Source organism: Uranotaenia lowii, chromosome 3, assembly GCF_029784155.1.
Source record: "Uranotaenia lowii strain MFRU-FL chromosome 3, ASM2978415v1, whole genome shotgun sequence".
Classification (NCBI taxonomy): domain Eukaryota; kingdom Metazoa; phylum Arthropoda; class Insecta; order Diptera; family Culicidae; genus Uranotaenia; species Uranotaenia lowii.
This window is the reverse complement of record NC_073693.1, coordinates 131,700,376-131,772,464: the sequence shown is the minus strand read 5'-3', so window position 1 is coordinate 131,772,464 and position 72,089 is coordinate 131,700,376. Positions and strand designations below refer to the sequence as shown.

At 36.4% G+C, this 72,089-nt stretch overlaps 3 protein-coding genes across 3 annotated transcripts; 2 read left to right on the top strand and 1 right to left on the bottom strand.

Moving 5' to 3' along the window:
* The first annotated feature begins 247 nt into the window (after positions 1 to 247).
* Positions 248 to 1,935, top strand: LOC129754466 (uncharacterized). Its single transcript, XM_055750562.1, has 4 exons — positions 248 to 407; positions 718 to 917; positions 1,126 to 1,360; positions 1,422 to 1,935. Exons 1-4 carry the CDS (start codon positions 398 to 400, stop codon positions 1,847 to 1,849), a joined length of 873 nt encoding a protein of 290 aa, XP_055606537.1. The 5' UTR covers positions 248 to 397; the 3' UTR covers positions 1,850 to 1,935.
* On the bottom strand, positions 1,898 to 10,537 carry LOC129752619 (gustatory receptor for sugar taste 64a-like). Its single transcript, XM_055748393.1, has 4 exons — positions 10,222 to 10,537; positions 9,516 to 10,152; positions 9,206 to 9,458; positions 1,898 to 2,009 (listed from the first exon to the last, which is right to left on the bottom strand). The coding sequence occupies exons 1-4, from the start codon at positions 10,535 to 10,537 to the stop codon at positions 1,923 to 1,925; spliced, it is 1,293 nt and encodes a 430-aa protein (XP_055604368.1). The 3' UTR covers positions 1,898 to 1,922.
* A 19,404-nt stretch (positions 10,538 to 29,941) lies between these two features.
* Positions 29,942 to 58,799, top strand: LOC129752618 (membrane-bound alkaline phosphatase-like). Its single transcript, XM_055748392.1, has 6 exons — positions 29,942 to 30,175; positions 44,265 to 44,399; positions 45,088 to 45,280; positions 55,768 to 55,940; positions 56,059 to 56,205; positions 58,758 to 58,799. The coding sequence occupies exons 1-6, from the start codon at positions 29,990 to 29,992 to the stop codon at positions 58,797 to 58,799; spliced, it is 876 nt and encodes a 291-aa protein (XP_055604367.1). The 5' UTR covers positions 29,942 to 29,989.
* The last annotated feature ends 13,290 nt before the right edge of the window (positions 58,800 to 72,089 follow it).

Below are 72,089 nucleotides of genomic sequence, written 5' to 3'. Positions count from 1 at the left end.
TACTATAAATATTTATATATAAAACGACGATACCTAGTTGTTTGGACTGTTTTAACTGGTATCTTGTCAGCGTCTTCAAAGTGTGAAGTGGAATGATGAAGTTTCAGAAATCGCCAGAAAAGTTGTTTCTTTCGGAACAGTTTTTTTTTAATTTATTCCGACCAGTGTGGCGTTATCAAAGTCCTGAATGTGTGTGGTGTGCTAATAGTAGAATCAAAATGTGCGCGCTTGCCCCGGGTTGCGTCCAGTCATTCCCGGTCCAGTATAAAGTGAACATCGGTCGCCTGTCACTGCTTATCTATCTAGTCAAATATTTGTGATTACATTAAGTGAGTTGTTAGAAAGTGTTTTTATTGTTTTCGGTGTTTCACTAGACGACTATTAGTCACAAGTTACGATGAACGCTGGTAAGGACTTGTAGGTTTTGGAATTCCTTTGCTTGATTCATCCAAATGCTAGTTTAGTGTTGAGTAATTTACTGTTCAGTTTGCTTACATGGCAAACATTACGCCCACTTTAACCATTCATGATATGAAAACTGTGACATAAATAATTGGTTATTACCTCGATTACCAAAATCATATTACTTTAAAACCTAGGGATTTATATCCTCGATAGAAATGTTTTAAATTCAAATTCTAAACTAACGTTTACGCGTCAAACATGAGTCACTGAGGAAAGACTGATACATCTTTTCTGCTTATCGCAACGCTTCAGGGTACAACTGGATGCCATGGTCCTCCCATCAGGGAATTCCTCCAGCGGCGGTCTATGCCGGAAATGACCAGGATGGATCCCCGATCTACATCGGACGCGCCTTCCACGATGGAGATCAACTGCCGGCCAAAGTCATTCCCAGCAAACAGGCGGCTTACGTGTCCCACAACGGCATGGAGATCTTCAAATCGCACTTCGAGGTATGTGCAGCTACTTAGCTACGATAAATCGCAATGAGCCGGCACTGCTCCCTCATCAAGTGGTGAGGTGATAAGGGCCAAAAGTCCCCGACCGTTATCGTTATCGAACTTATTGATACCGAGAAATTGTTTGTTTTGCGATGACAGTTTTGATATAAAAATATGAATGTGCAGAAACTTATGAAAGCGATTTCGTTATCAACTGCAGGTACTAAGCGGGACCGGATTCACCTGGATTCATAGCAGCAATGGTCATGTGCCAAGTGGCGCCGTGTTGTGCGGAAATACGGTAACTGGGGAGCCTCTGTACATTGGCCGGACTCATCACGAAGGCAGTTTGACGCCGGGAAAGATCCATCGAAGCCATGGATGCCTTTACATTCCCTTCGGAGGAGCTGAGCAAAGTTTCCTCCAATACGAAGTCCTCGTTGGACAGCAGAGATGTAAGTTTAAACCCTAGTTAACCCATAAGACAATTCTATTAACAAAATATTCTCCTTCTAGCAACTTGGTCCCACTGCTCGGCTGGAGCCCCACTTCCTCCGGGTGCCATTCTGGCCGGAAACGACAGTGACCATTCACCGATCTACGTAGGTCGGGCCTATCACGAGGGCGATCAACTGCCGGCCAAGGTAATTCCGAGCAAGCAGATCGCTTACGTCTCCTTCAATGGGCAGGAAATTCCCAAACATTCTTTCGAGGTACTTTGCAACGGAAACGTAACCTGGGTTCCGTCCGGTTTCGGTACCGTTCCGCCGAATGCCGTCTTCGGTGGCCGAACTTCCAGTGGCGAGACCCTCTACATCGGTCGTACCCATTACATGGGAAGCTTAACTCCCGGAAAAGTCCATCCCAGCCACCAGACTTTGTACATTCCGTATGGAGGTAGTGAGGTTTCAGTCAAAAACTACGAAGTATTAATCGAAAACTAACATGTATTCACACATCAAAGACAGAGTTATTTAAAACACAATTTTCCTTTTTCAAATTCAATAAACCAGACCATTAGAAGTTACAATCCAGCGTTGTGTCTTGATCCTTTTCGACTTGATCCAGAAGCACCAGCTCATAGGTGACGATTGTACCGGCCATCTGGAAATAGGAAAGAAATTGTTGAGGACCAAGTCATCCGCCTTAACGAAACGAAGATTAAAAAGTTTTATAAACATGTGGAAACTAAACAAAGTAGGTACCGTCAACTGGGGCAACATGCAACATTTTTCAACTTCAATGGCTTCTAAAATCTTTATGCCGACAGATAATCATTCCTCTTGTACATCAAAAGTTTTAATGTTGATGGGACATCAAATTGCGGTAGTCAGAAAAATTATTGGTTTTACCAGTTATTTTAAAATTTTATAAAACATGCTATTTTCACCCTACTAAGAAAAAGGGGTAAGTTTCAACAAACTCTGTTATTGATGAAAAATCAATTGAAAACGTTTGAAAATTTATAGGTTTTGATACATTTGTGATGTCATAACGCATAAAGCACCAACTGCAGTATTTTTTTTTGTTTTGTTCGAATTATATTTTACATTTTTCTATCAAAAATGTTTTTAAGAAAAAGTGTAAATTTGCTGCATACATTTGGGGGTAAAAAATACTACAAATATTCTATTAGCCTAAATCATGAAAATAAATCTTAGGATGGATGAAATTTGAATGTAAGCAAACACATAATGCAAAATAATCATATCCCAGCATATAGAAACGAGAATTATGAGGTTGATTTCTTATTTTCATTTTGTTGCCTTTTGCCCCAGACTGGAAAGTGAATTATAAAAATATTTATTTAAAAAAAAATGGACGATTGTCCGAAACATATTTTTATTCCAACAGTGTTGGTACTGGATGATGAAAGCAATATGAAGTTTGTAGGTGATATCATTAAGCCAATCCGCCATTCCTACTGGGTAAAGTTTTTTACGGCATTGAAAAATGCCAAAATTTGTACATTTGTTGCTCGATTTTTTAAATTTTTTATGAAAATCAGAAACATATAAAAACTCTTTCAAAATGTTAAAAACTATGTCATCATCAATTTGTTATCATTCAATGATAACTTTATTACAGTATATTGAAATAAAAATTGAATGAGTGTTGAGGTATACAAATGTTGCATCTAACCCTGCTTTTGCATGTTGCCCCGTTAGACGGTAGTTGGTGACTAGAGTTGAAGTCTTATCATTATCAAATCAACCTCTCGCTTGTGAGCTTGTATACTTATGACAAATTGTATTGAATTCACTAGAACCGATTGCACTAACTATAATGCTGTGAATCATATTTTTTGCTTAGAAACATCAACTCGTAGGATAATCTATTTGTCTTCATAACAAGTCTTAATGATCGGTTTATATCAACTTCTTTTGATTATTTACTATGTTCAGTACATGGTGCCGCCATGATGCCACGCTCCGGATTCCAAACTCAAAAAATTGCTCAATTGCTTTTTTTTACATATATCGCTTCAGATTGGTCACTCAAGTACCAAATTACTTATAAAGAAAAAAACTTGCCCGGCTTGGGGATCAAACACCGACCTGCGTGGTGAGAATCGAACTCGCTACCACGAGATGTTGTTCTAGCTGAAAGTAAAACTCGTAGTGAAGATGTGATTTTGAAAGCACCTCAATGCATTGTTTGTGACTTAGTAAATCCCGGTTTGAGCACTTTTGTGCCTTTTATGTTACTTGTGTCCCTGACAAGTTGTTGTAAGTTACAAGTTGTTGTAAGTTACAAGTCCCTTGTAAGTTACAACGCACTGTGGTCCAAAAGGGCTAAAAGTGGACTTTTTTCGTAGCGCCTCTGTCTTTTAAGTGTCTTTTTGCTTCTTCAAACATGTTTCATAGCTTGATAGCATAAAAAGTTAGTCAAAGTCCACTATAAAAAATTGAAAATTCTAACTTTTCTATTTCAATAGATAGAGCTTTACTTTATGCTACAAAGTTGAAGAATACGTAAAAATATGAAACCTTGTTGAATACATCAAAACTCTAACTCTTTTCAGAGCAGAGTTATAAAGGTTTTATTTTGAATGCTATTTAAAAGTTAGTTTTTTAAACTTAACTACAGTAAGATGAGAATTTACATAAATAAAATGTTCTAAACATTTGTTGGAGCATTCAAATCACACGTTTTTCTGTAGATTTAAACATTCTACGACGTTTCCTAGCCAACTCATTGCAATTTTAAGTTTTATTTTTACACAACTTCATGAGTGTTTATTGCAAAAACGTTTAAAACTAATGAACCACATTGAAGCTTGAACGTTTTTCGTGTTTCCATACAAAAATTATTTTCAACTGCCTTCTGCCTTCCAACGTGTGCAACGTCCTCTCTTTTGCAACATTCAAGTTTATTAATGAGTAGATATAGATCACTTATGGGAATTGGGGAAAATAAGTCACATACAACGTACATATTAAACACTTTCGCTACTCTCAAGCTCATTTATGGGTACATAAAGTTCACTCATGGGAATTGGGCAGTTGATTCTCTTTGTCAGCCAATTTGTTACTTTTAAAGCCTTCATTCAAGTAAATTTGTGAATTTTGGTTGATTGGGCAGTCCTTCTATTGCTGTGCATTTTTTATAGATTGTTTTTCTTCAGCACCGAATTACGAAAAACTAAGTAATGTTGGTTGTTGTAGAGAATATAGATAATAAAATAGTTGAAATAATAATATTAATCGTAATACCTATGAAAAAGAACAGTAATGAGAAAAAAAATTAAATTATGGCATATTGATTTTATACTGTCATTTTGAACCTACCTGATAATTCGGTTCTAATCCAAAATGTAACTGGCAATTATTACGTATAAAAAGGAAATGAGTGTCAATAGAAAAATGAGAACCTTAGTAAAAAGAACGCTACAGTTGAGTTGAGTGTGTGTGTGATAGGGAATTCTCGGAGAGTAAATGCTTCGGGATCGATTGAGGACGACCGAAGAAGTCAAAGTCAGTTAGTTAAGAATTGATGAGAAGTGCGGATCATTTTTATTAGAGAAGAAAAGAAAAGTCGATATGGTAGGTTTGAAAAGTGCGGTCTTGATACAAAATATGCATCAGTCACGATAGTAGCATGTTCAACAATTACCAAGTTACAAACATCATTAGTAGTTTCTGTAGATCTCTAGAGAGATCACCACTATATAAATTTTGTCCAGATGCGTTGCGAGAATCACAGTCTTTGCAAGTTTTAAAGTGTTTCTCTAGAATTTCAAAACCAAGTTTTCTTTACCTCTTTAAGGGTGTCTCCATAAAACAGTTCATGAATTTATAATATTTTTTAAAATTCAATTTTTAGGTTTCTTAAAACTATCAAACCATCGACAAACTAATTTTTGAATTTAATGAGCTCTCTTTGAAAAGTCCGAAACTTTTTTAAAGGATTTTTTTTATTTTACAACCTGCAAATAATTGGAACAAGTTATTTCTACTTAATTAACATGACTTATGGCGTAATGTAAATTCCCGGAAAGAAAAATAAAATGCGATTGGGAATTTACATGACCATAACAATGAAACCGTGCCGGCCGTTTATTTTTCCTTTTCAGTTTTTGAAGCATTATTTTATCAACTTCTAGCCCTTAGCCTCATAACAAAGCATGAAAATGATTAAAAAGATATTCATAATGTTTATGTCTACTCGAAATTCACGAGCTCCAGATTTGAAACAGCATTTTCTTGGTGCATGGTGCCGTTCGGTATTTGTATGTGAAACGATTCTGCTACAGGGTGTATCCGAATTTTCTGTTTAGTTTTGTTAATACTTTTTGGATACATAATTTTGAAATAAAATACATTTCATTTCAAAGAAGAGATTTTGTTTCATAAGATCAATAAATAAATTTTAGAACACGACTTGAATTTAAGGCGTATAGAAACTTTTTCCTTTTGTTAGTGCAATTTGGTTTTAACGATGTTTTGCGCAGCACTGGATTGCCGTGATGCAAAATGACGCGAAAAAAACAGTTCGTCGGGTTGGTTTTTGCGCGTTTTGCATTTTGAAAGGAAATTCATTGCCAGGTGCTGAAATGTTTATTAATATCAGTGTTCGGCACAAAACCGCTAATCCGCTATTCGCTAGTTAGTCCGCTAACTTTTTGTTAGCGGTTTAATTTTGCCGCTAAGTTTGAATTGATTTAGCGAATTGAAAAGTTCCGCTATTTTTTGGTTCCGCTAATTGAAGATCGCTAACTACCATGTATTTGTATCAATCTCTCGAATTCTTAGTGATAGAATAACCTTTTTTTTCATTAACCAAGTCAAAGTGACATTGTGCAACATTCTGATTGCTTAATTGGATTCATTGGAGGAATGCCTACTAGAGCTAGAGAAAAGATGTATCTAGTGTCATTTTTCTCTCTTTAAGCATTTTTTTAGCAACTTTTACAGAAGAAGATAACAATAAAAGGTGTTAAACAATATAAAACTATTTTCAACAACTCCTCATCAGCATTTGTTTTCAAGTGGTTGAGCTATTTAGTTTTCACAATACAGCTTTTTAGAGATTTTACAGATCAGTTCATACAAAAATAAGACGAAAACACTATTGTAGCCTTCGTTTTAAGCTCAAATAGAAATTGTATGTATGTTTACGTTTGATAATGCTCCTGCAAATTTGAAAAAGTGGAAAACATGTTAAAGATTTTAAATGAGGATTATGTAAAATAATGCCAAAACAAAAAAAAAATAATTGCACAGAAGAATATTTGCAACAAAATTGCTTACTATCTACTTTGCACAAATTCGATAAATCGAGTTAATTTTTAACCAAAATTTAAATAAAAAAAAAAGAGAAATATAGCTCCAATTTTCCACATTCTGTTTATTTGCTCTTTCTTTAATTGTTCGAAAATCGTTTGTTTTAATTTATTAAACACAGAGACTCGTTAAAACTCCTATCTTTGACAGTTTTGATTTTGCTTATATAATTTTATGAAAATACGATCAATTTATCTAATTTAATTAAATACTTAAAACTTCATTAATTCCCCTATGGGGAATAAGAAAAATTTAAAGGGGGGAGTTCGTGACTCAATGTTGGTAAACAGATAGCGATTAGCGCTTTAAGCTTAGAGCAATAACTTTTTTGGCACATTTAGCGTATTTAGTTAGCGATCGCTAACTTTGTATGAGTTAGCGATTAAATTAGCGGCGCTAATTTTTCAGTTAGGGATGCCGAACACTGATTAATATAAACGGGAATCGTTTGTAAGAGTGGTTCTGATTATCGCAGCGAAATAAATTTCTTCATCTTGTTACTGGGTAAGTGCAATAATCGTTAGTTTTATATCCAAACATTTTTTCAGTCTAATAATTTTTCTCCGAACAGTGGCAGCCAACATAAAAGCTTCGGATGAGCTAGTTCTGCGGTTTCTGCACTCTTTGAAAGGTTATCGGAGTCACATGTATAGTAATCAAAAATTTCCAGTTGAATAGGAACCTGATTTAAAGTCCCTCGCAGCACAGATTCCAAACTTCAGCACAGATGTGATTAGGAGATTGCTAAACTCCAATAAGAAACTTGGACGAGGCCCTCTCATCAATTCTGTAGAGCGCATATCACCCGCAGACAAGGCTTCAGGATTTCAAACGTAAGTTTAATTTCCTTTATCCTCTTTTTTAAGATTCTTGAGAAATTACCGCTGGAAGAATTTCCTTAAATAACCTACCAATAATTGAGTCATGCACCATAGAGGAATCATAATATGTTAGAAATTATCAGAAATAAGCGAAGGTTAGTGCAAAATAAGTCATGTTATCAATTTGCGAAACGACGATTGCGCCAAAAACGTAATGCAAAAGTTCGTAAGTACTTGTTTACCCGAACATCTAAACTTCTGCCTGTATCTCTAACACTGGTATATTTCTCATCTATTATGGTATAGCATACCAATATTTCAGACAATTCTGAGTCACATTTGAAGTACAAGATTTGAAAATGTGTTTCTAAACTTCAGCAACTTTGTCGCTTATCAATGCGAAAAGACATACCTCTGTTAAACAGCTAATAACTTTTTAGCCTTAAAAGATATGAAGATACGATCTTCGACAAAGTTGTTCAGCGAAAAATTTCCATTAGGAATTTTATAAATTGGCACAAAAACTGTCAGCTGGCTCGGTTCTACAGAAGAAACAAAAACGATGTTCATATTTCAGTACAAAATATTCAATTTTCCCATACAAACCTAAAAGTTCAAATTTACTCATGTAAACGTTACTTAAAAATTCTACTAAAAATCATGGATGAGTTTTGGACCAAGACGAAACTTTTTAGACCCCAGGGTTTGAGAAATTCAAAAATGACCCCAAATCTACTCAGTCTACTATGACAATAAACTTTTGTTCGCTAACCGACTCATTTGGTTCCTTAGGAAGATATCGGACTGGCAAGCCGAGATGTGATGTTGTAGCGAGTTCGATTCTCACTAATTTTTTTTGGGATGAATTATCCAATAATCCTCCTCCTAAAATTCCCTAAAATGTTTTCTGGTAGTGCTTTTCCAATCATATCATCTTTGGTACAGTACACTTTTCAGCGTATTTTCGGCACAGAGATATGCTAAATAGGCATTGGATTTTTGCTACCTCTTCTATGCACGCAAAATAATTTGAAAACAATTTTACGGTATTTTTCACGTAAACTAAGATTTTAATGCATCACATCGATTCTACGTGTGTCGTTAAGTGACTTTTTAACTTCTACGTAACAAGCGCATGAAATTCACGTAAAGTTTGAGTGAATTATTTTTTTTGAATTTTTCTTGTGTGTGGGGTTTTAAATTTTTGTTAGAAAAATGACTTTTTTTGTTTTGTTTCGATTATAGTCGTTTTACCATCTTTGTGGCATTCGCGACTTTATCAACGTTGCAGTTGGCGGATAGTTATTGAAAACTACCCGGTACAACTGTGTTCGATGTTTACTCTTGGGCTCGAACTCGCGGACATCGGCTCAGGAAACAACAGACTTGCCAACTGAGCTATATCACAAGCCCAGAAAAATGACTGACTTTTTTCATTTATGTGAAAATTGGCGCTGCTCTTTTATAACTTTTTATTTCGCTCGGGTGTTTATGCTGTGTTTTGCGCACCAATTTGTATTTGCGCTTAATGAGTAATGGTGTACCAACACACAATCAATCTGAAATGATCTTTAGAATAGATGTTCGTTAAAAAAACTATTATCGTGACGCTAGATCTGTTGGCGGATTTCAATCTGCACACCCTCGGATAAGAAAGCAAAAAATAGGTGATTCAAATATTTTTCACACTTACAGCCAAAATCAGCGGACGTGTGACGAAGAAAAACCTTTTTCCGGAGAAGGCAATACTTTTCAGCGCAACATGATCGATCAGCCGCTGCAGGTCCAAATTCCAACCGGCAGTAGGAAAATCACGCAACAGTATCAACGGTTTAAGCGACGCCTCGTAGATGGCCGAAGTGATGTACAGGGCACAGAAGCAGCGACAGATCAGGAACATCAACGAATACCAGAAGTAGATGGTGGTAAACGCCGTCGGTTTGACGCTGAAATAATGGAAACATTATTACAGTACTTTAACGGATTTTAGAAGGTAAACCTACTCAAAAATATTGTAAAGCTGCATCGAGATGAAAAACATATTGTTGGCACAGGCCATCAATATCAGCCGTGAGAACTTCCCGTCCAAAAACGCTATCAATTCGCTCAGCCTGAGAAAATCATACCGTAGCTCCTTCCAGGTGGACTGTGGCAGTTCCTTGCCATTCATGTTTTCGATGCGGTTGTTGTACTGCTGAAAGCGCCGCTGTAGCGTCAAACACACGCAAATGATAAACACATCAATGAAGTGCCACGTGAATTTGGCCACCCGCATCATCAGCTCGATGGCAATCCCCAGGACCTTGTGATACGGAATTACTCGCACGATATATCGATGCTCGCGGCGAAAAAAATTGCGCCAAAAATCGCTCGCGTGCGGACACGATTTCATGTGAGTCTCGTTGAGTTTGAAGGCCGAGATAAAGTTCATGACGTCCTCGATGAAGGCGAAAACGATGACTACGGCCGCCACCCGGCGTACCAATGATTCCAACGGTAATCCGCGACCCGTTTCGTACGGATAGTATAGAAACGGGCGCTCTTCTCGGGTCCAGTGAGTCATAATCGAGCGCCAGTTGTAGGCCAGGACGAAAAACTCCAGCATGGCCAGCAAAATTACAGTGTAGTAAATGATGGTAGCTGGAAGTTGTAAACAATAATCAAACCACCAACTGAATCAAATCACCATAATCGAAAATGTACACTAACCGACATCGCTCAGACTGAGAGATCCGCGATCCGCCAGGTTCAATAAACACAGAACTATAATCGACACAAATATAAACAGCGTCATGCAGCTGTACAAAAATCTCGGGCTTATGAACCGAAACTTTATTTCCTCAGGATTTTCCTCAAAGTATCCACCCACAGGCATAAGCGAGAAAATCTGCCCGAACAAAATTATTGGCGCCAATGCCTTATGGCTGGTACATCCGTTTGGAACATCACTGGGAAATCCCTCCGATTCTTGGACCAGGATTTCCTTGGTTTTTTTCAGCGGCAGAAAACTACTGTCGACAGTCATTTCGGAAAAAAATGCAACCTTCTCGTGTCACGTTTACGGGTCAAATGATGCTTGACACGAATCGGGCTAGGTGTTGAAGTGCTTATAATGGAATAATTTATGAGGGAAATGTAAACTAATTATAATGTAGCGAATCTCATGCAAGAAAAAAGATTGAAACTTGCACTTTGAATTTTTTTTATTCGATTTTATATGTTAGTTTTAAGGCTATTTTAATAACATCTATATCATAACATCCATATACAGTAGACGGAGTCGATTTGGGGTAATTTTTTAACTTATCAAACCCTGGGGTCTAAAAAGCTTCGCTTTGGTTCAAAACCCATCCATGATTTTTTGCAGAATTTTTAAGTAACGTTTGCATGAGTAAATTTGAACTTATAGGTTTGTATGGGAAAATTGAATATTTTGTAGAGGCATGGGCAACTTTTTTTCTTTGCTTCATAACTTTTTTACTATAAAAATAAAAAATTATATTCAATAATATATATTAATAAAATTTAAAAAAAAGGAATGAAAAGGATTTTTACATTTGTAAGGTTTCATTAGGCATTTTTTTTAAATACATATATTTAGTTTTTTTTTAATTTTGAAAAACTGTGGGGAAACGTGGGCAACTAAATCCAAATTGACTAGATAACTCGCAAAGTTTATGAGTTGACCCAAAACTGAAATTTCGTAATTCATTTAGTTATTTTAAAGCAATTTCAGATGAGGAAATAAAAAAAAGTTGTGTATAATCGAATTGTTTCTAATTCCTGTATCGCGAACGTTTCGACGAAATTTCTTATACAGGATAAATGTTCGCCTCTATCGCATTGGGGGGGGTTAAACCTTCCCCCCATGAAGATCAAAAAATTCCTATTGATTTTTTTGCAAAACATAAAATTTGAAATTTCTAATCAAATTTTAATGGACGACTACAATTATTCAAGAGTAACAACAGTGTAACTATCTCGACTCCAAAACTCTGAAATTTCATTCCAGGACCTCAATTTTACAACAGCTTTTAAAAAAATTCTCACATGTTGACACTTGTTGAGTCCTAAATATTGAATCTCAATTATGTTAGACTTAGCTCACCAGATTATCAGGGTTTTGACCAGATTTTCTTACACTATTTGCAAAATCAAACGAAAATAAATGAGTCCTTAGAAATATGTATCTTGCGTCCAAAACATGTTTTTTTTAACTAATTTTATCAAAATAAACAAAAACGATTTTTTGGAAGGAAATATGATTCTGAATAAGTTAGCAGTTAGATTTTAAAGTAATTAACAATGATGTTGAATCAAATGTAAAATGAAATGTATATTAAAATTAAACGTACATTTTAGAAAAAAAATAAGCTGATGTGTTTGGAAAAATTTAAAACAGTTTTGCATGTGTTTTTCTTTTTGATTTTTGATTTTAATGGAATAGTTCCAAAATTTGACTGCATACTGGCCGGATTTATGGGAAAATTTAAAAACAATCTGCCCTAGTTTCACAATGTTTAAGGATAAAATTACCTGTATTTGCCCAGCACGAATACTTGCGAAAAAATATGTGATAAGTCTCCATATTTTAAACTCTTGATTTCGGAATATAAAAAAAACCATTTTTAAGTTTTGGATTTGAAATTTTTTTACTCTGTTTATTTGCAAAGTTGAAGCATAAGAAAGTTTCATGAGTCCAGAATTGAAAAACGTGAAACAATCACATCATTCACAATTTTATTTAAATTCACAAGTTAAATTACAAAAAAAAAAAAGAAAAATAATCATATAGAATCTAATAAAAGATTTCTGGTTAAAGGGTGCTGATAATTATTTCGCTTTATGGTTTCAAATTCATAGGATCTCTTAAGTGGAATTTTGATTCAGGTTTTGAATTTAAGTTCAAAATGCAAAATTCAGACTTTGATTTTCAATCCCAGGTTTTTAATCAAATTTTGTTTAAATTTTATTAAGGAATCTATTGAAGGAGAACGTTGTTTCATAACTTCGATTCTTGATTCAAAATTAACATTTTAAATTCAATCAAAGTCAGCTTAGAAACACAAATCTGGTGAAAATCACAAATTAAAAAATAAGATCTGAATTTATTTCCAAGATTTTGGTCTCGAAAAAAACTTAATTTTAATTTTGAGAACTTTAATCACACGATTTAAACTATCAACTATAAAATATTGAACGATAACTTTTGAACTTGGTTTTTATCCCCCGGTTAATAATTCAGCTGGAAATTTTATTTAACATTATTTACATATATTGCAGATTTTAACAAATCAAAATAAAGTCTGAAATTTCATTCGGGTTTACAAGAGTATAAAATAAACGTTAATTGAACCGTTAACCTAATTCTTTACATTAATTTTTAAATATTTGATACATTTTCACCCATGCTTAAGGGGAGAGTTGGGTCTAACGGGAATAAAAAAACACCATTTTCACGATTTTTTTTTAGAGCTATCGTTCAAACAAATGTATTCAATTTTTTTGCATTATACAAAGCATTGTTAAACGAACATTTAGTAATTTTTTCGTAGAAAAATATTGAAAAATGAGCCGGTGACGGAGCACTTTCGACTCGAGGATGACTTTTAGAAAACAGGATTTGCGGTGGACACTGTATCTCAGCACAGAATCATCTGAAGTCAAAAAATCAGAGCAAAATATTTTTAATAGATGTTTTTCTGGACCCCAACGATTTTATTTAACATTTTAATTTTGGCTTTTTCGGTCTTGGATGTAGATCAAACAACGATGGTTTTTGAAATACCCGACGTTTCGACCAGTTTTGTTGGTCTTTTTCAAGGGAATTTGCTGTCTGTTGTTTTTGTCGATTTCGTTTTAGTCCTAAAACGAAATCGACAAAAACAACAGACAGCAAATTCCCTTGAAAAAGACCAACAAAACTTGTCGAAACGTCGGGTATTTCAAAAACCATCGTTGTTTGATCTACATCCAAGACCGAAAAAGCCAAAATTAAAATACTATATATCATTCCCGGTCGAAAACATAAACCTAATTTTATTTAACTTTAAAACAAAATTATGAAATTTTTGTGGCTGTTTGAAGTAAAAACTACGATTTTTCACGAAAAAATCAGCCATTTTTTATCTGTAAAATCTCCTCAAAGTAAAAAAAAAGAAAATCGTTGGGGTTTGGTATTTTATATGTAGAAAATATGTTCCAAAATTAAAAAGAATCAGTGAAGTAGTTTTCAAATGACGATGTCCACTGACTTTAAAAATGTGCTTTCGAGAAAAAAAGCGTTTGAAGTTTCTGCGTGCAGTATTCTTGCAGTATTAGATAAGAGGAGATAAAGGCCTATAATTTCTACAGTTTTGCTTCGATTGACTTGAAAATTTGACAACATTCTTGAAATGTTTTACAATAAGAAAATAAAAAAATAAAAAAATCGATTTTTTGAAAGTGTTAGACCCTACTCCCCCTTAAAATGGTAATGCTTGCCGTTCAAAAAAATTAGCTTGCTCATGTTAGTGAGTAAAAAATGTTTCGTTTTTCTAAACGAAACGTTCAAAACTCTTTTTTTTTTGTTTCGATTATACTCGTTTCTAAAGGGTGTCCACACAAAATTGATTCGCAAAATTCGAGTTTTCAACCGATTGCCATCAAACTTTCAGGGATTGAAAAATAACTATTGAAATTCTCAAACTCGAACTTCAAACTGCTCGAACTCATGGACATCAGCTCAGGACGCTGATTTACCAACTGAGCTACAGAGAGCGAAATAAGAATAGCACCACTATGTGTTTTGCTTGTTAAAATATGAATGATTGAAAATTACGAAAATTTTCTTCCACAGTGTGTTCTGCATTGCTCAACGGATAAATCAAGTATAAGTTTACTTTTTTTGGACGTAGCAATTGGCGTTGAGGACCAAAAATGTGAAAATGGGGTGCGAAATTAGAATAGCACCACTTGAGTTTTTCAACAAAACAAAGATTATTTTTAAAAAATTATTGTGCCAAAGTGAATAAAAATACTTATATGAATTGATTGAATAGATAACTGCATTTTAAGGAGTTTTCCAGAATTCCAAAGGTTTTCAAAGGTTTTAAAACTGGGTTTTAAGAGATGCTCCTCTAGCGTTAAGGAATTTGATATTTGAGCTGTAATTCTTTACCAAGCTACTTACTTCCTTCATTTAAATTAGGTGTAATGATGAAACAAACTTTCGGGATTAATTTTGAATCAGAAAAAAATAGGTTGGAAATCAAAAACTTTGATTGTGTTCAATAAACCAGACTTTTTCCGGTTTCAAGTCGTAGATGGCAGCACTATCTTGCAGTTAAAACCAAATTTAGTCAACATTACAAGTCCCCATATTTTCTAAAGGTCCTGAAAAAAAATTTACTCCTATCACTTATTTCAAGAATAAATAGCTTTAAATGCAAAATAACTTCACCCCGAATGATTTTTATTTAGTCCATATACATTTTTTCACTTCAAGAGGCGAATGAATTCAAAATTTGAAGTCTCTATAAAAATAAACAAAACAAACAAAAACAAACATTTTTTCACTTGTGTAAGCATTGTTCAAGGAAAAATGTTGTAGGGAAAAAATTGTCATCAAACCCCCCCCATGAGCTGATTATTCCTACGGCCCTGGGCCCAAGATACCCCACAAAATGTGGTGTGGTTGGTGGTGGCAAATGATTTGTGTGACTTATTTATGTTTCATCGAAAATTCCTTTTTCACGTGACACACGACAAAACTAAGATCATAAGCGTATGAGCATATTTTTGTTATGTACTTTAGGTCTCCCTCGGATGCAATTTGTGGGTACTTGTTTAGTTATGTAAGTATGTACATTTTTCTGGGCTTGTTAAACGAAGGAGGCATATAATGCGTACATAAGTCAACACTTATTTATATAATTTAATTTATAGCTTGTGGGAATAGTAGGGTTGCCATCCGTTAGTTTTTAATTCTCCATTTCAATTTTCAATTTAATAAACCTTTTGTATTAAAACTCAAATCTGTGTGTCATGAACCCTAACTCATTAAAAAATTGTTTTAAATCATTTAAATCATTACAAGTTTTATGCGGATATGAAGTATTCTTCAAAAAACTAATTTAAAGCTCAATTTTATTTTGTGTTTCTTGAGTTTCTAAATCTTCAATTCCAAATTCAAATGGATTTTAACAAATTACTTAAGGTCACAAAATTTACATTTTTCTGGGGTGAGATGAATTCAAATGTTAGTTTTGACTTATTTTTGAGCTTTGAAATTTTTGAAAATAGGTTGAAAATTATTGAAGAATATTCTGATTTTTTCTGACAAAACTTTAAAACATTTAAAAAATATTTTTAAAATCAAAGTTCTTATCATTTTTCCACAAGACCACAAGTAATTTCGACTGCAAAAAAAATTTTAAAAGTTTAAAATTTGCTTTTGATTTTTGACGAATTTCCAAAGTAGTTTTAACTACATACATTGAATTTCAGATATTTAAAAAAGCAAAAATCATATCGTTTAGCAAATTACAACAAATTTGTTGAATGAAATAAAACTTTTGTATTTAAAAACTTTCTTCAGTCGTGAAATACTTGTCATTCCAAATTTTTAAAAACTGTAGAATTCTATTTTGTTTTAAAATCAATCTTCATCATCATCACCATCAAAATATTTTTTGTTGATTGAGTAAAGTTTAGTAAACAAATTTAGAATCAGTTGTTTAGACTCACGATGTCAACATGACCAGGGCTCGATCTCATGACTGTTGTCTTCTTGGAAAAGTATTCAATTTAATTTATTTTGCTTTACATAGAAATAATTGAAATAAGACTTCTCTCGATTGTTATTCCAAACAAAGATCGTGTATTTTGGTTAATCGCCACTGATGAAATGTACGAGCACAAACTTATCGAAACGTGATATTTTTATCCGATAACAGAGCGCCTCCAAGTGGAATTGAATAGAAGCATTTCGTGCTTGGAAGCTTTCAACCGTATTGTCGGTAGATTCTGCTAGAGGCGATGCAAGCAGATGAAGGAACGGGATATGAAATTACACTAGGTGGCGCCTAAGGTATCGTTTTCAGATCTTATTCCGATGATTGATAAGTTTTTTTTTACCAAAAGTTTATTTGTGTTGTTATTTAGTTGAAATAAAATGATTTATTGTATGGATTTTACGTTTTGATAATTACTTCTAAACAAACATCTACGAAATCTAAGAAAAATCTAGGAAATCATGATGCTCCCCCATTCATCCTTGAAAAGTGAAGGCTGTCTAAATTTAGATGGAACATGCGCAGTTTGCGAATCGAGTTAACTCCCGTTTGAACTCTAACAAATCGTACTGACAGCAACCTAGTATCATTGTCTGAATATTTGATTCGGAAAACACACTGGGGTGGGTGTTTTTATGGTGATTATTCCCACATTCACCGATTTTATTGGGTTGAAATTCAGGAAAAGGATTAACACACCTTTCTGAAATTATAGAGTTCTTTTTTTGCTTCCTGTTGACTAAAGTGCGTGTGTGAGGATTCCGATTCGTTGCGTTTATCGATCCGTTCGTAAAATAAATGAATAAATTATAAAGCTAATTGACTATTTCGTTCACTCGTACTTTGCTCTATTTTTTCTTTTATATTTCGTTTCGAATAGAGAAATTGCTAAACTTTGGTCTTTGGTTCGGACACTTTCTTTTGCCGATAACTCATTTCCTAGTTATTGGGCATACATATCTTTGACAGTATTTTATTGCCTGTAAAAAGTACTATCTGATCTAATTTTGTTAAAGCTTTAACGCGTTAATTTCGAGGTATCTACGATGCGAAAAAAAATTTTTTTTGCACAGTTCCCTTCAAAATCTATCATTTTTAAATCGATAGCTGGCAAAACCATTGATATAATTGAAACGTTGATATTATTCCAAAAATGTCGGTGCATGAGTAGTGAAAAAATATGCAAAACCTGTCAAAAATGTCCACAAAGTTCGAATCATGCGTTGTAGTAAAGCACATGATCGGCAACTGCGGTTAAGGGCCATCAGGGCAGTCAAGGCTCATACCAAATTTTTTTTTATTTTGAATAAGCGAAAAACTAAGTGTAGATCGCTGAAATGTCCTGCCATTTTTTTCTCCGATAAGCTAAAAGTGTTGCTAAGCTATGACTATTAAAACCAAACCTCAAACAACCTTTTTTTCCAGAGTTCGTAAACTGTAGGGGAGAGTGGGGATACTTGATTCCCTTTTCTTATTTTCACCATATCTTTTTGGAAAAATTTAGCAATTCGCCGTCTTTGACATTTTCTGACAGCTTGTAACTTCAAGTTTCTATGCTTCAAAAATTAGAACGATACTTGAACCCGTTGATGAACAAGAAGCATTTTCGTGGGAGTAAAAAAATTGCGATTTTTCTGAAGTTAGGGGAGACTTGATCCCCTATTGAAGGAGACTTGATATTTTATTCAGGAAGCCCTAATCCTTGTATAAAAATCAAACAAAACCCCAAGATAGGATGTTAATTGACTATTTTGGTCATGTTTGTTCCCATTTCACAATTTATAGCAGACATAAGAAGAAAATTCTATAACTTTGACTCAGCGCTAATAACATTGCAAACTTAAAGGCGCTATTTTTTATAAGTTAGAGAAAATTAATTATTTTTGCATTTTTCTTCAGACAATTGTTTGATAAATATTAGTTTTTGGATGAATATTAGTAATTTCGTAATCAGCAATCATAACGATCAATTCAGAAGAAGAATATGCCGTTTGGAAGGGGGATCAATTGTACCCAACTCTAGGGGATCAATTGTACCCATAATCAACATTTTAGAAAACTTTTTCTGAAAAAAAGTTAAGAGTTTTCCATTGCTTTGAAAATATGGCATTATGAAGTTCATTTTACGCTCGAACGATTGATACATTGGAACAAATATTTTTTTCATAATTTTCCCATGTAAGAAACATTTTAAAGTGATGAAAAAAGATCTTCAAGTTACATTTTGTGAAATTTTTCAAACAAAGTTCAATTACTCAAACAATTATTTTGTTAAAATTGTTTAACTACAAGCATTGTTATTTTGCTCATTTTGGCACATTTTTCTAGAACATTCAATCTTTGTAAAACATTCCAGTTTCGAGATATAGCAAAGGAATCAAGTATCCCCAGGGATCAAGTATCCTCATTCTCCCCTATAGCCGATACCGAGGAAATGAGACAGATTATTTATGATGGACGGCAAAACTTGTGGAAATTGTGAAATTTCAGCGATTGAATCCTATAACATTTCTGATTTTGATCTGTGATTCTGTGATTTATATTTTGAAAATTTAAAGATGCCAAAATGTATCAAATTACGCCAACTTTACAATCCACTTTTCAAAATTTTTCAACGATTCATCGATTCAAAAATATGGTTTATCCTTGTGCGCGACGTGTAGTTCAGCTTTCTTGGACACTTTGTGAAATTTGTTTGGAGCATTTCGTAGCTGATCTACCGGTTTTTTTCGAAGCATGTTTTTTATGGTTTTATAAGACTTTGAATAACGGAAAACTGAATTGTTGTTGCTGAGTATTGTCTGAAGAACTTATTTGAGTTACATTACGAGGTTTCTAGAAGTATAAAATTTATACAAATCGGTTGGAAAAATTAGAGATGTAGCGGTTTGAGTTAGGAGTATCAAATTGACGCTTCAAGGACTGTAACGGGAAAGCATTCCCGGGACGGATGAGGGTTAAAACTTATGGAAAACTGCTTATAACTGTTAACTGGATCTCTAAATTTTTTGTACAAAAAAAATGCATGAGTGTAAACTTCAAACACTTGATATGAACAATACGAAAACAACATTCCATTTTTATAATCTCAAGCAACCACGATTTTTATTTATTCGTGAACTTTTATCCATCCATGTATGGCAGCGTCCGATAAATAAATAGCTTTCAAGAATTCGTCGAACAATAAAATTATTTGAACAAAATGTCCAAATCTATCACGGAGAAAAAGATGACAGCTGTTCCTCTTATTTCAGCTAGTTATACCAATCATTAAAGTGTAGTTGATTTTTTTTGCTTCCAACTAAAAATATAATAGTCTTACCTACAAACTGTAGATTGACCTTTTTCAATCAAATATAAATGTAACGGAATCAAATGTAATGGTAAAATTAATTCAACTTTAAACATAGATAGATTCAACTACAATAGTATGGGAGAGTGGGGAATCATGGCCACTTTTTTTCGTTGTTCCATAACTTCTTTATTATAAAAGATAAAATGAAAATGAAAAATGCTATGGTTTTCTACATTTTCAAGGTATCATAAGGTATTTTTTTGAATTTTTTAATAAGTTATTTTACCCAAATTCTGACTGTTTAAAAAAAGCAATATTTTTTGGATTTTGAAAAATGGTGGGGAATCGTGGGCCACCAAATCCAATTGACCAAATAACAGGCAAAGTTTATGAGTTGACCCAAAACTGTGATTTCCTAATTCATTTCGTTATTTAAATGCAATTTCAGATGATGAAATAAAAAAGAGAGCTGTGTATAATCGCATAGATTCCAAAACCTGGCTCGCGAACGTTTTGGCAAAATTTCTTATATAGGATGGACAAAATATTATTCATAACTCTTCATTTGGCATAAGAAAACTTCGCAGATAGGTAAAACGTGTTTTGAGTTTTGAATTTGATAAAAACATAAAAATATAGGTGATTCAAGATGTGTGGCCCACGATTCCCCACAAGCTATGATTTGCAAATTGGTTGCGTTTGTGTGACTTATTGATGTTTCATCAAAAAATCCTTTTCCACGTGAAAGATCATGACAAAACTAAGATCATAAGCGTATGAGCATATTTTTGTTATGCACTTTAGGTTCCACATCGATGAAATTAGCGGGTGTTTTTTAAATTATGTAAGTAAATTTGTCTACCTTTTTTTAGCTTGATAAATAAAAGAAGCATATGATGCGTATTTCAGTCAATAACATATAGGAATACATGCTCACGCAAAGCGACGACGATGACAGTTGGTTTGAGATTTTTATCTCAACACACATCTGAGATATTAAAAGTGGCCCACGTTTCCCCATGGCCCATGATACCCCACTCTCCCCTATGATTGATTTTAGGCATTCAACTATAAAATATAATAAACTCAACTATAACCTGCTGGTTGACCTAACGCAATCAACTCAGATTCAACCGTAATGGAATAATTGATTTTTTGAACTTCAAATGACAATAAATCTTAATATTATTGTTTTTAACGCAAATTACTCTTCATACCTGGCCGTGGTAAAAGATCTCCACTATTGACGATCCGGGGCCGGCGTTTTCACTTGGTCCCAGTCAAGACTCTTGTCGACAGTTCGTATTTCGGCAGCTAGGCTTCGCCGCCACGAGTTTCTGGGTTTGCTTGTTTTTCGATGGACTTCTAGAATCCATCTAAGCGCCTCTCTGCAAATCTCGTCCTCATCTTTTCGCAGCGTGTGCTCAATCCATCTCCATCAATATTTACACTGCCGGCCAAAAGTTTGGGATCACCCGCTAAAAAACATGCAAATTTTGATCGTTCATATCTCAGCCGTCTTAGGACATATTGCAAATCTTCTGATCTCATTTGAAAGATAATGAGTAATAGCTATTTCGGAGGTATTTTGCCCAGAAATAATGTTTTAGTTTTGCACCTAAAACTTAACCTAAAGTTAGAACATTTTCAAAACATCGCACTGAATGTTCAAAGCCGCTCATCTCGGGATAGGGTGGAACTTATTTAAAAATTTGAGTTGCATTAGAATCCTTATTCTATACTTCTCAAAACACAATCACAATTTTTCTCATCTAACATCGTATTGCAGATCTGAAGGGTTCATTTGAAAGCTTAAGAATTGTTGTTTTTTGATAAATTCATTAAAAAATCAGAATCATAAGTGTGAATTTTCAAAAAACAATAAATTTCAGGAAATTTTTTATGGTTATCACTTTAAAATATAATTTTTGTATGAATTTATGAAAAAACAACAATTCCTAAGCTTTCAAATGAACTCTTCAGATCTGCAATACGATGTTAGATGAGAAAGATATGAATGAGATAAATTTGCATGATTTTAAAAAAATGATCCCAAACTTTTGGCCGATACACCATACTGAAGGGTGATCCCAAACTTTTGGACGATAACTTAAGTGTCTATTTTAATGATTAAAAGTGCATTCTTAAATTTTAGCACACAGTTTTTTGATTGTGTTTTTAGAAGTAAAGAATAAGGATTCTAATGCAACTCAAATTTAGAAATTTCGTCCACCCTATCCCGAGATGATCGGCTTTGAATATTGAGTGCGTTTTTTTGAAAATGCTCTAACTTTAGGTTAAGTTTTAGGTGCAAAACTAAAACATTATTTCTGGGCAAAATACCTCCGAAATAGCTACTGCACATTATCTTTCAAATTAGATCAGAAGATTTGAAATATGTCCTAAAACGGCTGAGATATGAAAGATCAAAATTTGCATGTTTTTTAGCGGGTGATCCCAAAATTTTTGGCCGGCAGTGTACGTTCCCGAATCTCGGTTTCTACCCAGCTAACATGAAATCGTAATAAAAATGATAATCCAAATCGAATATTAAGACATTTTCAATAACTATCGTAAACACGTAGGTATTCAGTGATTTTCTATCATTCATTTACGACAAGCTTTGCCCAAAAAAAATTGAATCGTATAGCAGTTTAGTCAATTCGTAAATATGTCTCCAAAAAGTTGAGAATATGCACTTTCGACATTTACGATTTGAGTGAACTGAATTACGATAAATGGGCGGTCCTTCAATAGACACTCTCTCCGGTCTCTTCCTTTGACCGGTTCGTAAAAAGAAAATCTCACTTATAGAGCTTTAGCGTTGACCATATCAACTGATGAGTTGGCATCGGGGTAAGATACCGGTCTGCTAACTCGGAGGACTGGAGTTCGAATCTCGGTCGGGGAAATTATTTTTCGTTTATTTTGCTTTTTGTTGGAAAATAGAATCATTGGAATTTTGTCATTGTAGATATATCGCCTCCACTTTTGTAGGTATATACTATTTTGGTAAGTTAAATACAATCTTTTTATCTGGTATATTTGTTTGAATAATTCTGTTGTTCCTGCGTTATACCTTCATAAATGTTTGCTGGGTAGCGCCCTTTGATGACACCGGCGATGTAGTTCCTCGTTTGAGGTCCAGTTGCCAGGCCACCAAGCGCGGATGATTCGGCAGGCAGCGGTTTACAAATACTTGCAGTTTTCGCTTAGTTACCGCATATGTGCACCAAGTTTCGCACCCGTCCAGCAATAAGGATTTGACGTTTGAGTTAAAGATTCGAATTTTCGCTCGCAGATGTTCCGGAGACTCGCAAACGCAAATCGGGCTTTTCTGATACGGGTTTCGATGTCTTTCTTGGTACCACCATCAGGCGTTATCTGGCTATCAAGATACTGGAAGTAATCCACTTTTTCAACCTGTTGCCTAGCCACCATGAAACTGCTGGAGTTTCCTGTGTTGATCTGCTGCCTTGGAGCTTTCGTCGTGAGGTCGTCGAGTATCCGGGTGTGTTTGGAAGAGCAACATAATATCGTCTGCCAGGTCAAGGTCGTTCAGTTGCTCCATTATTGAAGGATTCCACGGCAATCCTCGGTTCAGTGCACAGTCAATCGATCCAGTTAGAATCTCATCCATTACGATTAGAAAAAGTAGCGGTGATAAGATACATCCCTGTCTCATTCCAACACTTACTGGGTTTGGATCGGACAAGACATCATCGTGCAGGACCATACACGAAAATGTCTCGTACAGCGCTTCGACGAGATGGACGTTTTTCTGGGACTCCTCGTCGCCTTAGAGCCGCCCAGATGTTTTCATGATTTAGTCGGTCGAATGATTTTGCAAAGTTCGTTGGAATTCGTTGATTTATTCCAGTATTATTCGTAGCGTTGCGATGTGGTCCCCACATGATCGTCCGGAACGGAATCCAGCTTGATGCCGTCGGAGTGTAGCGTCGATTTTCTCCTGGATCATGTTCAGTATCACTTTACAGAGTACTTTGAGGGTTGTACAGATCAAAGTTATGCCTCACCAGTTACCGCACTCTGTCAGGTCTCCTTTCTTCCGGACCTTTACGAGGATACCCCAAGGATAGGCCGGTCGGCTTTCAGCATTTCAGCAGGGCATGCAATCGATCCCAGGTGACGACGGCTCTTTCTCACTCTTCGGCTAGGGAGTTTGTCCAGGCTCTATTGTCTCGTCTACAAGCTTGTTTAACTGCCTTTTCCAGCTCCGCATATCGTAAGCGGGCGGTGGCTTTGGGTGACCCGGTACATGCCTGCTCAATTCCGACTTTCGCCTTTCTCCGCTCATCGACCATCCTCATCCAACATCCATTCACTTCTTCTTCTAAAAATTTTAACGAGAGTACCATGGCTCGTTGTGATAAAGGCATTCTTGATTCCACACAACTGTTCTTCGACTGTTCCTTCTGTCTGCAATTCCGAGGATCGGGACTCTAGCTGTTCAACGTATGAACTTTTCACCTCTGGATTCTCCAACCGGCAGACGTCGTATCGATACCCGACTTTCTCCTCGCGCCATTGGACACGCGCAGCTCTTTTTGCATCCGACCACCTCGTCCTTGGCGAGATACGACTTATCTCGCCAAGGACGAGGTGGTCGGATGCAATGTCTTCGCTTTGTTTGTTGCGGACGTCAAGACGGCTCCTTCTCCATTTTCGGCTGATGCGGTGGTCAATTTGATTTTCTGTTCGGCAATCTCGGGATACCCAAGTGACCTTATGTGCTGGTCGATGGGGGAAGAGCGATTCACCGATCACCATGTTGTTGTTGCCCCAAAATTCTACTAACAGCTTTCCGTTTTCGCTCATCTGCCTTAGGCCATGGTGCCACATGATGCGCTCATGGTCCTGATTGTCGGGGCCAATCTTTGCGTTGAAGTCGCCCAAATGGATTTGTCATCCTTCGTAATTTTCTCAATCATCGAACATAATTGTACCGGATAAGTTTTTCAATAACGATCCGGCAACTGCAACGTTGATAAAGTCGCGAATGCCATACAGATGGTAAAACGAATATAATCGAAACAAAAAAAAAATTCTAAAGGATGAAAATCCCAAAAATAAAAACAAATCCTAGCAAAAAGAGATTGTGTTGATGAAATGATGCGTGAAATGGAGAATTAAGGCGTCATTGAAACATCCAAAAGCCATTGGTATTCTCCTATAGTTCTGGTCAAGAAAAAAATGGATCCTTCGGGTTTTTTTTTATACATTACATGAAACTTTATGACATTATTAAAAAGGTTTCTTATCCCCTCCCCAGGATTTATCTCACTCTAGACGCTCTCGGTGGTTACAAACTATTCTCTACGATAGATCTACAAAGCGGGTTCTGGTAGGTCGAGATGGATCCCGTCGAGCGTGAGAAGACAGCATTCTCAACCGGAAAATCCCTTTGGGAATTTTCAGTCATGTCATACGGACTGTGCAACAGTCCTGCTGTTTTCCAAAGGCTCATGGAGCTCGTCTTAAATGGTGTTTCCTGGAGATTTTATCTCATATACATGGATGGCATTATAGTGCATTTTCGAAACTTCGATGAACACCTAAAACACCATGAGGAAGTCTTCAACCGTCTGCGTGCCCAACAAACATTTTAGGCAGTGTTCCGAAAATCAATCAAAACAAACACTCAGGATGCGTTTCCTGTTGGAAACATTCTGATTGTATAATGGGATAGCGCCTCTCGTAACTGCTTCGCCTGGATGGTATGCAATCTCGATCAGCGCTACATTCAGCTATGCAAACCGAGTCGCATTCAGAATCATCGGTTTGCAAACATCGCATATCGGAGATGAGTGAGATACAAACTGATCCATTCTGAATGTCGCTCACTCAGTATCTGCCTGATTTATATGAAATTCAAAATTATTTTTTGCAGGACGAGAAAAATCAAACAGTTGTGCGGGACACCATAAATTCTCAGTAACTTTAACGTGACGGACGACAGTATAAAAAGAGAACTTGTAAAAATTGAAAAACATGGCGAAAGTGAACATCTTTCCCTCACAAACACAACTACAATTTGATTTTGATCATACTGATGTTAAAAAACGTTATAAAAACAAATAAACTTATTAATTTGCTATGTTTCAAATCAAACAAAATACGCTAATCATCGGTTTCATGTATCACTCACTCACTACCTGATCCATTCACTTCTGATCGAAGACCAACATGATTCGCCATATGCATTGCGCATTGGTGAGATTCCAATTTGATGGTGGTGCTGCACTGTTTCGACAGCAAGCATCGTGCGAAGTTATCTGTATTTTAGCGATGAGTTGAACGATCGATGATCGGGTAGGTCCAGTAGCAATCAATAACGAAACCCGACCGCTGTACGTTCAGCTGCGAAGTGCAATCAGAAACATTCATTGAAAATGAGTGATTTTCGGAACATTGATTTTAGGAGGTATATTGCAGAAACAACAGAATTATTATTCAAACAATTATACCAGATAATAAGATTGTATTAAACTTACCAAAATAGCATATAGCTACAAAAGTAGAGGCGATATATCTACAATGACAAGATTCCAACGATTCGTTTTCCCCACAAAATGCAAAATAAACTATTTCAAGTAATTTGAGTATTTTACGATTTGACAAAACTGCTATCCGACTCAACTATTTTTGAGCAGAGCTTGTCGTAAATGAATGATAGAAAATCACTCAATACCAAATTGTTTACAATGGTTGTTGAAAATGTCTTAATATTCGATTTGGATTATCAAATCTATTACGATTTCATGTTAGCTGGGTGGTGTCGATGGTTTTCAAATTCGATCCCCATTCTGAAGGATTAAAAATCAGGCTGACGGAAGCACCGATACTTGCCTTTCCCCAGGAGGCCGGAAAATATGGTTTGTGACATTGGTGCCTATTTATCACAAAAACAGGACGGAAATGAACACTCGAGAGGAGTTGGCGGCTGTGGTAAAAGCAGTTCAGCATTTTCATCACTATCTGTATGGCAGACGTTTTCTACATAAACCCACAATGTTGCTCTTACCTGGCTAAAAAGTTTCAAAGATCCGGAAAGACAAGTAGCTCGATGAATTGAGCGCTTCTCGCTTTATGATAACGTTAGCGAGCATCGTTCTGGATTACGCCATACCAATGCTGATGGACTTTCTCGAAGGCCATGCTACGCTTCTGGTTGTAAGCACTGCACCAAACTTGATCAGATGGTGCAAAACTTCGCTACCACAGACCAGCATGTGCAGATGTGTCTTCTTTTATCTAGGTACTGATGACCATCGATTTCAAGAGGCACAACAGGAGGATGATGTACTTCGGAACGCTATATCGTGGATGAACCAGGGTGGAAGTCCCTCTTTGGAATCAATCACTGGTCTGAGCCCGTTATGCAAAAGCTACTGGTCAATATTCGATACACTTCTGGTACATGACGAGCTGCTTTGCCGGACAGTCATTGAGTATCCTTATTCTCGTCGTCAAATGATAGTCCCCCGTGCAATGGTAAACGAAATCCTGAAGCACATACATAGTGGGCATACTGGAGGTCATTACGGAATCACCAAGACTCTGCTCAAAGTGAAGCAAAGGTTTTACTGGATCGGTATCTCTAGAGATGTCAAATTGTGGTGTTTATCCTGCCAGCAATGTGGGGCACGTAAGGGGCCGTCCAAAAGGAGTCGTGGCGAGCTTCAACCATCGATCGTCGGGGAACCATTTCCAAAATTGGGAATCGATGTTCTCGGGCCGTTCCCAGTCACCGATATAGGCAACAAATGGGTGTTAGTTATGACAGACTAAATGGCCAGAAGCTGTGGCCATCCCATCGCAGACTGCCAAAATAGTTGCTAAGGCGTTATTGAAAACAGTGGTTTGCCGCTTCGGAGTTCCGAGACAAATAAACTCCGACCAAGGTAGAAATTTTGAAAGTGAAGTTTTCGGATGCCTTCTCAATGTCTTAGGAGCGAAAAAGACAAGAACTACCCCCTTACATCCACAATCTGACGGACTTGCCGAACGATTCAATAGAACACTCCTAGATTTTCTTGCAAAATTCATCGAAAAAGATCAGAAGAATTGGGATAAGCTTTTACCTCTAGCCTTGCTCAGTTACAGAGCTTCTACTCAGGAAAGTACAAAATTCACCCCTGCCATGCTCAATCTAGGACGTGAAATGATTCTTCCTATCGACTTGTGGAGAGGAACTCCACCATCAATACCATGCGACGTTCCGCAATGCGTGAAGCAAAAGATAGCAGCTATGAATGCAGTTCATGAAATCGCCAGAGATCGTTTTGCCATGACAGCGGAAGCAATGAAGCAGCGCCACGACAGAAGAGCTTATCAGCCATGTTTCGACGAAGGACAACTTGTTTGGTTGTATAACCTCGAACGACGAGTAGGCAGGTGCACAAAGCTACAATGTGATTGGGTGGGCCCTTGTAAAGTTCTGCGGAAAATCAGTGATCTTGTGTACGAAATTAAACGAGAGCAATCTGGACAGACTGGCAGCGTTTACCGGAAATTTTGTCGGGACGACTAAGATTTTAGGGGGGGGCAGTGTTACGTAGTTCTGGGTAGTGCCACAATTAAAGGATGAGGTAAAATGGGAGAAAAGTGGTGAGTTGCACTAAATTATTCAGTTATGAAATAAAGCTTGATCTGTAATCCACGACTTGAGCGACCTAAATAATATTTCGGGAATATCATGGTTCCGTAGTTGTCCGCGTTCCGTCGCTTGACAAATTCCAACGGTCAGAATCCTGTTGATTGCCTTCCAGCATTCGCGTTATCTATCGAAAGTTAATCCCTCTAAAATTCCTCTCGTAGCAATATTTATAGTTAAACGCATAAAATCAATCATACCCCTCAAGTTGAATCAATTGTTTGTATTGTTGAACGCAAAATATCGATAAGTTAATCCATCATATATGTACATGGTTGAAAACTTCAGATTCATAGTTGGTCGAGAATTGATCAGATAAAAAGTTGAATATAGGCAGAATATGGTTGGAAAAACTTTATTCTCCGTGATGATACCAACTGAATTTGGCCTAAGGCCCCAAAAATGTCCGATTTTTTAGCATATCCGATTAAAAATCGTCCGATTAACGAGCGCGTACTGTATTCAGAGTTCACAGTTCTTACCAATCACATATATCAAGATATAATAATTTTAATTGGAAAGATCAAAGATATCGTAGTATGTTCCACGTGATCCACATTCAAATTAATCCATTTTCCCATGATGGATTGCAATCGACAGAAGTAGATTTCCTTAATCTGATCAAATCAAATGAATTACTTTTCCCATTAACAGATCAATCTGCCACTTTAAGCCATTCAACGTGCTCGCTTATCTTTATGGTTCAATCCGTTTGTTTTTTTTTTTTCATTGATTAGGTACTACTTGGTGATAGCGCAAACACAAGCCGGGCAAATTTCTATTGTTGCTCAGCGGCCAAGATATGTCTGTAATCAGCTCAAGCGTTGCAGACCAAATAAACTCTCGTCGACCGAAGCTGACCGGGGAATGACAAATATGGTTCCACCTGATAAGTGGGTGCCGGGTGCAAAAAAGGTAGAAATTTTTGCACACGTCCCCAATCGGTCAGAGACGGTGATGCGATGTATGCGTGTTAAGTACCTGACTTGACTTGCCATTGAAGAATTAAGAGGTTTTCTTCAACAAAGGTTCATTGCGTGGGGGGTTTGCGTCTCGGTTGAACATTTTAATTAGTGAACCCTCTCTCTGTAGACTTTTTTCGGAAACCTTTTAATCCTTTCCGAGAATGAATCAATTTATCAAGATAAGTATCTTAATTTAGCGGGAGATGCTGTTACGGATTATTTCTTCTGAAAAAAAAACTATGGTCTCAAATTGTGTCAGGACTCTCCTCGGTCGTCAAGAGGAAGAATCCGAAAAAACAACATCGCTCGGACACCAGCCAGTGGTTGATACCGGTTATTGAGGCCGTCATTATTGCTCTCCGCTTTCCAGTTTTTGTTCGCTTATCTTGGAATTGATCTTTGGATGCTGTCTCATGTGGTCATACTTTTTCCACTCTTCGAGATGGGCAAAAGCAATCATAAAACTGTCCCTCCAGGGTATTCACTTGAAGATGTGGGAGTTGCTTTCGTTATGCTTTTTTTCGAACACTCCTGGATAATTTAAGATGAGTAGATCAGAAATGAACCAACTTTCTTACCTTTCATCTACTTTTAAAAGAAGTTCACCGGATGAATTCAAGAGCTCTTTCTTCGATTATTTCTCCCTTAAAAAATCAAGACATCGATAAGCGTTATCAATCGTCTATAAATTCGATGAACTACCTGTACCATCGCAGTCAGTCAACTTTTAATCCGCTTTTCGATAAGTGCTCAACAGCGTGCCGCGATGCTTCGGAATAAGTCGTTTGGCGGCGGGTCGCGTTTCGCGATATTAGCGACGCTTCTGGGGCTGGGAATTTTCCTACAAGGTTTCGGTGACGTTGTTGGCCACGAAGAGCATGATCCCCACTATTGGCAGCATCAGGCTCACGAGTTGCTGTTCGAGAAGAAGGATTACACAATGCAGAAAATTGTAAATAATTTGAATTACTCACAGCTTTACAGTGAAAGTGATAGTGACAGTGAAATGAGTGATATTGAGTGTAATATAAGTTCATTTTTTTATGGAACCTACTTGAAAAGTGCTTCGAGTGACTAGGAATATATGATGATGTCAACGAAAGAAGTTGTTCATTAGAGTATCTCCTCTTCAAATACACCGAAATATGTTCAAAAAACATTTTATTTTCGAAATCATGAACATATTATATTTTTTAAGCTCAAAGGAATAAGCTTTCAGAAAAGATGTATCATCTTGATCTATTGTAAACACACTGCAACATGATGTACACATTAGGTCTCAAGTTTCACTTTCATTCAAGTTTTGTCAAAGTTAATGTCGAAACACGTTTTTACTTAAACTTGTTGACTTGGGGCCAAAAAGAGCACAATAAGCAACCCCTTGATAACTTGAAAGTTCAGTCGAGTTTTGTTTGTCTATTTTAAAAACGCAGATGGCGCTTTTTTACATGCTTTTTAAATCATGTATATTAAAAGGGCCCATCATCAAATTTAGTGCGAGTCAGGTTTTTTAAATACTATCGCATAAAAATTTTTTTTTTCCAACCAAAATTGTTATTCTCAATCAATATTGTACCAATTTACTTTTTTGTATAGGAAATGTGTTCTTTGCAAAAAACGGAAAAAGTTTTGCTATGATGATATTGTTTTACCCTTCTGAAATTTCGTATGCATAGCATTTTATGAAAATCAATTGTTTTTTTGTTTCGATTATATTCGTTTTTACATCTTAATGCGATTCACGACTTATAAAAATCAATTGAAGATAATTGTGGTTATTGTATACGATATTTCCCAGAAAAACTGCTAGTCTCAAAAAAAAAAAAACCAGACGGATATCTTGTAACTATTTTGATCATCCCAAAAGTTTTAGGCCCAATGAAGGACACACAAATCACCGGATCGGAAAATCGAACCAAAATCGGTTGGATTTCGGTTCGTTCAACCCGTGAATCGATCGGAAATCCAACTAAAAATCCAACCTAATTCGGACGAATTCAGAGTTCTGGTGACACAAGTTTCCTGACGACGCGACGCGTTGCCAAAATCAAACTGTCTAAAAAATTGGTCCCGATTCCCAGACCGAATTCTGTCCGGATTTTCAGACCAAACTCGGCCAGATCCCAGAGGTTCGTTTTCTAAATCAAAATTTAATATGGCTGCCATCGTAAATTTATAAACTAGATATTTGATTTTTTCAAATAGTTCAAATGATTCGTAAAAAATGTATTTTATTCAACATCTATATAACACATTACATTTATAATCATTTATAATCACGAAAACAAAACATTCTTCGACAGGCTAACACCCTCGCGTTACCTCGAAAATCTGGATTGGTTTACCGATGCTTTCGACCAGACCAATTCTAAGCACCCAGTTATGTTGCTTGGACCATTAATCCACCAAATTAAATGCGTGTTCCAGACGAAACACCCGATTAGAAGTTATTATTCGGGAGAACTCTCGGATGACGGGCACCGTAAATGAAGTGGATTTAGATAATCCATATTCTGCTGGCCTTGCGAAGTGTCCCCGCTAGGGTTGATTGCCTGGAAAATGGTTTTTGTTCTTAACTTTGCTTTAAACAAATGATTTCAAAAAACTTACCTGAGAAAGTTTTTGGAAGAAATTTGATTCGCTTTCCGTCGAGAATGGTACCAGTAAAAAAATATGACATATAAAAAACATGATTGCTATGATTGACACCGCGTCCACCGCGGTGACGATTCGAAACTAGACGACGCGTCGCGTCAATTCGGTCATGAAAAACTGACCGAACCCAAAACAAATCTGGACCGATTTGAACTGTCAGGTCTTGTCTTCGACGCTGCTTCTAGCAGCAGGAAATTGGCCGGAAAATCGGACGAAAATCGGACGTTTTTTAACTGACAAGCTTTCTTATGACAGTGATCGGTCCGATTGTCAGACGCGCTCTGATCCGGGTCATCGTGCTTGCTAAGAACTTTTGCAAAAAAAAATGGACTCTGAATAAAACTAACCTATAAATTTTGAATTCGAAACGATTCTTGAATCAATCATTCGAAAACATTTTCCGATTTCAGTCCTGTCGACTTGTTAAGCAGGTGAATTTTCGATTTGTCTGATCCGGTGAACCAGAAAAACCTGGCACACGCGAAACCTCATGTTGCCAGGGTATTGACCATCAACCTGTATACATATTTCAGGTGGCGATGGAAATCCCGTGCTAAGTGTTTGTAAAAATATTTTTTTGTAATCATTGTAATCATGACAATTCGTGACGTCAGTTGCATTTAAAACAAACAACCATCATCGCTGTATCAGCGTAAACTAGAGAAAAAATCGTTGCCAACTGCTGTTTACGATTCTTGCCTAGGATACATAAACATCCTATCAAGTGACGTAGGCTTTGTTTACTTTTTTTACTTTTTGAATAACGAGTTCTGGAATAGTGTACGTGTATGTTCGTCACCTTTCTTTGTACCTCATTGATTGACCATTAGTTTGGGAAGATAGCATAAAGTACCCCCTTATTCGATTTGGCAGGCTTGTAATTTAGTTTGTTTATTGCATTATTGCTGATTTCAGTAATGGTGCATACAAATAGGAGGAATACCTGAAACTTCACAGAGAAAAAAGAACAGTTTGTTCCAACAAAATTCCGCCTTTATAATTAAGATAATTTTTTAGACTTTCTCGGAAAACGCTAACCTAGCCCTGAAACGAAATTTAAAAAGATCGCCAAAATCAAAATGGTTTTTTTTTCAACCGAGAGAACATTTTAAGTATTCGAAATATATTATATTACTTACGTAATAGAATTGATTTGGAGACATTTTTGGGATTTCGTTATTTCTCTTTGCTAGCAACCAAACGGAAACAAAACTATGGGCGCTGCATTTTTGATAACCTTTTTTCATTATTTTGTTGCTCAAACCATGCATGAATTGAAAAATAATCAAAGAAATATTTTTTTATTATTTTTTACACAAACACCATAAAACAAGTTTCATGTAATATGATACGCATAGAAAACTTTGAAAATACATCCGAAAATCTGTGAAACTGTAAACTAGATTTGTATAAAGTAGAGATGTACCGAATATTCGGTCGGCCGAATATTCAGCGCCGAATACCGCCAAAAAACCGTTAAGCCGAATATTCAGTTCACCGAATAGTTGAGCTAGGTATTCGGCCGAATAGGCCGAATATTTATTTTTTTAAATTTATACAAGAACAGACTTGTCAAATTTTTCAACTGATGTTGAATAATTTATAGAATATCCAAAAGTAATGTTGAAAAAGCTTCAAAATCATCAAAAACTTATGGTTTAATAAAACATTTGAGATGTTTCCATGTATTTTTCAGTGTAGATAGCTTTATACTTTGATTATCGTTTATTCCAAATTTTCTTTATATATCCAGGCTTGCCCATAAACCAATTAAAGAATTCTAGAAAAGTTAAGTCTGACCGGGATGGTCACATTTTTTTTTAAACATTCTGGATTTTTCCCGGGTTTAATAATATTTTGTGCTAAAAAAAATCAAAGGAATTTTTGCAAATTTTAAAAGTTTTGTGTAACAAAACGATTTTTTAAAGTATATTTATTCGTTAGATACGATTTGAACTATTCCAATAGTTCGATAAAAAATTATTATTTAAAGAAATTTAATTTCTTTTTCTTCTTGCATGTTTGAGGGTGATGTCTAGTTTCTGTTAAAATTTTCTCTTTTTACAAGTTTTTAAAAAATCGTTCATACCCGGCCGTGTACTTAGAAAGTATTGTACACCCATAGAAGAGGTTGCAAAAATCCAATGCCTATTTAGCAAATCTCTGTGCCGATAATGCGCTGAAATGTGCACTGTGCCGAAGATGATATGTTTGAAAAACCGTAACTGGCATAAGGACTCGGCTCCCAACCAAGATGATGACCACTACATTCAAGCGAAACAAGAAAAACATTTTATGGGATTTCCTTCCTATTGGATAATTCATCCCAGAAACAAGAAAATATAAATTAAAATCACAGCGCCGTAGTGAGAATCGAACTCAAATCACAAATTATACCGTCTCGCCAGTCCTACATCTTAACCAGTGTACTATTTGAGCTTCATGTAGGATGAGGGATATTTGTCATAGGCTTTCTGTTACCGATCAATCACAAAAAAAAACGCACAACGGCGGCTTCCCGGCGTTTGGCCTCCTTTCAATGCATTCCTTTGTCTTGCGATGGAAACTGGAAAGGGAACGGGAGTGAAGGAACGGGAAACCCATTGAATGAGAACTGTGCTTCGCTTACTGCCTGCTATTACATACACACGCTACATATACACAGCTGCTAAAGCCGGGCAGCTTGGCCGGGGTTGTTTGCCGGTGAATTGAAGGAATGTGTTTGTTGTTGCTTTTGCTACATACACACGCACAGCTTAGCCGTGGTTGTTTGCCGACAGATTGAATTGAAGCAATGTTGTTTTTGTTGCTTTTACTGCATACACACTCACAGCTTGGCCGTGGTTGTTTGCCGGTAGAGCCGGTAGATTGAAGGGATTGAATTAGAAGAATGTTTTCGTTGTTGCTTTTGCTACATTCACACGCACAGTGCTCGGTTGGCTGGCTGCCTGGTGTTGGCCGGTATTTATTTCCATCCTTCTTCGTCTTGTGATGCGATAGGGAGGGACGTGAATTCGTTTTTATTTTGTTTCTTTCAGACATACGCAATTCGGTTAACTTGGGAGATTAATGCCGGTGAGAGCAAATCGAATCAGCAGCGGTCGCGTTATCTTCTTGTACCAATGATGCTATGTAATTGACTACACGCCATTGGCACAGAGGCCGAACTTTGGGTGTATGCTTAAAGTTAAAGATCATCGTTCTTTTTGACAACTATTTTGATGACATCTAGCAAAAATTAGACATTCATCTAATTTGATATAAATAAAAAGCAATTTAAATAGCTTGGCACCTGTTTTGACATGTTTTGTCCCAGATTTCACTGGAACCCAATAACTTTTGTGATAAACGTCTTAGAAGCTACAAGTCCAGCAAATGGGGTCATTTTGAAAATCAAAGACTAGGGTTATCGGACTTATTTTGGACCAGAGGACAAATTTTGGACCACCTTGCCTAGCTCTCTTATAAAACAAGTAATCATGAATTTTTTTAGCAATTATTGTTGAAGCCCGGGCACTTAATGTGAGAGCTAGACAAGGTGGTCCAAAATAGGTCCCCTGGTCCAAAATAAGTCCGTTACTCTACTCTACTTAAAAAAGATCTGATACATCTGGTTGGGAATAATCGACTTAAAAATATGAGGGGCATTAAGATGGCAAAAATAGATGATTTCTATTAGAAATGGAAGTAGAAATAGAAGTATTTCTACAGAATACAACTCAATAGAATATTCGACCGAATATTCGGCCGAATAGTTGAAAAGGTCAATATGCGGTATTCGGCCGTTCGCCGAATACCACTATTCGGTACATCTCTAGTATAAAGGATCCTCAAGTAACAAATAAGAAAACTTACTTTCATCAATGGTTAAAATTTTTGAATTTGCTCCAAAATCTGGCCAATTTAGCTAATATGATTTGAACAAAGTTAAAGTTTTTATAAGAAAGCCTTGGATTAGTTGAAAAAAATTATTCTACGCTCAAATCAAATACGCTAAATCTACCAAACTCTCGAACAAATTCAAAGATTTTAACCATTAATGAAAATAAATCAAATTTTTAAAAGTAAAATCAAGGCTCAAATCTGGTACTTGCAATCACGATCCAAATTCAAGTTTAAGTTTGAAAATTGGCTCATGATAAAACTGCAATAATAATACTATTAAACTTTCAACGGGATATTACATGCTTCTTTATCCGCAAATACTTTTCTTAAAAATGAATTCCTTTAATAAAATCCTGTGGATGTTTCTTTTTTCTTAAAATTACCAAAGATAGTTAACAAATTTAAAATTTTGAAACTGAAATAACATTCAGAATTATAAGTCTGCTATCTCTTGCAATTGGAACTAATTTATTAGCTAAATCTTAAATTCAAATATTAATACTGTATTTGAATTCTGAACCTTAAAATGAATTCATGTTCAGAATTCAGATACAGTATTAATATTCAAAATTGAGATAAGCTCTTAGATGAGTTAAAATAATGATATAGATAACAAATTATGAAATTTGAATTTTGAATATTTTTCCGAGTTTCAAAACGATTTCTACTCAGAGAGTAGGATAAAATATAAGATAAGCCAGGAGAATTTCATGTATGGTGATGTGAGTAGGACAAAATTACTAATTGCTTTTTTAAATGAAACCAAACTCATTGAAAAATTGTAATCGTAGTATAAAATAACAATTAGTTTTAAGAAGGGTGAAAACTTATGTTACATACCCTCGTTAAATAAATGTACAAAAAAAAAAAAACGATTTCTGAAATTTGAAAAAAAAAAACGATTTCTGAGTTTAAATTGCAGATTAATATTTCGCTATGAGCCAAGAATTGAAAATTGTTTCAAAGCCAGTATTTCAATCCAGTATTTTATATTCGATGTCATGGGTTTCAATATTTTAGTTAAAATTTTGAATTAAAATATGACGTTCGAATAATGAATCTTATTTTGAGTTTTCAATTCTGGATCGCCATTTAAAGTTTTGAATGCTGCAAAAGAATTAAGTTTAAGAACTTAGAATTTGAATATAAAACAAAAAGATTTGAGTCCGGGCACTTCAATTCGGTGATAGCTACATTTTTGACATCACTAATGGGTGCCTCACGAGCTATTGCATGGCTATTTTCCAAGCAATACCTCGTGAGACATCAGCAGTGATGTCTATTGAAGTTATTGTTTTTCATTGCCATAAGATAAATCTCTGTTAAACAGCCAATAACTTTTTGCCTTATAAGATACAAAGTTACGGTCTTCGTCAAAGTTGTCTGCAAAAAATTTCTTTAAGAGATTTTTTAAATTAGTACGAAAACCATTAGCAGGCTCGGCTCCGCGGAAGAAACAAAACCGATGTTGGTTTTTCCAGTACAAAATTCAACTTTTCCATACAAACTTAAAATTTCAAATTTACTCATAAAAACGTGACTTGAAAATTCTGCAAAAAACTTTAATGAGTTTTGAACCAAAACGAAGCTTTTTACACCCCAGAATTTAAGAAATTATAAAATGACCCCAAATCGATTCAGTCTAATACCTTGCCTATTTTTTTTTCTTCAGATATCTGAGTTTATGAGAAATTTACAATGAAAAAGGACATGGTAAACATATTTTTCCATAATTACCTCGGAAATATTTCATTCTCGACTTGTTAACTTATGAACTGTTCATTTTTCTGAAATTTGTGTGGCCCAAATAGATAAGAAGTATTAGAAGAAACACTAGAATGCTCAAGTTCAAACGAATAGTTTTTAAAATAGACGCGCCCGGATTCTAAATGATCAAAGCCTTCATATTGTGTTTTTTTTTCATATTTGGAAAATAATTTTTTTATGCTTATTTTCGAGTTTCAAAAATTATGAATATTTTTTTTTTAATTTACAATTACAATTTCAAATAAAATGTAAAACCAAATTTGCATAGCAATTTCAAGACACATGTTCAAGTATTTCCCAATGATGATACGGACTAAAAATCAAGAATCCTACACCCAAAATTCAGCCTCTGTGCCAATGGCGTGTAGTCAATTTCATAGCATCATTGGTACAAGAAGATAACGCGATCGGCACTGATTCGATTTGCGCCCACCGGCATTAACCTCCCAGCGCAACCGAATTGCGTATGTCTGAATGAAACAAAATAAAAACGTTTTCGCGTCCCTCCCCATCGCATCACAAGCCGAAGAAGGATGGAAATAAATACCGGCCAACACCAGGCAGCCAGCGAACCGAGCACTGTGCGTGTGAATGTAGCAAAAGCAACAACAAAAACATCCTTCTAATTCAATCAACCGGCAAACACGGCTAAGCTGTGCGTGTGTATGTAGCAAAAGCAACAACAAAAACATTCCTTCAATTCACAGGCAAACAACACCGGCCAAGCTGCCCGGCTTTAGCAGCTGTGTATATGTAGCGTGTGTATGTAATAGCAGGCAGTAAGCAAAGCACAGTTCTCATTCAATGGGTTTCCCGTTCCTTCACTCCCGTTCCCTTTCCCGTTTCCATCTTAAGGCAAAGGAATGCATTGAAAGGAGGCCAAACGCCGGGAAGCCGCTATTGTACGTTTTTTGTGATTGATCGGTAAGAGAAAGCCTATGACAAATATACCTCGTCCTGCATGAAGCTCGAATAGTACGCTGGTTAGAATGTCGGACTGGCAAGACGATACAATTGGTGATGTGAGTTCGATTCTCACTACAGCGTTGTGGTTTTAATTTTTATTTTCTTGTTTCTGGGATGAATTATCCAATAGGAAGGAAATCCCATAAAATGTTTTTCTTGTTTCGCTTGAATGTAGTGGTCATCATTTTGGTTGGGAGCCGAGTCCTTATGCCAGTTACGGTTTTTCAAACATACCGTCTTTGGCACAGTGCACATTTCAGAGCATTATGGGCACAGAGATTTGCTAAAAAGGCATTGGATTTTTGCAACCTCTTCTATGGGTGTAAACTGGATAAAGCTTAGTTCTTTTAGAAATGGGACACTTTGTTTTGCTAATAGCTCGTTTACTAGTAATCGGAAATTCAAAATTTTTACAGCATTTCGTTGCCTGTAAAAAGTACTATCCGACCTATTTTTTTCAAAATTTTAAATTTACGCGTTTTAGGGATATTTACGATGCAGGAGAAAAAGGAAAAAATAATTTTGCACAATTTCATTCAAAATCCATCATTATCAAGTTGATAGCCGACAAAACCGTTGATTATTCAAAGAACTACTGTGTGTGAGTGGTGGAAAAGTATGCAAATACTGTCAAAAATGTCCACAAAGTTCAAATCAACCATTGGAGTGAAGCATATGATCGGCAACTTCGGCTGAGGGTCATCAGGGAAGTCAAGTCTCATACCAGCATTTTTAATTTTCAATAAGCGAAAAACTAAGGGTAGATCGCTGAAATTTGCAAAAAAAAAATTTTCCGATAAGCTGAAAGTGTTGCCTCTAAATGAGTCATTCAAACCTAACCTAAAACACAAATTTTTTGCCAGATCCACAACTCGTAAGCTGTATATCTGGTTCCGAGGCTATGGGACAGATGATTTCTGATGAACGACAAAACTTATGAAATACCCTATTTTAAACAAATTCCAGCGTTTGAACCCTATACCACTTCTGCTCGTGGCAAGGTCCCGAGTGTATTAAAGTATGTATTTGCTTATTTTTTTGTATAAAATATAATGATTTGCCAAAATTCTGCTCCTGTGGAAAAAAAAAACAACATTTTCAAAACGAAAACTATGGTTTTCACTCTTTTCAAAAGCCTAAAAAGAGTAATCTTTTATGTACCCTTCGCAACCTACGATCTACACTAACCGATTATACTTTAAGTTCAATCTCCTCATGGATTCATTTCGTTATTGCCAGATTTTGCCAGCAGAAATTCCTTTAAAAACGCTCAAAAAGTGGCTCAAAAATAATCAAATTTGTTAATTTTGAAAAAGATGTATCCACTAAAATGGCCTCAGTTTCTTTTAAAAGAGAAGTATTGGTTCGACAAGTATCAGAAATTGAAGGAGGGGGTTGTAGCCACCTAAAATACAGATTAGACGAAGTATTAGTTTGAAAAACTGATCATTTTCATGACTGAAAAAAGTGTGCGCTGGCCGAAGGGAGGTACCAAGAATGAAGTAGTATTTATTCTTACAAAAAAACGCTAAATATTTTTTTTTTAATTTTTTCATGAATTATCATAAAATTACCATCGTTTCCTTCATAGAAAGTATTTAGATCAAACGAAAGGTTTTTGAGATACACGCCTTCGTAACTGTCCCATTTCTAAAAGAACTAAGCTTTACATGATGCAAAGTATGAAAACAGAAAAAGAATTTAGATTTTTATAAGAAAAAATCCTGAAATGAGTTTAATATATTAAAATTCAGTATTCAGAAATGTCTGAGCAGGGCCGGTTTAAGCCATCGGGGGGCCCGGGACAATTTTTCTCGGGGGGCCCATATGATTGGTTTTTTTTTCAAATGCTATCCCAGAAAATACAATACATTTTAAACGTGTAATAGATCTGAATATGAGCTCCGTTTACTGTCTCCAATAGCCATGTTGTCTGCGTTGAAGATAGTTTCTGGTATTTTCAAATAAAAATTAGCTTCGTTCAATCGCTAGTAAAAATCGGTTTCAACTGGTTTCTGTCAACTGATAGATGTTCAACGAGCCAATGTTTTGGTCGAAACAAGTCGGGTCGTTGTTCAATGGAGCGAGTTGAAACTAGTCGAAACCAATCCAGCTCGGCAGCAGGATTAGTTTCGACTTGGTAGAAATCGGTCGAAGTCAATTGGAAAGAGACAGGTGATCAACTGTCAATCCATTTCTACTTGTTTCGACCCGTTTCGACTAGAGTTGATTGAACAGACATATTATTAATTAATCACGTGCAAACATTGCGGGAGAGTTAGAATATTTTTAAAATTGAAGTTCTGATTTGAGCTGCAAAATGTGAAATTTAACTCTCATTTTTTTTAAATAACCTTATCACCAACTAAAATTTTCTAGTAAAGAAAAATGACCGGATAGATAGTTTAAATGATTTTCATTTCATCATTGCTCGTCTGGTTTGTGATTCATTGAGAAATATTCAACAAATGATAGTTGGGAAGAATCATGAAACATTGAATACAAAATTCAAAAAAATAACCAAAATAATTAAATTCAAATTCCATATAGATAGGAATTCAAGACTGAATATCAGGTTACATTCAGAACCACAATTCAGTGTCTTAAATCTAAATCATAACTTCAAAACAAGTTCTGAAAAAGAATATATGAATTTAATTTAAAAATCAGAGATTCAAGCCTTCAATTTCAAGATTACAAATGTGCATTTCAATTTTAAATCTTCGAAACACAAAAAAAAGTTTTCATGAAATATTTATGTATATGATTCTCATCAGATAAAAAAAAATTGTTATTCTAAATGTGACAAAAGTTTCATTCGGTGCTCTCAAAGCCAAAAGGTTATAAGTGCAAAAATGATCGATTAAAAAAAAAATCAGAATAGAGATTAAATGTATAAAACACAGATTCAGTTATCATTGAAAAAAGTCAGATAAGGAATCCAAATGAGGGATAAGGAATCAAAATTCGGAAAAACCATGAAACTGAACTTCAGTAACTGAGGAAACAACACAATACTTGAAAATCTCAATGAAATGAATCTGGAAAAAGAAAAAATCAAAAACATAGAAATATTCATGTTAAGAGAATCTCTCAATGATATTTGCAACTTAACTATGAGATCGTTTTTATGATAATTTGAGAATGATCATTTGGAAAACGATATGCTGACTTCAGAATATTAACTTCAGTGGATGATAAAATTTTGGTTAAATCCGTTGAAAAAGTGTCATACGAATTTCAAGTCTAAGACAGAAATTGAGATGTAAATTCAATAAAGAAACTGTGTTCTGTCGTTCGGTCCAATTTAGGTAACTACGGCTTACGGCTTATGTTACTTCGTTCTTTGATACCTCATGTTTCTCTAATTCTTCCCATCACCTACGAAAAAAAAATAGGGAACTACAGTTTTTCTTTCAAAACTGTATTTAAAAAACAAAAAAAAAAAGATTTTATTTTCTAAAATAGGGAAGGAAAAGGGTTTAGAATTTATGAACCAACAAAAATAATGATCCGAAAGTGGAAAGTTATAATAAACCGGGTATAACCCGGATACTGCCCAGATGAAATTTTGAAATGTTTATCATGAAGAATCTCTGTTCTCTCTTAGCACTGTGAACCAGTTTTGGTAAAATTAGCTGCTATTTTAGGGCAGTAAACATTATTTTGAAAGTAAACGAAATAATAAAAATTATTATTGTGCAAGACGTTTGTATGAAGTGAAAATGAGGAGATGTTTTTCTTTATTTTTCATGTTCTGTACAGTCAGGATATGCTGATATGTTTCTATAAAAAAGGGTGTTTGGCCTCATATTTTTTTAAATTTTAGTTTCGAATTCGATGCACATTATTTTCGTCTAAATTTTGGGTTGAAAATATTGAAATTCAATGCCAAGATTTTGAAATTCTTAGCCCGCAAAATGCGGGAGAACTTCATCACTGCTTACTCTAGGGGGGCCCTTTAACTTATGTAAGAGAAAAAACTATTCTAGATATTATTCCACGGGGGCCCCCTTTAGTTGTTTTATTTGAATTTTTCATACCAATTTTCTAGTTTGGATTTCTTTTCATAGATTTGTAGAAATTAGAGTTTTATGATTAAGGTAATGTTAAAAGTTTTTTCCCTCGGGGGGCTCCCCTGAGCCGGGGGGCCCGGGGCAATTGCTCCTTTTGCCCCCCCCTTAATCCGGCTTTGTGTCTGAGTAAAGATTGTTGATCTTCAATAACCTTTCTCAATCACCAAAACTTGATTAAGAATTTAAAAATTTGAGTGTGCTTGTCGCTTGCTTTTCACGGAATGTATAGTTAATTCAATTATATTTATAGTTGAATACCTAAAGTCAATCATACAGTTTTAGTTGAATCGGTCATATTTACAGTTACATCAAATATATTCACAGCTGATTGGGTAAGGTCAATACGCAGTTTGTAGTTGAGTCTATCATATTTATAGTTGAATGCGAAAAGTTCAACTACACTTTGATGATTGGCCAAAGCTGCTGAAATAATAGAAAAAACAGTCGTCTTTTCTTCTCCGTGTTGAGACCAAGGTTTCCGAAAAAAAAAATCTGTGTTTTTTGATGAAAAATCTGTCTAGCTGTGATTTATCTAAAATTTCTGTGATGGTTTTCTGTGATGCTATTTCCTTTAATTTCATTGAAAATTCATGATAAGTTGGGTCTTTTTTACATTTAAGTTGGTCAACGAACAACAATCTTCTCATACTTTTCTAATTCAAAGTAAGAAATCTTAATTTTATATTGATCAAAAAAATAATAATTTTTAAAATCCATTCAAAATTTAAAAATTTTATGAAATCTGTGAATTTCTCGAAATTATATGTTCTGTGACACAGATTCTGTTATGAAAAAATGCTCAAAATTCTGAGAAATTACAGATTTTTCTATGATTTCTGCAACCTTGGTTGAGACTTAAGAAATTATACTTGAGGCCCGAGACATGAAAAATGGGACCTTAGACCTGAGTTATGATATTTGAGTCATGAGACTTTGATACTTTGATAAGTTATGAGACATTGAGACGTGAAACCTGAGACATGAGAAGTGTTACATGAGCCATGAGTCGTGAAAAGTGTGATGTGAGATGACGTAGGCGACCTGAGTGAGTGAGTAAGGGATCCAGAAGACTTTTTAAGTGAGTGATGCAGGGTTTTCTTCAGTTTTCTTTCTTTCAAATGACATTCACCAATAAATACTTAAAAATAATTTTACGGTGATTAACTCTTCATTTCAAAAATAAATACTAAACGGAAAACTTGTTTCCGAATCAGAAAACGCAATTTCAAACATTGATACTAAGATTTGAGTCATAAATGTCACAGCCGTAGTAAAGTGTTAATAAATTACAAAAAGTTGTAAAATTCATGTCTGCTAATCGGTTCCAGAAATTTCAAATTACCAATAAGGATTCATCTTTCCATTTCTCAAAATTAATTGGCTAAATCTATAACTCAACGCGCATCACTGGTTAATTTAATAATATAAAATAATTCCCGATTTTTTTTTATTATTTAGATAAGATAGTCAAGAATTGTATTTCCAAAACTTTTCCGTATTGCTGAGCCGTATATGATTTGGGTCATACATAAATTGATAAACTGTATGACCGAATTAGTGTATGGCATAGTTTTACCGGATAATCATCGTCCAAATTAAAAAAGTGTTATTTTTTCCTCAGAGTTATTCTTCAATAACCTACATTTATTCAAGGTTCATAGAATTGACGGGTATTTTCCCTTTCATTCACAGAACATCGCTAAAAACATAATGGTGTTCGTCGGATCGGGAATGTCCCAGGCAACAATCACTGCGGCCCGAACCATCAATGGCGGCGACAATGAAACATTTGCCTTTGAGAATCTAAAGTGGAGCGGAAATGCCAGGGTAAGTTTTGTGCAACTATCAACTAGAAGTAGTTTTTTGTTTTGGGCATAAAAGAAATTTCTAATTTCAATCGTTATCTGCACGTCTAGCGCTTGGTTAAGTCAGATTCTTAAAAGTACAGATTCGGTTATCATTCCACAGTATAGGCTGATTTTAAGTGCATTGCTAAGCTTATTCATACTTGAAGATTGGGAAAAAAAATTCGAATGAATTAAATAGAAAATGTATTAACAAAGTCGCAATTTCCGTTTGAGACCATGTCATACTTTTACTTAAATTAAAACGTACTTTAATTTGTCTGAAGAGAATGAGTATGAGGGCTAATCGATGAAAACTCAAGAAGACAATCAAACAGTTGACAAAAAAAGTCAATCAATTGTAACCTTCGATTCGACAGAAAAGGCACGTAAAGCTGGCCTCAAAAAAGGTTGTGGGTGGATTGCAGTAAAAGAGATAAAGAAAATGGTATATGAGATGTCCGTTTTTATAGATTGTGAACACATTCTCGGTGAAAGGTTGGAATGAATTATGTTTTTTTTCTTCTCCGGGCCGTACCATATGCGGAAAATGGAGACTGGACTTAAACCGAAGAGAACGAGGGCGATTGGAATTTGATCTTTTGGGTGGAGATACTCAGTCTGTCAGGAAACCTATTCATATGGGTTGTTTCTTTTTTCTCTTTTTGCAGACATATTGCGTTGATAGCAGAGTTCCAGATTCGGCTTGTGCCAGCACAGCATTTTTGACTGGAGTTAAGAGTAATGTAGGAACAGTGGCGATGCATCCTCAAGTGAAGCGGAAGGAGTGTGTTCCTTACAGTGACAAAACCAAGCAACTGGAGTCTATTGCCAAATGGGCGTTGGATGCTGGAAAAGCTGTTGGTAAGTTGTTGAAGCATTTTTTTTTATAGTTTCCTGCCTTTTTTTTGATTTCACTTTGTTTTCATTTCCTTTTCATAACTATTATTTTTTTAGTTTATCAATAACACGATCGATTTTAAAGACAGAACATCAATTGAATTTTCTATTTGTTTTCTTTGTCGTCTTTATTTTGCCCAAAGTAAAACAAATAGAAACAAATCGATATTATTTAGTTAAAATTGGAAAGACATCGGTAACCAGCATATGCAATGCAGATGAATAATGGTTTTGAAAAGAATTTGAATTCAAAATGATTTAAAGAAATTTCACTATAGTTCAAACTGAAACATAGGTTATAGTTAGTTTTTTATTACAAGTAAAACAAGTGGTCGGGGTTCGACCTGACCGAACTGAACGCCATCGGTATTTTTTTTTTGAGACACTTGAACTTTATTTTTAGATATTTTCATTTAGAGGTGAATAGTTGAAACTAATGAACCAAAATTGATAGTTTATAATTCAAAGAACTTATGATCAATGCAATCAATGATGTTTGCATATGTGCTTTGGTATACGAATTACAAGAGATTCAATTTCTGCTGATTCTATATTTTCTCATGGCACTCAGTTCGGTCTGGTCGAAGCCCGACCAAATATAAATTCTACTGATATTCTGACTATGAAATTGACCGTGAGATAGCAAAGATCAGAGCATTTCTATATTATCTATATTATGAGCCTTATAGCAATAATTTAAGCATATATTTTCTCGGGAAATATCTTCCTTCCAAGCCAAATAACTTTTTGTCTCAAGCCCGGTTTACAGTTTACAGAGTCAAAATGATCGTGAAAAAATCTTATTTTATCAATAACTCAAATACGCTACATAACTAGCATGTGTAACATCGTGGAATCGATGGGGAATGGTTGAAAGCTGAAGTTTCAGCCGGACTTGTTCGTCAAAACCTTCTAGAACGCTTTTTTTACATTTCGATTTACCCAGTTTTCACTGCGAAAATTTCATCAAGACGGGGTAATCGGAATATTAACAGTTCTATCAGGTTTTAAGGAAAGAGTTCGACTGGAATTTCATCTTTTGACCATTCCCCATCGATTCCAATATGTCACAAAACCTAGTTTCGTCGTGTTGTTAAGTTATTAACGAATCAAGATCTTTCTCATTCATTTTCAGTGTAAATGGACCGTTAGGGTTTTTTTTCTGTGATAATCCCTTAGGGCAGGCTAATTTGGGTCCTTCCTCCACCCCATACGATTCTTTAGATGTGGGAGGGACTGTTTATCCTATGGATAATTTCGTTTGCATTAATTTATTCAATTTCAGTACTTATTCGTCTAACTCCCGCGTATGTCCATCGCCGTACAATGTATCCTCAGATCTTCATCACTTTTATATGATCCTTTTTAGGATAAGTTATTATTTCAAACTATCTGTTTAACGTGTTGTATCGTCAGTTTCTTGAAGGTATTTATTTTTGTACTATCTTTGATGTTCTGTGGTAGGCTGTTAAATATTTTCAGTCCGTTGTAGAAAATTGATCGTTTGGTCATATCCTTTCTCGCACTTGGAAGTCTGAAATCTGGTGCTCTTCTTCTAATGTAGTTCTGTACACCATTGCCATACTACAAACCGTCTAGTAGATAGGATGATAACACTTCGCTCTTCATTTTATAAATAAAAATCAAACTGTTATATGTATGCAATCCTCAGTTTGACTGACAACCATTGGAGAATATCGAGCATTACCCGATAGGAAATACACCCTACTATTCACCATACTTAGTCGGCTCGCGAAGGGTGCGTCGGCCGATTTTCGTTCATACTAATCGACCTATTGTTGCAAAGTCGCTTGCGCCGATTTAGTAGGCATATCAAATAGGATGATTGTGTAGGAACCGACTAAATCGCCTGATTAGTAGGTCGATAAAGTTGATGAGATATTCGACGTTCGGCTATTTAATAGGGGTATCAAACGAGCTATTTAGTATTAACCACCCGACTAAATAGGCTTATTAGCCACATGATCTAGTTAAATAAACCTACGTAGCCATATTTAATAGCAGTATTAATTAGTGTACCAATTGATTTTCTTCCTACCGCCCGACTCAAACCTACCTGTGTGACCGAGACTCGATTTCATGACCTCTGGCTTAAAGGACTTGAACGCTGTCCTCTAGGCCACGATCGGCGGCAAGTTGTTTGTAAAGTTAGTCTCTACGTCTTTTGATTTCACTAAGGGTTCGGAAATTCCATTTACCATCAGACCCAGTACCATTTATTACTAGTTTTTTACGAACAAGTGCAATAACACTATCTTTTAGTAAAAGATCGATTCGTCTTACAAACTCATTAAAGAATACCTGCCTTAAGAAGCTGAAATATAAATATAATGATAAATACAATGTTGTTATATCGACTCCAGTCGGTCGCCATATGAAAGATTTCGGGTCCGCCTTTATTGAGTCCAAATCCAGCATCAATATTTACTGTCTCATGATCTGAAACACGAAAATCAGGAATGGCTTCAGCTCTTTCCACATTTGTGCAAATCAAATCTATTCAAGAATTGCTTGATGCCGTAATGCGAGTGCCTTCCATAGCAATTTGGCGAAAACCATATGTCTCCATGTCACGTTTCAAATCTCTGCACTCTGCCGCATTGTTGAAATTAATGTTAAAAGCTCCACAGAAGTTATTGCCATTTTCGTCCAGAACAATTTGATTCAACCACATATTTTCCAAAATATTCAAAAATCGTGTATTACTGGCGCTCGAGGAACCATCACTTGGTTCTCCTGCCACAATCCGATTCATTTCGACATATTCAGTCAACAGAATGTAAATTTTGAACATATTATGTACATACATTGTAACTTCTCCCGTATGTCTTGAGTGCGTTCAACAGTTGATCATATTATATCCAATAACTAGCTGATCCGATACGAACTCCGTTTCGCTTTCAACTTGGAATATGTCATGAAGTTTGCATGAAAGTCAATTGCAAAGCATTTTCTAGATGCACTTTTGAATTCATTGTTAAGTAATAACTGCAAAAAAATTTTGGACAATCACTTTGTCCGTCGTCAATCGTTGCATTACAACGCAATTATTGCCAAAAAGTTAAACCCCTTTCGAAGGCCTCTTATTCAATCTTTGATATCTGAAATCGATTGCCCTTCCCTCAAAACTCCCGTGTGCCAATTTTCAAAGCAACCCATTGTATAATAACGTCAATATTTCTAAAAACAGTGAAAAATTAAATAATATGGACGACCCCTTTTGTTGGAAAAATATTTAACATCTGAAATCGACCCGTCTCTTCTTCCCAATCCGATGTATAATATTGACGATATAGCAAAAATATTGAAAGGTTAATATGGACGACCCCCTTTGCCGGCTCCGTACACTGAATTTAATACCTGAAATCCATTGCTCGTCTCTCAAAACTCCCGTGCACCAATTTACGTCTGAATCCGATGTATAATAACGACAATATCGCATCAACAGTGAATAGTTAATATGGACGACCCCTTTGAACGACCCCTGATTTAAGTTTGGATAAGTGAAATCAGTTGTTTGTCCCTAATAACTTCTATGTGCAAATTTTCATCCCAATCCAATGTATAAAAACGTCAATAGCACTACGATACTGAAAGTTTTATATGGACGACCCCTTTTGCCGGCCCTATACACTGAATCTCAACTATCTCAACTAACTCAAAACTATCGTGTACCAATTTTCGTCTGAATACGATGTATAATAAGGCCGGAACAAATTTCAAATCCTTCTTTTATCATTTAGTGTTGGAACATTGCGTAATGGGGGTGGGGGTAGAATAAAAGATATTGCGAAAAACAATTAAATTGAAATAAATTGCACAAATGCTTGTACGCAGAAAAAATTGTATTCTATATCATTGCACAAAACCTATAAATAAAGTAATTTTTTTATCGAAAAATTCAATAAAATCAAGAATACACATGGTGAAATTACCTACATCTTCCAAAATTTCTTTTTTGGTCTTATAATCTTTTGGATACTTGAAGTTTTTATCAAAATTTCCATGGAATACTTGATACTTTGTTTATTTCCCCCTTCGGGTTTTTTGTAAATTTCGAAGGGGGGGGGGGGGGCGACAAAAGAAGAACTTGATTATTATTCCAGCCTAACGTCAATATCGCAAAAACGGCGAACAGTTGCCGATCCCTTACACAGAATTTGACACCTGAAATCGATTTCTCGTCTTTCAAAACACTCATGTGCAAATTTTCAACACGATCCGACGAAAAGTAACGTCAATATCGCGAAAACAATATTTGTCTTGTCTGGACGACCCCCTCCAGAAAATCTAAAAACATTTTTCATCATTCCTGGTCCTAATAAGCATCCATGCCAAATTTCAGACCTCTAGCCCTTAAGACGGCTGAGTCTATAGAGGACAAACAAACAAACAAACATACAGAAATTGCTTTTTATATATATAGATATCCAACGAACTTGCGTTCCTGAACTATCACACATGTTTCCTCAATTTCCTTCTATTTAAGTCTAATCATCTTACTGTTTTCAACGGACTTGTTCAAATTCACGTTAAAATTCAGTCAACCATTTGTAGACAAACATTAATGGGAACCATAATGGTGATTCGTTGAGTTTTGTTAAAATAAAAGGTGTCAAAATTTCATACGAAATTGAGCTTTGGTAAGACATTCCTTAAAGTTGGCCAAATGAGTTGACAATTTGTAGGGGTTTTCTGGGCATGTCAATTAGCAACTCTAGATTCCAAGTTTTTGATTCTGGTGTTCGTAGTAAATTTTTCAACAGCCACTCTGACGAACAGTAGAGAAAACACTATGTACTTTGTGAAAAAAAAAAACGAAAAAAATATCCAATCTTAAATATTTTGGAAACTAGAAATATTCTAGTGGGATTTTGATTGGTTCTTTCGTGAAATTGTCTCAAAAACACGATGCAATATTGAAAATGAAAACATAAACATACTTCCCTCTATAAAACTTACGTTTTAATTTCAGATCAATTATTTGTAGTTATGGTTTAGAAAAAAATGACGCGTCATTTTCTCATTGACGCGTAATAATTTTTTTTAAATCGTAAAAATGGAGGAAGAGTCAAGAACGGGGGTGAGCGGGTAATTTTCAAAAAATCAGTACTCAAAAATTAGTATTGTAGATCTCGGCGAGTCTATCGGGATTTTTTTTGCTGTGCACACTTGACATGAAATGACAATTAATGAATAGTTTTGCTAAAACGGGGCTTGTGTATAAGTCAGTTGCCTCCTGAGCCGATGTCCGCGAGGTAGTGCCCTTTGAGTAAACATCGAACACTATTGTACCGGATAAGTTTTTCAATATCTCTCCGCCAATTGCAACGTTGATATAAAGTCGCGAATGCCATAAATATGGTAAAAAGAACGGCTTTAATTCAAACAAAAAATAAAAATACTAGTAGGGGAAAGGCTTCCTAAATGGGCCTATCGGGTTAAATGACCCTACGGCTGTTTGATGAAATAGCTGACTAGACAGCTTTTCTGACCAATGCAATTTGAGGGTGATACGCTTAGAACATATGGCAAGAAAATTTTTTATGAATCTACAAACTGGTTTTTGTTTCTTTCTCAAATGAACTTTAGAAATTAGACATATTTCAGCTTTTGTGGAGCTTTAATAATAATTATGTAGTGGAATAATAGAGTGTTTTTGTATGCCCCCATCATGTTTGTAAAATGCCTCCATCCTAAAATAACAGGTTAAATAGAATAAATAAATGATTTTTATCATTGAACCTTAAAATCTAAGCTCTGCACAATATCTTAAGAGAGAATTGAAGATCTTAAAAAAGATTTGATAAAGTTTTTCTCATGGATGAACTGCCTCCATAGTATGGCAACCCTAACTTTTGTTTTATTACATAAAATTATAATGTACATCGATTTTTATAAAACTTCAGTTTTGTCATACGGAAATTATTACTTTCTAGCAGTTTCAATGAAATTATACGGAAATATTGCCCAAAAAACAGAAATTTTGTTCAAAACATAAATAGGCGTATTTAGCCTGCACGGTTTGAGGTTCGGCATTTTAGACAACACTTATAATAAAATCATTTTCTTGGAAACAGAAGAAAATTTTAACGTAAAAATTACTCCAATGTATATAAAGCAGATGCCTGCACACGTATATATAGTTTTTGTACACATATTTATTTATTTATTTAGTTCATCTTTGGTTGGAATACCGTACAGACTAACTTAAAACTAAGACATACTACTTAATTCTAATTTAAATCTACGTTTACACATATCGAAATTAAAAAGATGGTACACTGAGTTGAAACGTTCACAACATTTATCTATGGGATGGTTTCGGCCATATGCAGTACGGTGAAAAGGTATCCAGAGGAACTGACGTTGTCGTAGTGTCCTCGTTGATATGTAAAGGTTGACGCGTTCCAATACGTAAGCAGAGTCAACACGATTAGTTAAGACATCAAAAATAAATGTTTGTTGTAGCTCGGTACGACGCTTTTCGAGAGAAGCAATGCTTATCAGAGCACACCTTTGCTCATACGGCGGAAGTCGAAGTGGTTCGTTCCAAGGAAGTCGCCGGAGAGCGTACCTAACGAAGCTTCGCTGGACACGTTCAAGTCGGTAGCAGTGTGTACTCTGAGTAGGAGCCCATACCTGAGCGGCGTATTCCATAATGCTACGAACCGAAGAGCAGTACACTGCTTTCAGTGCATAGACGTCGTCGAAGTCTTTCGTGCTACGACGCAAGAATCCTAATACAGCAAAACCCTTCGCAGACGTGAGCGCGATGTGTTCAGCGAATGTTAGTTTGTTGTCAATTTTCACTCCCAGGTCGAGAATGGATTTGACATTCTCCAATGTTGAACCCGAGAGTTGATATTCGAAGTTGACTGTGTTACGTGCACGAGTGAAGTTGACTATCTTGCATTTTTTGGCGTTTGCCGTCATTCCATTTAAGCGACACCAGTCTTCTAATCGTCGATGTCGTTTTGTAAGGCAAGACAGTCAACGGAACTGCTAATTCTTCTGAACAGCTTCAAGTCATCAGCATAAAGCAGAGTGTCGGATTGAAAAGTATTACATAGGTCATTCACGAAAACTATGAAAAGAAGGGGTCCAAGGTGACTTCCCTGCGGTACTCCAGATGGGGTGTCGAAAGTTCGTGATTGTGAATTCCTAATTTTCGTGAAAGCCTGTCGGTGCAACAGATTAGAAGCAATCCAATCAAGTGACCAAGCTGGAAACCCTAGGCGATCCATCTTTGCAAGGAGAATTCTGTGCGGGACACGGTCAAACGCTTTTGCAAAGTCAATATAGACTGAATCCACTTGACAACCTTTCTCCAGACTATTACTCAGGAAACTAACGTAACACATCAGATTCGTCACCGTAGACCGTTTCTTTACGAATCCATGCTGAGACTCTGAGATAAGAGGTTTTATGGCAGCATACAATCGCTCGTGCATTAAAACTTCGAAAACTTTTGAAATTGAACTCAGAATTGAGATTGGGCGGTAGTTTTCGACGTGATGAGCATTGCCTGATTTATAAATCGGAGAAATTGCTGCAACCTTCCAAGCACTGGGGAACGTCCTTTCGTTGAGCGATCGATTTAAAATACTGCAAATCGGAGCAGCTACAGATGCGGCGCAATGTTTCAGAACCACAGGAGGAATGCCGTCAGGACCAGATCCTTTCGTTGGGTCAACTGCGGTCAGCTTCTCGTAGATATCCTGAACGGAAAAGCACGGCAAGGGCAAGTTTATGTCGTAAGACTCGAGCGATGCGAGGTAGCTGTTGTCTGTGCCATTACTAGGTGGAGAGTAAACGCTTTGGAAGAATTCAGCAAACAAATATTCGATGTGATATTTGATTAAATCAGTGTTCTGCTTAATAGGCGCATATAACCCGCTCCTCCCCTACCTAGATTGCTATCTTCCTAACTGCTAAACCTTCAATAATAACTACACCCAAAATTCAGCCTTCCCTAAAATGTTTCTCTTATTTCGCTTGAATGTAGTGGCCATGCATCATTTTGGCTGGGAGCTCGAGACTTCATGCCAGTAGTGCTTTTTCAAACATATCATCTTTGGCACAGTAGAATTTTCAGCGCATTTTCGGCACTAAGATTTGGGTGTATAAAAAGATATTCTACCAAATCAAACACAAAACTTCTAATAATTCGAAATGAAAACTTTTGGAAATTATCATCATGTAGGAGTTGCTGAGCTTCAGCACGTTAATTTACGGAATTTTAGCGTGAAGATTTCTTCTCGGTCCTCAACAGGAAGCTTCCATTATTTATTTATTTACATAGTATTCCGTCTTACGACATAACTTGACAAACATAATTCCTAAAATTCACTCGGTCCATGGCAACCGTTCTCCAATTTCTTGGGCACCCCACGTTCGCCAGATCACGCTCCACTTGGTCTAACCACCTCGCTCGTTGCGCCCCCGCTCGTCTTGTTCCTAACGGTTTCGTGGCGAACACCTGTTTTGCAGGACAGTCATCCGGCATTCTCGCAACATGTCCCGCCCAGCGTATCCGGCCAGCTTTCACCACCTTCTGGCTACTGGGTGCGCCGTAGAGTCGCGCGAGCTCGTGGTTCATCCTTCGCCTCCACATTCCGTTCTCCTGTACGCCGCCAAAGATGGTTCTTAACACTCGTCGCTCGAATACTCCGAGTGTACGCAGGTCCTCCTCGAGCAATATCCATGTCTCGTGCCCGTAGAGAACAACCGGTCTAATAAGCGTCGTATACAGGTTACACTTCGTGAGAGGGCTAAGTCTTATCGACCGCAGTTGCTTGTGGAGTCCATAGTAGGCACGACTTCCGCTGATAATTCGCCTCCGGATCTCACGGCTGGTGTCATTGTCTGCGGTCACCAGTGAGCCGAGATAGACAAAGTCTTCGACTATCTCCAGCTCGTCGCCGTCGATCGTGACCTTGTTATTACTGGACAAGCGGGTTCGGTCGGTCTCGGATCCGCAGGCCAGCATGTACTTCGTCTTGGACGTATTAATCATCAACCCAATCCTTCCTGCTTCGCGTTTCAGTTTGCGGTAGATCTCCTCCACCGCCGCAGTTGATCTGCCGACTATATGAATGTCATCGGCAAAGCAGATAAGCTGACTGGATCTGTTGAAAATCGTGCCCCGCATTTCGCCCACCGCTCGTCGAATAACACCTTCTAGCGCCACGTTGAACATCATGCAGGATAGACCATCACCTTGTCGAAGCCCCCTGCGCGATTCGAATGAACTCGACAATTCACCCGAGATCCGCACACAGCACTGCGTTCCATCCATCGTCGCCTTGATCAGTCTAATCAGCTTCCCTGAAAAGCCGTTCTCATCCATGATTTTCCATAGCTCGTTACGGTCGATCGTGTCGTATGCGGCTTTGAAGTCGATGAATAGATGGTGCGTAGGGACTTGGTGTTCACGGCATTTTTGGAGGATTTGCCGTAATGTGAATATCTGGTCCGTCGTAGACCGTCCCTCCATAAAGCCGGCCTGATGACTTCCCACGAATCTGTTTGCTTGTGGCGTTAGGCGGCGGAGTAGGATTCGGGACAACACTTTGTAGGCGGCATTGAGGACAGTGATCGCTCGGTAGTTCTCACAGTCCAATTTGTCGCCCTTCTTGTAGATGGGGCATATTACCCCCTCATTCCACTCCTCCGGTAGCTGTTCTATGTCCCAGATCCGGATTATCAACCGGTGTAGGTAGAACAAGGTTCTGAAAATGATTTTGCGGCTTCCACCTTGGCACAGCACCGAAGATCTTCATCGGATTGCAGGCATTGAATCTATCGAAGAGATGGCCAACAAAATCATCTCCAACTTCAGAGGCAAATCGATGCAGTCTTCCATCGCAGAGATTCGCTCTCTCTACAATTAGTTTAATTTTAGGATAGCTTTAGTTTTTAGTTTAAAATATTTTTTTTTTCACTACAGGATGTTCTCCTTTATAAAAATGCTTGATTGTACTCAGCAAATTTAAGTCGAATAAATAAATTTTAGTGATTATTAAACTATAGGGCTCTGAAAGTTCATTATTGAACTGAACACCTAATTTAATGTAATAATGTAATATAAATGTAATGATGAATTGGTACTAATAAAGATATATTTAAAAAAAAAACCGGTGTAGGCAATCGGCCAACCTGTCAGGGCCCATTTTGATGAGTTCAGCTGCGATGCCATCCTTCCCAGCCGACTTGTTTCTATTCAGCTGGCGAATGGCTTCCTTAACTTAAGCTGCCATACATTAATATATTGAAAATATCTTTGAACAGCTTTTTAATTTTCTAAGCGGTTATAATTTCTCGGGTATAGCTAACAAGTAATCACAAAATTTTGCAAACTATCAAACTCACCCAAACAAACTTTTCAATTGGTTTTATATATATTTTTTTTTAACCGCACCCAACAGGTTTTGCCACAACGTCTCGCGTTACGGCTGGCTCGAATGCGGCCCTGTACGCCAACTCGGCCGACAAGGACTGGGAGAATGACGGCGCCGTGTCCGCGGCAGGATGTAACCCGACCGAAGTCAGAGATATCGCCTACCAACTGGTTCACGGAGACATTGGCAAACACTTTAAGGTGAGTTTAATACCCTGCCCGAAATCGGTATGCAGTGGGTGGAATGGGGTGGACATGGCATCAGACTGTCACACATTTACACGGTCTCTCTCTTCCTTTACACCGGCTCATGCAACAGGTTATTCTCGGTGGGGGCAGGAAGAACTTTATACCGACGTCGGAAATCGACAAAACAGGAGCTCGTGGATTGCGTGCCGACGGCAAGAATCTCATCGACGAGTGGAAGAAATCCAAGACCGGAAATGCCGTCTACATCCATTCGAATGTAAGTGAATAATTCAAAATTCATTCTATGTAGGTACTAAGCGAAGTTCAATGTCTTGCTACGGTTTCAATCGGAAATTTACTGCGCTTCGACAATTGTGAAGTGCATTCCGCATTGTGAACGGGGATTCGAATGGTTCAGTCTGGTGGTCGGTCTACTCGTAAAGAGAAAAAAAAAAAACAAAAACATAATTCTCGATTCCGTTCCATTCGAACCTACGGAGAGGGGAAATTACGTTCAATCAATCAATCAATCAGCCGATGAATCTGTCCCTCCCTAGTGCACTGCAGTCGATAGATCTGAGTTAAGAATGGGAAAACCAACATCAAACTCGTGCATTCTAATTGGAACGTACTGTCAATTATTGTTCTGTTCCTTATACGGGTTCATTGAGCTGAGCTGAGCATATCAAGGTTGAAATAGTTTGAGAATCAGATTGCATTGGATCACCGTTACAAATTTGAATGCAGTGGGCTATGAGTTGAGAAATCTCATTTCTAAGTTTATGAAATTATATGGTGTTTCTTTATCTCTAAGCACGATTGAAATAAACATTATAACAGTAGACTGAGTCGATTTGGGTTCATTTTCAAATTTCTCAAACCTTGGAATCTAAAGAGATTCGAGTGAGGTTGACCATTTGCTACGAATGTGTTACACGGGGGAGGGAAGGGAGTCTAAAATAAACAAAAATCGCGTTACGTAATATTTGACTGGTCCTTTGCGTTTGTTCAGTGGAAAATTTCCTCTAAAGAATTCATAAATTGGAAAAAAAAAACCATTAAAAAGCAGGCTCGGTTCCACAGAAGAAACAAAAATGATTTTTTAGTACAAAATTTGCAATTTTTCTATACAAACTTAAAAGTTCAAATTTACTCACGTATACGTTACTTAAAAATTCTTCTAAAAATTATGGATGAGTTTAAAACCAAAACTAAGCTTTTTAGACCTCAGGGTATGAGAAATTCAAAACAGATCTCAAATTGACACAGTTTATTATAGGGTAAATGATCTTGAGCGGAACTAAATGGCTCAATTCGACGCAACTCGAAACAGTTGTTCAAGCGGTATGGCTGTGTGTTATAACCGAACAAAAAAAAATTCAATTCAGCGGATAGATCTTGGTTTCTGCTTTCTGATGATGATTTTTAGAATATTTTAGAGTAAATCCTAATAACTCTAGAGCTGTTTTACTGGAGTAAGAATTCTGATCTTGAGCGGAACCACGCTGATCTTGAGCGGAACCATTTTCTTCTGTCAACATCTTTAATAGCTCTCATTCCTAATACTTGTGTAACTGTGAAACTTCAATGAAATTTCATCTTTGAAGATTTAAAAGTTAATGTTTTTACGTAAAAAAGAAACTTTGCGTTCCAAAGTTGCTCTCAAAATATCCGTTCAAATTTATTGCTTGCTTAACCTTCCAAAGCTGTTCGCAAAATCTGCGTCTCGGGGAAATTTGACTTGTAATTTGTTGTTATTCCCGTGGCCGCAAATGTTGACCGATTTTTATGATATTGGATTCATTGTGTAGGATATTTTTTCTAGTTTCTAATTATTTTGAAAAGAAGTGAATTTGTTCTACTAGGTTGTCTGTAGTTGGCTCCGAATGAAAAAAGTCCCAAAAAACAATTTTATTTTTTAATTGCTTATAATTTCTGACAATTTTGCAGTATTTGGGTGCTTTTTTAATTTTTGGAATTGTTAAGAATACATCTATCCGACGATGTATAAATATGTGGGGGTCCAATGAATTTTTTTACCGCTATTCTGGATTTGCCGGTAGAAAAAAATCTAACTCAACACAAAGACATCCAATTTTGTCTTTGAATCGCTGTATCTCATTTCTTAATGAATTGATATTTCAAACTTCAATTTTAGTTCTTTCTCGTTAGTTTGATTAACATTTTCATAGAACATATTTGGTCTCTCAAAAATGTCAGTTCCTCAGTATATTGTAATTATGATTAAGATGCTTTGAATCTGCGCTTCGGGTCATATTGACCCGAACGACTTTTGAAGGTAACGACAGAGTCAGAAATACATAAGAAGATGCATTAAATTACAAACTTTGCAAAAAAAAACTGTACATTGCTCTTAATCAATGTTTTTGAGAAAATAAAAATCTGATTTTTTGTCATTTCTCATTCCCTTAATTCCTTTAATTTCATTGGAAACTCATGATAAAATGGATAGTTTTTAAATTTTAGTTGGGAAAAATCAGTTTACGTTGAAAATCTTTTCATACTTTTCTAATTCAAAGTAAGAAACCTAAATTAAATATAGACCAAAAAAATATAATTATGGAAATCCGATCAAAGTTCAAAAATTCTATGAAATCTGTGATGAAAGTTTCCGCAAAATTCTGTGAAAAACAGATTTTTCTATGATTTCGGCAATCTTGCTCTTAGCAACTCATTCATAGAATAAAGTTTATTGTAAATTCCAGTTTCTTATGAATCAAGATTAAATTTATTTATATTTAAAATTTATGGAAACATTAATTATTTACCTCAATTGATAAAACAATCATTTCTCAAACCGACTTCCAGTTCGAGCTCAAGTGTAAAATCAAACACAAGGAAATTGGATAGAGTTTCAATACCGGACCCCCAATTGAATCGTGGAGTATTATAAAATAGCTAACCCGGTGTATTTGCTACACTTTGTAAAACTGAAGGAATGTGTGTTAAAAACAATTTAAATTTTTGTTTATTAGGTAGTATATCGTTTTCAATTGGAATTTGAACATATAAAACAACCTCTTTAAATGAAAGCTACTTCTTAAAGTACGAATAGTAACGGCAATGAAGATTGATTCTTATTCTGAAATTATGACTCAACTTTATTGGCTTCATTAGCTCTCGAATTATGCCAAAAATATGTATGATAGCCTTCCTCCGCCTTCCCGTCGACCCTCTGAAAGAAAGATTAAAAAACACATTTCTTGTACCCCAAAAATTTAAACTTTTTGTGTGCCTAGCTTGGTACGCTATGACACCAATTAATTAATTTTTGTTCTATTCGAATTTAATTTCACATCTTTTCTTTCCCTAAAGCTGGAGGAAAAAAAGGTGCTGCATATATTCAGGGGTAAAAATCGCGTGTGAGACATTAGGCATAAGACAGCGCACCTAGCGGTTTATTTCGGAAGCTAGTAGTTCCGCTCAAGATCAAAGATGGTTTCACTCAAGATCATATTTTACTTTTCAAAACTATGCGATTTATTGATATTTTGATGGAAAACTTGTTACAAAAACCCGAATAATGCTTCTTTAAGAATTTTTCTACCATTTTAGTCATTAAGAATCAGTTTATAACGGCCAAGGGTTACATAAATTGACGTTCAAAGTCAGCGTAGATTGATGAAAATTGCAGCAGAAATGCGTATGTTTTTAAATCTTCTTATAACATTATTTCAGTTAATAGACTTGAGCAAAAATGTTAATGCTTGTTTAAAAAGATTTTGAAAAAGTGCTTTTTCATCATTTTGATAAGATTCATAAACAATCATTGCCTATATCTTAAAAAAATAAATGGTTCCGCTCAAGATCAGATTTCGACTAGTTCCGCTCAAGATCATTTACCCTAACACAATTAAGCAGCAAAACCATTTCTTTCTTTTTCAGTGTTTCAGTAGGTACATGATAAGATTCCAGTCAATCGTAGGATAGTAATCGAACATTCTATCCAAGACGGCTTATTTACAAGAAGAATCTCAATTTGGAATATGAACCCCTTGAATTGAAAGCTGACACTTCAGCTTCGAATTGCAGTACAAAGGAGCTTAATACTAATTTTCTTGAATATCGATTTTTTTTGTTCTCAAAACCTGGTCGATAATGTGTTCTTTAATCATTATTTGGATCTGAAATTAAAACTTTGTATCTATTTTTTCATAAGTTACTAAATTCTGTCAACATGAATGTTTACTTTTATAATACTTCTCTTTCATGTAATATTTGGTTCCATTTGCTATCAGGTATCAGGTATCAGAATGGGGGTAGGCTTAATAGCGGCACATTATCCAAACATACGGGAAAATTGTGCCTAGCCTTTTTTTTATAAAGATTTCATCATTTACCTGAGAAACCTGAAAAACCTATAAAAGGAAGAAATAAATTCAATCTATTTAAGATGGCATGAAGCCTTTCCACTAGGGATTATTAGCATTAAAGCTCTTTTCTACATTCGGTAAGGAATGATAGAATGTTTTTTAAGTTTAATTTCTTAAACTCAGATTCGCTTAAAGCGTAAGATCCCAGAGACGAAAACGTAATCTGGCAAATGAGGGACAGTTACATATAAGATGGAAGGGATCTTCCACATCTGATTCCCAACTTCCACATACTGGAGATTCAGCACGCTGAATGTTGTGCATGTGATAGTTGAGTTTACAATGACCGGAGAGTGCTCTGATCAAGATGCTGCAATGAGATTTATTTAAAGTTAATAAGTAACTCGATATGATTGGAGATGGTTTTTCTTAAAATAATTTAGTTTGACGACAAGTGTCCAACTCTTCCCAGTATCGTTCATGCTGGTTAGAGGACCAAGTTTGAATTTGGTTTCTGAACCAACATGGTGATATTGGGACAGCCGGCTCTGGTCCGTAAAATTCCTTTTCCGACCCAGCTCTAGCGAGTTCGTCGGCGCATTCGTTTCCAAAAATTCCCTTATGTCCGGGTACCCATAGAAGGTTTAATCCATTGCCTTCAGCAAGTTCTTCGATTGCTTTCCGGCATGCGATTACCAGTTTTGATCTAGAACTGCAAGCACTGAGTGATTTGATAGCTGCTTGGCTATCTGAACAGAAGTAAATTGTTCTGAACATAATCTTCTTTTGAAGTACAATTTGCACTCCATACATAATAGCATATAGCTCAGCCTGAAAGACTGTACAATATTTTCCTAGAGGTTGAGCATATTCTATGTTCAACTCGTGACAGTAAATTCCTGCACCTGCACGGCCGATTGATAATGAACCGTCAGTATAGAATACAATATGAGAGGACATTTGGTCCTCTACGAAACCTGATAACCATTCTTGAGGAGAAGGAAATTTGACTTTAAACCCCATGTAGGGAAAACTACTCGAGAGTGTTAAATCGTTTGGCGCTAGATTAAACTTGTTTAATCTAACTAATTCAGGCCACACATTTGTATGATTCGATGATCTTTCGATATTTCCTGACAGCCAGAGACCAACTGCCTGTAGACGTTAAGCACATGAGAAGGCTTCCTGTTTTAGGAACAAGTGTAGAGGTTTGATAGAAAACAGAGCCTCTAATGCTGCAATAGGAGTTGTAGTGAACGATCCGGACATCCCCAAAAGACACATTCTTTGAAGGTGATTTAGTTTAACCCGAACTGTTGCAACTTCTCCTTTCTGCCACCACACTAGACACCCATAGGCCAGAATTGGTCTTACTATTGTGGAGTAAATCCAGTGAATATGTTTGGGTTTGAGTCCCCAGTTTTTTCCGATTGCACGTCGGCATTGTCCGAAGGCCATGCATGCTTTTTTGATTCTGAATTCGATGTGATCAGACCAGGGGCGGGATTATGGAACTCGAAGCAATCGAGTTTCGTTCGATTCGACCAACTTTGACATTACCGATCTCGATTCGAATGAAACGTTTCGAGATGATCTACTACCCGATTTACTCGAAATCTAATACGTTAAAATTTAGAACTCGAACGAGATTCGTAATACTGATTCTAATTCGATTCGAGTTCAACTCGAAACGGGTAACTCGAATCGAAAACGATTCATAATTTCACCCCAGTTTAATTTGGAGTCAAGAATGACACCCAAATATTAAACTTGATTAGACACGGTGATTTCGGAACCATAGAAAAGCAGAGGGCGCACCCCGCGGGTGATACGTTTTTTAGTAAATAATACAATATTAGTTTTTAGAGGATTAACTGACAGTTCTACATGAGAACACCATCGTTCAACAGAGCGCAGAGCTTGTTGCATTATATCAAATAATGTGCTTATGCACAAACCTCTTACCAGCAGAAGATAATCATCTGCGAATCCATAGGTTGGTATTCCACGGTCATTGAGTTTTCTCAACAAGCCGTCTGCAACTAGGTTCCACAAAAGAGGTGATAGTACACCTCCCTGTGGGCAACCACGTGTGCTAACTTTTTTTATTGAAGCCTGTCTTAAAGACGAACGAAGATTCCTGTTACTTAGCATTGCGCTAATCCAGTTAGTTATAACACTAGGCACTCCATGAAGTAGTGCCGCATCCATTATTGATGTATACGAGACATTATCAAATGCTCCTTCTATGTCTAGAAATGCTCCTAGACATGATTCTTTCTGTGAAAAACTATTTTCAATATTATGTACTACGTTGTGCAGAAGAGTTAATGTTGATTTTCCTGTTTGGTATGCATGTTGTGTCGCATTAAGCGGATGTTGGACAAGGCATTCTCGCCTGATATGATGATCAATAAAACGTTCAAGTGCTTTTAATAGAAATGAACTTAGACTAATAGGACGAAAGCTTTTGGCTTCGTTGTATGATGATCGTCCCCCTTTAGGGATGAATTTCACGGCTATCTGCCGCCAAAGTTTAGGAATATATCCATGAGCAAAACTGCTTATCATTATTTTTCTTAATATGTGTTTGAAATGATCGAAACCTTTTTGAAGCAAAACTGGAAATAAACCGTCACTTCCAGGAGATTTGTATTGAGCAAAACCATCGATTGCCCATTTGATCGATTCTGTAGTAACTATTTTCCGAGCAAAATGCAAGGAATCTAGACTTCCAGAAAAGAACTCAGGCTCTATCGATGAATCTTGATCAACACATCCTGGAAAGTGAGTATTGAATAGACAACTTAATGTTTCTTCGTCGTTTGATGTATAATCACCACTAGGGGTTTTAAGGTATGAAACCTGATAATCTTTTGATTTGGCTAAGAATTTATTTAACCTACTTGCTTCGTGCAAGCTTGAAATGTTTGTGCAGTAGCTCTGCCAACTTGAGCGTTCGGCAGCTCTTGTTGCTTTCCGGTAAGCTCTACGAGCCAACTTGAAAGCATCAAAACCTTCCGTGCGCCTTCGGTTCCAAGAGCGTCTGCAGTTTTTTCGTAATTTACTGAGATTTGAGTTCCACCATGGTGTACTGTTTTTGTTGAATTTCAACGTTCTTAAGGGACACGCTTCTTCATAAGAATTTAAAATAATTTCGGTGGTTTTTGCAACCACTTCATCCAACTCAGAAGGAGTAGTAATTTCAGGTGTATATCCATAAAATTTAATAGCAATATGCTCCAAATATAGGTCCCAATTAGTGGTTCTTGGGTTTCTGAATGTAATTGGTTCTAAAAACTCACCTGAGTGTTCAAAATAGACAAACCTGTGGTCAGAAATCGATTCTTCGTTAGGTACATGCCAATTTGAAATTTCCTGAGATATTGTTCTAGAACAAAGTGGGATGTCAATCACCTCTTCTCTGTCACACCTAACAAAAGTTGGTTTATTTCCTACATTTAGAATTTCTAAATCAGTGCTGCTTAAATATTCCATTAAATTTAAGCCTCTCAGATTGATATCTGAGCTACCCCATACAAAATGATGGGCATTGGCATCACAGCCAATTACAAGAGGTATATTTTGTGATTCACAGAATGAAATGACATTTTTTAAATCATCCGTAGGGGATGATTGTTCATATGGTGAGTATGCTGAACAGTAGACGTATTTTCTATCAGGCAGCGAAACCTGAACGACGCAAATATCTCTTGTTGTTAGATTGGGTATAAGTGTTGCATTTAAAGAATTGTTTATCAATATACATGCACGAGGCATTATTCGGGCATTAGTCATTCCAATTACACTGAACACAGTAAAGTTTGGTTTGAGCAAATTCCCTAAGTAAAAAGTTCCATTTCGGAAATAGGGTTCTTGGACCAAGGCGATTGATGCAGTTCCATTAAGGATTAAACGACATAAGTTCAGTGTAGCGGTTCTTTTGTGCTGCAGATTTATCTGTGCAACCTTAATAGAAAGCATTTCTATCAAAGAATTCCACACATATTTCCATCATACACAAGAACCTCTGCACCTTCATATCGACGCATGAAGCGGGGTATCCCATACAGGATGAAAATTTTAAAATCGTGTGTATAATCTGAATCCCACGAGTTGCCAGGAAAAATACGGCCCTTTGCACCAGTGCCTGGCTATAGTGCAGACCTTAACAACGTTCTGCTTAAGATAGGATTATTATACACCCTCCTACCCCGCAGGCACAGAACCGTCTTGAAGCGGGTGTTTACAAAATTTAGGAGAGTACAACTCGTGCATGCGCATTAATAGCAATAAGCACAATTGGTGAATCCTCCCTGAAGAAACTTGGCTTGGAACCAAGCCAAGGTTCCCCCCTCCCAATGTGATAGTCGCATTTGAAGAATGACTAACGCATATGGGAAGAACTGGATAAGTCGCCTTTTACGACGTGGACCAGTATCCCAGTGGTAGTATTCTATAAGCCGCCACCACACAGCCATAAGTTACTAAATTCTGCCAACATGAATGTTTCCTTTTATAATACTTCTCTTTCATGTAATATTTGGTTCCATTTGCTAAATCACTTTCAAAATTATCCAGAAGAAAAATTAAGACAGTCCACTTGTTAAATAATCAAGAAAAAATTTCTCGTATCCTTATCCCTTTTTTGCCAAACTTGTCTAGAATATAAAGCTCTCCCTTTTTTTATCTCCTCACTGAAAAAATGGAGGAGTGTCAAATACTCTTCCATGTTTTATCGAGTTATGCAAAAAACTATATGAGAGCTCCCCTTTTCCCTATTTATCATCACACTGGAATGAGTATAGGTCCACAAATAAGCAAGCATGGAAACATTTACATTCCAGAGATTCGGCCAAATATTCGGTCCGATTTGGTCGAACATTCTGAAGAGTTAAAAAAAAAACGATAACAATCATTTCAAATTCCTTCTTATTCTTCCATTTAAATGCCTTTCATGTTTTAGAGGTGATTATTTTCAACCAAATGTGTCATATAAGATCTTCTTCAAGAATGGATCTCAGGTCTATCCAAATTTTCAAAAGTTCAAAACAGGTTTCAAGCAATTTGAAATTGCTTGAAGCTCGAATTTGAGCAAGATATCTTCAAAATAAAAGGTCAAAAACAGTGACACTTAACCATAAGCATATAATACTATTCGCACGGGCACATCTTGGCGGTTTAAAAAAAAAAATTCGGGAAAAAATATAGGGCAAATCTGAATCAAATCTAACAAACATACAATTGGAAACTGAGAAAAAATTTTAAAATAAAAATTTTCATCGAATCACATCGGCAGCGCACAAATTGTATCTAAGGATTAAAAAAAATCATATTGATTTTTCGTTTACTTCAAAGGGTGATACGGTCGAAATTTGGTCAATATCAACTTGACGTATTTCTTTCAATTTTGCATTTAAAAAAAACTGAACACCCCTCATTTTGAAGGTGTGTATGTATAGAATGTTGCTCCTATTTTTTTTTTCGATTATAGTCGTTTTACCATCATTATGGCATTCGCGACTTTGCTCATATTTTGATTTTGGAATTCACTCTTCAGTTGTCAAAATGCCGTCCAAGGAAGAAGAGCAGCGTATCAAAATTTTTCTCGCCCATCGCGAAAATCCGAGCTACTCGCACGCAAAGCTGGCAAAATCGCTAAAAGTTGCCAAATCAAACGTTACAAATGTAATTAAAGTGTTTGGGGAACGTTTGCGACAGCCAGGAAGTCTTCCGAAATCCGGAAGCCACTGAGACGACAAAGAGAGTGTCCGGTAGTTTCAAGCGAAACCCTAACCTCACTCTCCGAGATGCCACTAATAAGCTGGGTGTATCGTCTACAACTGTGCATCGAGCAAAAAAAACGAGCCGGACTATCGACTTACAAGAAGGTAGTGACTCCAAATCACGATGACAAACAAAATACGACGGCCAAAGCGCGATCCCGGAGGCTGTACACGACGATGCTGACGAAGTTTGACTGCGTGGTAATGGACGACGAAAACTACGTCAAAGTCGACTACAAGCAGCTTCCGGGACAGGAGTTTTATACGGCAAAAGGAAAGGAAAAGGTAGCAGATATTTTCAAGCACATGAAACTGTCAAAGTTCGCGAAGAAATATCTGGTTTGGCAAGCCATCTGTACCTGTGGCTTGAAAAGCAGCATTTTCATAGCTTCCGGGACTGTCAACCAAGAAATTTACGTGAAAGAGTGTTTGGATAAACGTCTGCTGCCTTTCCTTAAGAAACACGGTTGTTCCTTACTGTTTTGGTCGGATTTGGAATCTTGCCATAACGGTTAAAACGGCCATGAAGTGGTACGCAGCCAAAGCTCCGCCCAATTGAGAAATACTGGGCTATTGTCAAGCGGAACCTAAAGAAGACCAAAAAATCTGCTAAGGACGAGCAGCAGTTCAGAAGGCAGACTGGCTTTCTGCGGCGAAGAAGGTGGACAAGGTGACTGTACAAAATCTGATGGCAGGGGTTAAGCGTAAGGCCCGGCAATTCGGATTTCGAAAAGCGGAAGCCTAACTGAATATTTTTCCTGAATTTTATACTAACTAAACTTGAAAAAGAAATTTAATTTGATTTTTTAAATAAACGATTTCACTGATTTACACGCGTTTTCCCTTGACAAAGTTTTGGCCGTATCAGCCAGAATTATCCAAGAAAATCTGGAATAAGCGATAGTCAAATAATAAAGCAATACTCATCAGTATTATTCTAAGATGTTTCACTGAATCCTTTGGCTAGCTTTTCTAACATTACTTTTGGATATTTTATAAATTATCCAACATCATTTGAATAATTTGACGAATCTGCTATTTTATGAATTTTGGAAATATATATTGGGCTAGTTTTTCATATTCGGCCTCTTAGCTCAACTCAGCTCAACACCGAATAGGTGAGCCGAATATTCGACATAACGATGTTTTAGTGATATTCAGCGCCCTCCATTTTTCCAGTCAAGAGATTGAAAGGGAGAGGGGGGTTTCCATACTAAAAATGGTAATGACAAATTCAATAACTATTCAAGTAAATAGTACCAAATTGGCATGGGAAAATATTTGGATATGGGAAAACTTGCTATGATTTTTGAAATTCCTCCCGATCTGCATTGGGAGGGTAGGAAGAGTGTCCCATACAATTTTTTGCTATACACGGTAGCTGATCAAGCGAGGGGAATTAAATTTGGCATGGGAAGGTATTTGGGTGAGCGAAATGTTCCCAAGATCGTTTGTAGCTCTTCCTACCTTCCATTAGAAAAAAAACATTATTGGCATGGGAGGATATTCGGATACGGATAAAGACTCTATGGTTGTTAGGGATGCCAGCTTCCAACAAACAAAGTTTCTGGATATTTAATCTTTGTATTTGGATGATTAAAAATCTCCTGCAATGGTTAAATTCAGTAAATTGCATGTTCTGGTGCATAATGAAAAGGTAGCTTACATTTAGTGTTTGCATAAGCAACCATGTGGCAAATTCTCTCCTAACAACATCCGATCGCAGTCGGTATCTGGGTACCTAGTTAGTTACGGTAAGTTGGTTAGAATATAAATCTCGATGCAGCTTGAAAAGACCTTACCAGTAGGTAACTATCCGATTTGGCCTATGTATAAGCAAGTGTAACCTCAATTTGTACGCTCAGCGAATTCGCTAGCCCGACAATAAAGTAACAGTTTTTAAACGATCTTCTCTGTTATAGTTTTTAGTTGTGACCTTACCGAACAATAGAATTTCAAATTAAACACATTTTTGCCAGTAAATCTATCCGAAAACTAACTTTAACTTTCCCGCTTATCATCTACCGCCTTTTTCTACTTTTCAATTGACACTCTGCCGATTCTCGATCTGACGTCTATTCTTCGCTGTCATCAGGAGTTGATCGTCGATGTATCCCCAACCAAATCGATCAAGCCGAGGGGCTCAAGTTGGCGCTACTAACAATGGTAGTTAAATGTGAGCTTGACTATCCCTTACCTTTACCACTCATTGAAGGAGGGAAGAGTCCAAAAAAATCATAGAAACACTACTGGTACCAAAATACAATCTCATACGAAGTTTGGTGCCTTTCGACCGATTAATTATCGAGATCTTACTAAAAAATTGTCTAGTGACCCCTTCTCCTTTTCCTATCTCCTCACTGGGAATGGTCTCAAACAACCATAAAGACTTTTCCCGTATCGAAATATTCTTCCATGCCAAATTTAGTTCCGATTATTACTTCAGTAATGAAAAAAATTGTATTGGAGCCACTTCCCCCTTTCTGTATCCCCAAAGGAAGGTGGAAAGGGCTTCAAACCATATTGGAAATATTTCGTCCACCCGAATTTGATTCCTTTCGCTTGATTGGTTATTTAGTTATGCGAACCAATGTTTGGGTGCCTCCTTTTCTCCTGTCAATCTCCTCACTGGAAAGGAGGAGGGGTCTCATATCATCTTAGAAATATTTGATTTACTCAAATATCCTCACATGCCTTGGTTTCATTTGCATGATTAGTTCTCGAGTTATTCAAACATGTTACTTTTATTTGGGAGACCTCCTTCCAGTTGGAGGAAGGGATCTCAAACCATAATAGGAACCTTTTCCGGCCTCAGAAGCATAAGTTTCATGCTAATCGATTTAGAGGTTTCCAAGTCTATGGTGAACAGACAGACAGACATGACGGTATTGTATTTTCTTATTCAATAGATACTAAGTACTTATGCCAATATTTAGGTGCTTTGAATTTTTAATTTCTTTTAAAATGTATTTTGAACTGCTCTAACATTTGAAGAGCATTAATGGCTATGAAATTGGTATTGTTTAGCATAGAGTTAGTACAGATAGCAATAATGAGATGCTTATCTGATATAATCCCCTCTATTTATACTGCGTGCGTTGTGTTGCTACTGGAAAACTTCATAAATGCAATATAAATAATTCCCTACCCACCTACCCGACAGTGATGGTGTGGCAAAAATCGCGATAAGAGATCAGCGTAAGCCAAACAAAAACTGTAGAATGGAAACAAAACATGTCGATTCGCTCAGTTCAGCTTACTAACTTATGCTGCTGTTATTACCTAAACCGAAAGCATGAGGGGAAAACCGACCAAAACAAAAAGAGCATCGCTTCGAACGACGACGACGATACAAGCAGGAAAAAAAAACAACACCGAACAAAGTAATATTTGCGGTTTATGCAGAAACCCTACCCTAAGCCAAAGGTCCTCGATCGCGGAAAGTTTTCATTTCGATTCAGGCCAATTTAAAAGTGTCCGTCCGTCTTCTGTTCTCACCGTTGCCGATACCTTTAAAATATCTTCCTACCTATGTATATACCTATAGGTATATTAAATTCACAAAAATGCAAAAGGAACAAAATAGAATTGGAATAACGAAAAACAGTGTGCCGCACCAAAGCTGCAAACGATGTCCCGCCAGGGAATGTTTGGAGGCATTCGGCGGGAACGAGCACAAAGTTAGTAAAACTTGGAAGTGCATGGTGAGAAAATATTGAATATTTGAATGAAAAAAAAAACATTATACAACTCAAAATAGACTTTTATTCAGTTGATAAAAGAATTAAAAAATGGTTTTATATTAACTCGAATTTGATGTTGAACAATTAATTACATCCAAAAACAGCCTTTACTCCAATCATGAGTTCTCGATAACACAGCGTAATTGGCATAAGAAAAGAACATGAGCGGCGCTGATTGGGTTTGAGACCGCCGGCTTTAAAAACGATTATCAAATATTTTTTGATGCACTAATAGAGAGCTGAATTAATCTTCATTCTAAGCAATCGAAAGATTCCTTTTAATTCAACCACGGTAAATGAAAAGTTCAGATACCGGTAATTCGATAGCAACTTACAATCCTCTTCAGTGAGCATTTTCGATTGATTTTGTATGGTATTTTGATTTTCATTTCATGGTGGTAACTTACATAACCATGTTTAAACATACCGCAAACCCCCCATCAGAATCAAATAAAATAAACATTGCAGTTTTTTTTCTTTAAAATCAATACAACCTAAGTTAGTTGCAAAAACCGATATTCTAGGGTATGAGTTGTAAAACAGTCAGTTCAATTCGTGGACTAGACTTTTCCAGTGATTTGGAGAAATATAGTTCATCAGGTTATGTCGTAAAACGGAAAACCATGTTAATAAATAAATTAACAGACTTTCTCAGTAAGTCCTCCATGACCGCCAAAAGCCGTTTTGGTCAACTGTCCAGGGTGCATAGCCGCTGCTCGCTTTGCCGAAGAATGCAATTGACGTGAATGATTTATATCAGCCATTTTACATCGGGGCTCTGCACGATAAATCAAATTCAAATCGGTCGATTTGTGTATGCATCTCACGAAAAGAGGGCTCTCGCTCGACTCGATTCGACCACACCGCGCCTAGTGTGTGATGGCAGAAGGGGGAAGAAAATCAGGGAAAAAAAACACGGCAACAAACACACACATTTGGCGGCGTGCGGCGCGGTTCGACAAAGCGATTGTGTTCCCGATCGGGTGTCCTCTCTGTTGCCCTGCCCGGTTCTGTCGGGCGAGAAATGTGACAAGTTGAAGGTGGGCGGGCAGAAGACGAAGTGCAAATTGCATACTGGCTGGCGTCACTTAATGCCGCCTAGAACAATGCCAGCGCACGATCGGAATTAAGTTCGGTTTCGTAACGCTTGATTTGAATTCAAAAGCAATTTAAATCAGAAGGTTTTAGCATTTTTTTGAATTAGCTTAGCTCAGGTCGATTGACTTCTCACATCCACCTCAGCACTCAAAATACCAACGTCTAGAAATAGTCGACCCAGCGTCAGCCCAAAAAAAGTTTCACAAATTTGGCCTAGTAGAATTACTTATTTTAGTTTGTAAAACTCAAAATCAAAGAATTTTGAGATATGTTTTAAAAATTTTTAATTATTATTTTTTAAAGATAGCTCGACTTTGCCCACATGGTTTAAAATTGGCTTAAAATGTTCGATAAGCCTTGCCATGACTTTTCAACTTTTTGAACGTGTCATTACTTTTGAATTTTAAATAGTCCTACTTGAATTCAAAAAATTGTGCAAAAAAGCAGTTTTGAAGCAAAATTGTTTATCAATTTTAATCGCCACCCGCCTAAGTTACATTACATTCACCATGCAATATCATTTTAATTTTTTGAAATATAAGAAAACAAATTTACAGCTATAATTTTCAATATCCGATGAATACAATGGTTTATGGTTTATTATCGTTATTCTATGATATGTTGTAATATGTTTTAAATTAACAAAAGAAACGCGCTAGCAGAAACCGCACCACCCAACCGACTGGCAATTGAGAAAGAAATCTTTCAGTCAATTTTGTTGAAATTGACTGTCAGTTTGCTGAACTGCCATGCTTTCGCCGTTGGACTTTATTTGTTTTTCTCAGTTTTCTCTCAAGTATCCGACACAAAAATTGTCTAGGGCTTGAACTATTTTCAAAATTTTTTATTGTTCTCAAATTTTACTAAAGTTTTTATATAATTTTCACGATCACATTTGTTTAAGATCTTTTCCCTTTTCAGCAGAAACAGAGGCTCCAGGTTTATCAATGAGATCAAAGCCATAATCTAATTTTTATTTATTTTTATTTTATTTACAAAGTATTCCCTCTCACGACATAACTTGATGATCACAATTCCTTAAGTTCCTTCGGTCCATGGTAACCGTTGTCCAAAATCTTGGACCTCCCACATTCGTTAGATCAGGCTCCACTTTGTCTAACCACCTCGCTCGTTGTGCCCTGCTCTTCTAGTTTTTACCGGATTCGTTGCGATCACCTGTTTTGCAGGAAATTCGTCCTG

Bases quoted from the DNA above. Each gene is read 5' to 3' on its own strand.
- LOC129754466 (XM_055750562.1), top strand. The intron at 918-1,125 runs GTATGTGCAGCT...TATCAACTGCAG, and splicing joins TCTTCAAATCGCACTTCGAG to GTACTAAGCGGGACCGGATT. The intron at 1,361-1,421 runs GTAAGTTTAAAC...TTCTCCTTCTAG, and splicing joins CCTCGTTGGACAGCAGAGAT to CAACTTGGTCCCACTGCTCG.
- LOC129752619 (XM_055748393.1), bottom strand. From the start codon at position 10,537: ATGACTGTCGACAGTAGTTTTCTGCCGCTGAAAAAAACCAAGGAAATC. The intron at 10,153-10,221 runs GTTAGTGTACAT...TACAACTTCCAG, and splicing joins TCTCAGTCTGAGCGATGTCG to CTACCATCATTTACTACACT. The intron at 9,459-9,515 runs GTAGGTTTACCT...CCATTATTTCAG, and splicing joins CAGCTTTACAATATTTTTGA to CGTCAAACCGACGGCGTTTA.
- LOC129752618 (XM_055748392.1), top strand. From the start codon at position 29,990: ATGCTTCGGAATAAGTCGTTTGGCGGCGGGTCGCGTTTCGCGATATTA. The intron at 30,176-44,264 runs GTAAATAATTTG...TTTCATTCACAG, and splicing joins ATTACACAATGCAGAAAATT to AACATCGCTAAAAACATAAT. The intron at 55,941-56,058 runs GTGAGTTTAATA...CTCATGCAACAG, and splicing joins ACATTGGCAAACACTTTAAG to GTTATTCTCGGTGGGGGCAG.